Source organism: Benincasa hispida, chromosome 3 (genome assembly GCF_009727055.1).
Source record: "Benincasa hispida cultivar B227 chromosome 3, ASM972705v1, whole genome shotgun sequence".
Taxonomy (NCBI): domain Eukaryota; kingdom Viridiplantae; phylum Streptophyta; class Magnoliopsida; order Cucurbitales; family Cucurbitaceae; genus Benincasa; species Benincasa hispida.
This window is the reverse complement of record NC_052351.1, coordinates 19004012-19076100: the sequence shown is the minus strand read 5'-3', so window position 1 is coordinate 19076100 and position 72089 is coordinate 19004012. Positions and strand designations below refer to the sequence as shown.

The 72089-nt window shown below is 33.8% G+C and overlaps 3 protein-coding genes across 4 annotated transcripts; 2 read left to right on the top strand and 1 right to left on the bottom strand.

Moving 5' to 3' along the window:
- Positions 1-26494: 26494 nt before the first annotated feature.
- LOC120073473 lies at positions 26495-27018 on the top strand. The gene is made up of 2 exons (XM_039026319.1): positions 26495-26662; positions 26716-27018. The coding sequence occupies exons 1-2, from the start codon at positions 26495-26497 to the stop codon at positions 27016-27018; spliced, it is 471 nt and encodes a 156-aa protein (XP_038882247.1).
- A 9782-nt stretch (positions 27019-36800) lies between these two features.
- Positions 36801-38933, top strand: LOC120073769 (pentatricopeptide repeat-containing protein ELI1, chloroplastic). Its single transcript, XM_039026597.1, has one exon. The coding sequence runs from the start codon at positions 36939-36941 to the stop codon at positions 38859-38861; it is 1923 nt and encodes a 640-aa protein (XP_038882525.1). The 5' UTR covers positions 36801-36938; the 3' UTR covers positions 38862-38933.
- Positions 38934-39212: 279 nt separating this feature from the next.
- On the bottom strand, positions 39213-51169 carry LOC120073770 (WD40 repeat-containing protein HOS15). Of its 2 annotated transcripts, none has more exons than XM_039026599.1 (14): positions 50909-51169; positions 49265-49410; positions 48617-49043; positions 48099-48187; positions 47902-47948; positions 47007-47157; positions 45059-45122; positions 41059-41217; positions 40856-40977; positions 40598-40672; positions 40335-40388; positions 39990-40063; positions 39830-39904; positions 39213-39710 (listed from the first exon to the last, which is right to left on the bottom strand). In XM_039026599.1, exons 1-14 carry the CDS (start codon positions 50967-50969, stop codon positions 39491-39493), a joined length of 1764 nt encoding a protein of 587 aa, XP_038882527.1. In that variant the 5' UTR covers positions 50970-51169; the 3' UTR covers positions 39213-39490. The 2 variants fall into 2 exon arrangements, with proteins under 2 accessions (XP_038882527.1, XP_038882526.1); XM_039026598.1 differs by having other exon boundaries at positions 48099-48193; positions 50909-51168.
- Between the last annotated feature and the right edge of the window lie 20920 nt (positions 51170-72089).

Genomic DNA, 72089 nt, shown 5'->3' with positions numbered 1-72089 from the left:
ATGCTGTAATTTCTGTATGAATCGTATAACCGTTTTTTTGAAGTCGACTATAAATGTAATGTTGATTCATGATTGTAATTTGCAATAGTCTTGTTCCGCTGCTTATGAAAATCTCAGTTTCGATTTCCTTCACCAGCTACTCTCTTAGCCTGGGAAAGGACATGACTATAACAGTTATCAACCCTTTTATGATATTTACTGCCAACTAACTCTAGCGGAAATAATCTGATATCAACATGTAATCTCATACATAGTGGCTGCCTCTATGGCCAAAATAAACATTAACTATTAAACACAAAACATTTACATAGATTACATTACAAGTCTTATAAGTCCCGACACCAAAACTTTTAGTCCCTACATGAACAACTATAACATGTGTACAATATTTACAGTATCCACGTAGCAGACAGGTTACAATAACTCTTGTCTTTCAGTGGCAGAGCAGATGCAGAGCTACCTTCTAAGGTTTTGACCGCTACCTGGGCAAAAGAAAAACATTTGAAAACGGGGTGAGCTTGCTAGCCCAATGAGTGACTTAAGAAAGAAAACCGATTCTCATACATAAGTGTCAATAAAGATATCATACTAAAATATAAATCTTTACAGTAATCTTGTACTAAAATATAAACATTTTCCAAGCATAAAACATGTAAAGTTGTTTTCATCATAAAACATTAAATTGTTCCTTAGTTGGGAATAACTCTATTGTGGTTAAATCCCAACGTCAACTGCTTAGTCAAAAGAGAACCCTTTTGCTCAACCTCTGACTTAGTCAAGAAAGAACCCTTTTTCTCATCTCTGAATTTAACTACCTACGTGCACGTGGTTATAACTAAGTACCGTCGTACCCTAGGTACTACTACTCAGATACCTTCTCAATGTCCCTCAGTATCGAGCTTAAAGTATACTAGTCATACTATGACTTCCTCTTCAAAGCATGTAAAGCAAAACGCATAGAACATGTCTTTAAAGACACTAACGCATGCTTTGTGTATTTAAACACATAAGTAGTTTTTCAATAAACTTTCATACATGGCATGCGTTTAAAAACATAACTCATAGTTTGCTTGGAAAGCTACTTTGCAAAACTAGCTAGCATGAGAATAATCTTTCTTAAAACATTGTTTCTTTAAAAACATTGTAAATATTTAGTCACTCGCAACTTTTAGGATTACTCCTCAAAGGTTGATATGCTTCTAACACTGGTGTCAATCCTGTGGATACAAAAGCATATATTTAGTTACTAGCATTGGTCTCCCTTTTGAGACTAACCTTCAATAAGCTTTGCATTTAGCCTTTACCTAGAAGACTTTCACTTAGACACATACCTTGTTGTAGGTCTAGTACTTAGAAATTTCCTTGAGATTTTGGCTTTTGCTATGCATCTAACACATCACACAAGCGCATCCCCACTTGTGCAACCAACTCTTACTCTAAGTGTTCCTTCAGCTACACATGGTCGCCCACAAAGGTTGCAATGCGTCCTAGCCTTCAATGCAAGCTTTCCTCAGCCCATACAGCAGGTCAAACGCATCGGAGTGCTTAGCCCTTAGTCTGTCCAAGCGCTTACTTTGAGTTGCCAACTTACTCAACCAAAGCTTAACCCATGCAAGCTCTACTCAACACATGACAAGCTTGACCAACGCACTGCCAGCCTTACTCCCGCACAACTCTAACGCACACTGAGTAGCCAGTGCTCAACGCCCAGACTAGTCCACTCGCACGCAAGCCTTAATCGTTTAGCTCTGCATCCATCGCATGGCTCTTAATGTCGCTCATCGTGTAGCGTTGATGCCCATCATTTAATGCATCATACTCATCGTCTAACACTCACGCTCATCGTGTGGTGCTATCGTCTAGTGCCATCACTTATCGTGTAGTGTCGTGCGTAGCTACACGATCATCCGCGCGCATAACACTTCAATGCCCAACACCCACGTTCGCGCACACCTGATGTTGCTGCATGCATGCTAGCCTCTAAAACTTGGTTGCCACATGTCTTGTCCAACACATGGCTTTTCTTCACTTGGCCACATTTGGCTCCCTTAAATGCCCAACTAACCTATCAAATGAGTAAAGCCAACACCTTTGACTCAACTCCAATGCCTAGCATAACGCCAACGCATGGGCAAATACTTAGCCAATTTTCTAGCTTCACTCAATAGTCAAGCTTCCAAACATAAACATTTCTTCCAACTTTTCACCCTTTTTCCCTACAATTAAACCTCAGTTCTCACATTAACCTACTCACCATACTGGTCTCAAGAGGGAACATACACCAGTAGAGAAATTAGGGCTCAGGGTTTACACAAATGACCTAGGGTAACTTGATCTTAATCCTTAGCTGACTATGAACTCCTGTTTATTCGAGATTATCCTTTTATCTACATAGGTGAGAGTAGCTCAACAACAATGCTCAATAAGCCTCCTATTTTGGGGATAACACTGGATAGATAGTTAAGGACATAGCTTTGCCATATGAAATTCACTCCTACCCGATTTAGGCATAGCAGATGGGTTGTCTCTTAAGCATTGATGCCTTGTCTTGAATAATGGCGCCCTTCCCTCTCATGGAAGAGAGGGTTATGATTTATAAGTTGGACTATAAATCAATTTTTCAATGGAGAATCAGTGGGAGCTTAAGAAGAAAAATGTATTTACAGGGGTAAAATTGTAATCTTTGACCCAACTATAAATACGAATGACTTGTGAAGGATTGACTTACCGATTATGGTTAAAATGGACATAAATATATCAACATTAATAAGAGTGCAACTATAGACCTATAGTAGAATGTCTTGGTAGTTAACAAATAGTAATTAGTTCAATTTAAAGAGTTTAACCAATTAATTACAGGTCGTTGGAGCTCATGATCTGTAGGTCCGTAAGGTCCTTCTACTAGCTCGTAATTTGAATTATTAAATTGAGTAGTTTTGATAAGATTTGAAATTAGAGTTTAGAATTTGAAATGTTCAAATTCAATTAGGGTTTCTATTTATTATATTTGATACAATTGAAATGTTTAATTTTATCAAAATTAAACGAAATCGGAGAAACGATTAATGTTTAAAATATGAATTAAATATTAATTGTATAATATTAATTTCATTATGATGGAATTTTTTTATTAATTTAATATTAGATATTAAATTAATAAAATTAATTAAAAGGTTTAATTAATTAGTTTTATATAAAAATTAATTAATTGAATTAATATGTATGTATATATATATATATATAACTAATAAATCAAATTAAATTAGTTTAATTTAGAAATTGGTTTTGGAAATCATTTTTGGTAAAACTATTTTGAAAATCAAAACGCAAAGTGGAGATTTCCAAACACTATGGTACAAGGCACCTTATTCACTCAATTCCATTTTCTCCATGAAGTAGGAGTTGGCCTTCATGGAAACTTTGAATTTGCATGATGAAAGCTCTATAAATTGAAGTAGAAAGTTGAATAATTGATTCGTGCTTATAAGAATTTATTGAATAACTCTGCAGAAATCAATAATCCTCCAAACCCTCTTCATATCTTCTATATATCCAGCTCAATGTAGTATTTCCACCACACAAGTCTTGCAAGAGAATAGTAGATAAGATCTTTGTGTTAGTCTACTTGTAGTTTGAAACACTTTAACGTGGAACTAGGCTGGTATTGAAGAGGATCTTTCAAAGGTATTGTGTTCAACAAACCCTCTTCCATAATAGTTACTTTGAAGCATGTTTTAAACTCAAATTAAGTATAATTAGAGTGCTTATTGATTCTGATTTTCTCCGTTGCACGTTAATATACTCTAACAGTCGGAGCAGGGTAGGAAGGGTGGGGGAGAACTCCTCATCCCCGTGCTCGAGGGGTATTTTCCCCCATCCCTGGCCCCGTCCCCGCCAATTGAAGTTTAGGATGAAGACGGGGATTCCCTATCAGGGAAATGGGTCCCCGCGGGGACCTATACCCATTTTTTCTTTATATATTTATACATACATTTGTAATTATTATATATTACATTTGTAATTAATATATATATATATATTTTTAATATGTATAATTATTATTAAAAAATAAAATAAAATAATTAATCGGGGATGGGCAGGGACAAGGATAGGGTGGGTATACCCTCCCCATCCCTGCCCCATCCCCAATCGGGGACCCGATTAGGATCCCCGGTTTGACCCCCAATCCCTGTCTCTTATACACATCTAGATGTGTATAAGAGACAGATACTGGACATGACCCTGAATATTTTCCTCGGTTTGACCCCATCCCCGATCAAACCAGGGATTCCCTGCCCCAATCGGGGCAGGGACCCGATCCCTCGGGAATTTTTGCTAACCCTAGTTTCTCTTAGTTATTATAAGGCTTGGAAAGAATATGTTATAAAGTTGTTGAAAGGAGATGTTGATGATTCTTATGCTTTGGTTTCAAAGTTCTTTTCAAAGCTAAAAGCAATAAATCCTGTTCAATTTATTTTACTTATATAATTGCTATACTGGATAGTTGTTATATCAGTCTATTGATATACCTATTATAAAGGGTATCTATCGATAGATGTATGAAGTCTCAATTTTATTATTAAGTGCATCTATTAAATTCTTTTTTTTTTTTACAAGTTCATTTACTGCATATTGAACTGATTCAAATGGACGTTTTAAATCATGTTTCATGGCTATTGGATTATCAATTGAAGGTTGAAGATATTGTAGACTTAATATATTGATGGGATATTTTAAAGTGTAAGTATGGTGGAACATTGTTAATTGCGTCAACGATAGAGGGTAATAGACAAATTTTTCCTCTTGCTTTTAGTATAGTAGATTTAGAGAATGATGCTTCTTGGAGATGGTTTTTTGAACATTTAAAACTTTCTTTGAGAGAGAGAGAGGGATTAGTTATTATTTCGATAGACATATAAGTAAGTATTCCAAAGTGTGTTTTGAATGTGTTTCATCGATTGAATATTGTGTTTGTGTGGAACATCTTTTGAAGAGTGTTAAGATAGCATTCAAAGATTCTTTAATTGATAAGCTTTTTCATCAATGTGCACATGCTTATACAATAGATGATTTTGAGTTATATATGAGATGGATGGAGTCGATATACCCATTTGGATATCTTAGGAAAATTGGTCTTGAGAGATGGTCGCGTGTATACTCTAGACAAACAAGATATCAAATGATGACAACAAACATTTTCGAGAGATTGAATTCTACGTTAAAGATTGATAGGAATTTACATATTGCATCATTGCTTGAAATCCATTAGAGAGTTGCTTCAACATTGGTTTTATGATAGGTGTAAATCAGAGTCATGTTTGAAGAGCGTTTTGAGTTCTTGGGTTGAAGGAGTGATAAGAAAGCTAGTTGATGAATCAAAGTTTCACAGTAAATGTTGTGTTTTATATTTTTGTTTATAACAGTAAAGTATTGATATACTTAAAATGTAATAATTATGTAATATACAACTTTTATATTTCATTCTTATATTACTTATTTTTACTTCTTATTTTTATTTAATAAATTTTTTTTTCTTAGGTTAATCCTATGGGTGAATCTGAATATCAAGTAGTTGATAGTGGTAATAGTTTTTTAGTAAAGTTGGATGGTAATAGTTGTAGTTATCATGTTTGAGATTTTGAAGAAATTCTATTTAGTCATGCTCTTATCGTGATCCATAGTCTTAATTTGAATCCATTTGCATTTGTTTTGAAGTAGTATTATGTCAATGCATTGTCTTCAACTTATGGTGGTCTAGTTCATCCTATTGCTAAACATACTAATTGAAGTATTGTAGAGACAAACGACAATGTATTGCCTACAGTTTTTAGACATCCAGCAAGAAGGCCTCAGAAAAAAAGGATTCCTTCTATTGGTGAAGTTTCAAAATACTTAAAGTGTCATTGTTGTAAACGTGTTGTATTGGGTTATGTGTCCTAAAACTCGCAGTTTGTAAACTTTAACATATTTCTATTTACAATAAAGATGTTATTGAGATTGTTTCGATAAAGTTGTTATTGATCATATAAATTGCATTTATAGATTCCTAAATCCAATAAACTAACAAACCCATGGCTATAACATGAATACTTAAACTTTATGTAGAGACATAAAAGAAGATCAAGTTTGAGTACATAGCAAAATGGTCAATACTCATGCGAAGTATGGAGAGATTGAACATAGAGTGAAATGAGGTTTCCATTTTTTGTAAATAAAGTACTGAATACAAAATAACAAATGGAATTGAGAGCTAAGAAGCCCAGTAAGCAATGTCTTGCTTCCCGTGGCCTTTTACACTGTTCTTTTTCACTCCAACTTTATTCTAGATGTATATTCTTGCTCTCGCAAGTGTTGGCCCTCTTTCCTTTGTAACGCTTTCCGGCAGTCTCTCAATCTGTCTGGGAATGATCTCTCAGCTTTCTCGTCTCCTTGCTCGTCTCCGTCCTCTAAGTATAAGTATGAGTATATACGTGAACAGAATAACAGCTCTCTAACTTCTTAACTTGTTCCAAAAACTTGTTACCCCTTTTACACTGGTGGCCTTTGGTATTTATAGAGCTCAAGGTGAAGCAGCCTTTCTTTCTAAAGATTGCAATGGTGGACGGGTCATTAATTCTCCTGCTCTAATGCACCGATTAATGGTCACTGAAAGTTGAGTGTACTTGCTACAGTTTCGCTTTAACGGCTTGTCAATTAAATTCAGATTCAATCGTTATCAGTTTCTGACCCATCGTGATTTATTATGTTGTCACCTTGATGCGTAGTATTTATGCGGCCACCTTTATAAGGAACTTCTCACGATCGCATACGATCGCATGACTTGCGATCACATATTCAAGCGTGCTGACTTCTAATTCCTTTGGATCGCAATTTTACTTGCGCCATCGCATCTTTCCTGCACAAAATAAGTAAATTAACTATTTTTATGTGATGGGCGCATGCGATCGTAATTCCTTTCAGTTTAGAGCTTTTGGACATGATATTGCTTATTTTACCATCGCATTCTCTCATTATTTTACTTATTTGAGTTGTAATAACTTGTATTTCTACCAGTTATCACTTATCCTGGGGATACTATGGATTCGACCCGCTTTATATATTGATACAAATGATGTGATCCCAAAATCGTTCATGTGGAGACGTGCGAGTCGGGGCATTCTATGCAAAAGATGTTTCCATAAGACCAGTTCATGAAATAGTCACATTTCTTTATAACAACCGTTTACTATTAAAACTGACTATTATAATTCGATGTCCTAAGGTAACTCGGTCTAAATCCTGAGCTAACTATGAAATCTTGTTTATTCAGGATTATTCTTTAACCTGCACGGGTGAGAGTGGGTCAACATCAATGCTCAATAAGCCTCCCATTTTATGGGTAAGACCAGATAGATAACTGGGGACATAGTTCTGCAAGATGGAATTCGCTCCTACTCATCTTAGGGTTAGCAGATAAGGTGTTCCCTTAAGTACTAACTTGTAGTCTTGAACATAGGGGCCACGTCCTCTCTATGGCTGAGAAGGACTCGGTGTTAGGGTTGATGCCCTAAATCTCATAGGGTCTTGTAATTTGTAATTGTTTTGTACAAATATTTTATTTATTTAATAAAGTATAAGATTTTTTATTTAACATTTAGCAATATTAAACCTTCAAACCAATAAACTAACATCCAAGGTTATCATCTGTAACTTAAACATGTATGTAGAGACATACAGGTAGATCATGTTTAAGTGATAACCTAAATGGCATGTACTAGATGGATAAGATTGGATACCTTATCATGGTAATACTACGAATACGGCCTGCTTTGTAGGTGTTACAATTGTTGTAAAGTGCTACAAATGATTTGATCCTGATCATTCATGTAGAGACATGTGAGTGGGGGTATTCTATGGAAAGGAGTTTGTATAAGACCGGAGCATGAAATGACTAGTCTCGTTATATAACACCGTTCATAATAGAGACTTACATTTCACCAGGATGACCATAGGAGACATAACCTGAATCCTAAATGAGTTGTGAACTCCTGCCTATGAAGGTGGTCCTTTGATTTGTATGGGTGAGAGCAGCTAGATCGCCGACTCAATAAGCCTACCATTTTGGGGATTCTTCTGATTGGGTAGCTGGGAACATAGCTACACAAGATAGAATTCACTCTTTTCCAGCCGTGTGTCATGTTGTGTCATGCGTAGCTGGGGATTCTTCTGATTGGGTAACTGGGGATTCTTCTAATTCGTTTTGGCTTGCCCCCACGTATGTCATGCGGACATCCAACTTCAAGCAAGTGCCTTTCATAGCTTAACTCTTATCAATATGGGTTTCTCCATTACGTTGACAGTGGAGTTATTATTCTCAAAAGCTCGCTTCACATTTTTTTTTTCAAATGATCGCAATGCAATTAACACAATTCTCCGAGACCGCTGTCAACCCCAAACTTAGAAGTTGGCAGCATTCTCACCGCAAAGCTAAAAACAAAATTACGAGAATGCGGTAATAAATGTTTGAACAAAGATTTGCACAAAATAAAACTTAAGACTTTCAAAATTTGAAGAAGCTAATAAAAGTAAAGAATTTCTTGCGTTGATTAGTTAGAAGATGCAGTGAACTATACATACCATCATAGAAACATCGCAAAACAATGCAAATCGGGAAAGAAAGAATTTCAAAAGGATAAGGCATACAAGATAACAAGAAAAGACCTTAGGTGGAACAACGCATGCGATCATGCGTTGAAATTCACGTGTTCGAAGCCATGCATTGGAGGATGAAAAGAATTCTTCTGTTGACTACGAACCGAGGAGACTTATTGTTGCACCTACAAGAGCAAACACACCACAACCAACGAAGGAGCCATATATCCAAAATAACAATGAAAATAAAATAACCTATGCTAAGAAAGCAAAGTAAAGATAGAGTAGAAGACGTCTCTGGAAAAATAAGAGTGTTGTCACCACAAGGAGTCTTCCATGCAAGAGATGGTTCTCAACTGCTTGGGTCAAGGATCATGCCCTGACCATTGGAACTTCCGGCAATTGTTGAGCGCATGTTGACCACCATGAGCTTAGAACTGCCTTCAGCTCTTTTGCGACTGATTGCCCTTCTACCTTGGGGTCAACATTGGCTTTTAGCGCATCGCCTACACTTCAATATTGTTTGCAACCTGGTCGCACAAGCTGCAATACTCCCAAGATAAAAAGTTTGCTCGCAGAGACACAAAACTTAACAAATATTTAGCTGTCAAGTCCCCGGCAACGGTGCCAAAAACTTGATGACGGGAAATTAGAAGTCAAATTATTCAACAACTAAAATCCCTTGGACGCGGTATGTGATGCATGTTCCTAAGATATGCGTTGATAGTCATGCGTCGATGATCATGCGTTGGAATGATAATGCGTTAGCGCATGTATGCAATGACCATGCATCCTGCCACAAGTTTTCTTGCGCTCACACCAAGTATAATGCAAACACAAGTTTCTCGAGTAATCCGAGGTCGAACTCAGGGACTTGTAGCAAAAATGAATAAAAGAATGTTGGAGGGGTTGTTAAGCTAATACTACTCTTACTCCTAGCTAATAGACAACGCAATGAGAATATACGTGAGAGGTAGAGACACGACAACTCTTGACATAAAATAAATGAATGGGAAAAATAGATACTTAAGAGTGAACGCAAGGGCAACCTTAGTCAACGCAAGCCATGCGATCATGCAACCCACATACAATAGTAAACCACCTCTCAGTGTGAATGCTATGGCTTCTAATGCTAGATCGCATGCGATATATGCGCTAAGTCTACAAGGCCTACACATAAGTCTCTATTCCTATTTATGCGATGACAAAATAACATCCACACAAATATGCGACCACATAATATCATTCCTATTCCTAGGGTGCATGCAATGCAGATTAACAAACGGAGCTTATCTCTAAGTTCCACATTCTTGTCTATGCGTTCCAATCCGCTCTCTCGAGTCTTAGATTTGGGTCTTAAACTACTCTTCCGAGTATGCCTAAATGATGAATGATGCGCTCATAGGATAAGGTAACCACATGAACTTGGTTGACACAAGATTATTCCTATCTTTAGTGAAAAATGCATACATTGCTTAATGCGACCAACCACTTACCCTCTTGGGTAGTTGGTTGTTGCTGACTTTACTCATAGACAAGTAATGCGTTAGCCTATAGACAGGCATTGCCGCAGCTTCACACTAAGCAAATAAGGTTACTCACACACTCACACAACACACACCTCTCGATGGGTTGCTACATGCTTCATATCCCTAATTCACATGACTAAGTATGTGATACCCAAGCAATCCCACTAAGTGTTGCAATTAAAGTAAAGATGCTAAGCAAAGAAGATGGAGATGGAGTCGAAGGAAACAGAGAAATGCATTGAAAAAAAATTGTATTAATTCCTTAATCACAAAATGTCATACAATACAATATAAGAAACGAAAGGAAAATAAAGTGATCGGCTAGAAGCAAAGACTTGCTTCCAGCGAATGTGCGTCAAGGCTGCCGGTGATGCCATGGATGGGCGAAGGAGTTGACTCTCTCGAGATCTAGCTCTGGTCGAAGGCTCCGGTCGTCACTCGGAATGGATGAAGAATGTGAAGAACTCTCAAACATCTTCTCACGTAGTTTGTCTGGATCACGGGGAAAATCCCCAGATCACAAGGATCATCCCCGGATAACTTAAATTTCAGCTCATCAGCTTCTATTTATAGAGCTTGGGTCACCGACAACATTAATTAGACTGCTCTGAGTCTGACATTCGGCGCGTTAGTCTTTTCTGAACCTCTGTCACTAACGGTGTGGTTTTTCTCGAGGTAGATGCATTGATGTGTTCATTTCACCAACCTTGTGTTCATCCCATTAGTATGCGTTGTCGCGTAGCCATAATCATTTAATGACCGCATTCGCTTAATATCGCAACTCTACACGATGATCGCAATCGCTAGGCGAGCGCAACTCCCATACGATGGATGCATACGGCTGATTATCGTAACATCCATGCATTGATCGATGCCTTCAGCCTTGCGATGGAGTGTTTCTCCGCATGCGGTCGTCTATGCAGTGGTCTGGTTTCTGCGTTTGCGTCCATTTCCTGTTTTAACTACAAAAATAGAACATTGAACGGATAATAATGCATAATAACGGGTTAGATGAGATTCAACAAGCTGATCGACGCAAGCTCATTTTTGCATGAATTCCTATCATGATTGACGCATATTCTGCTTAACGACCTTCATAATTCTAAGTAAGAGGCCTAAGATGACATGTATTTCTGCATGTCATCATTGGGGTAAGTAGATAAATTTCTCCCTTAAGGACTTATTCCGGGACTTGAACAATGTGGTGCCACACCCTCTCCTGGTCCGAGAGGAGTTTGGTCATAGTTGGAATATGACTTATTATTCATTAGAGGGATCAGTGATACTTAAGGAGTTAGATGTAACTACAAGGGCAAAATGATAATTTTGGTCGTTGTCCTTCAAGCAATTTATTAAGGGTCATCATACTATTAACTGGTTATATCCAATGGACACAAAAATATATCTGTATTACGAAGAGTGCAGTTGTCGGTCTTTAGTGGAGTAATCAACAGTTAATGAATATTGAATAATTTAATTAAAGGAGTTTAATTAATTATTTAATTAATTATTCAAGTACCATTGGAGTTTCAATCTACAAGTCCATGAGGCTCTGTAACTCAACCGACATTTAATGATAATCAATTTTGGATTAATTTGAATTGTTCAAATAATTAAGAGAATTAATTATATGTGATATAATTAATTTAATTTAAGGGTAATTGCAATTGGTAGCATTTTTAGGAATAATAACCAAGTGTATAACATTATTTAAAAAAAAATTGCAAATATTGACAAGTCCATCAACGATAGACTTCTATCGTTGATAAATTCCCAAATCTATCAGCGATAGACGTCTATCGTTGATAAACTCTTATCACTGATAAACTCCTACCAATAATATATGGTCTATCACTGATAGACACCTACCAATAATATAGTCTATCACTGATAGACTATTTAAATTTGTCCATATTTGTAATTTTTTAATACTTTGGGTCTAATATCTATATTTGCAATTGTCTCTTAATTTAATAATATATGATATAATTATTTATAAAGTTTATTTGAGAGGAAATAAATATTTGAATGTGATTCAAATATTAATTATGTGAATTGGATTCATATAATTAATTTTAATATAATTGGGATTTATCCTAAATACCATGCATTGATGAGAGAATTAAAAACTACAGTTATATTGTATTTGATATAATATAAACTATAGGTTATATGTTATATTGGATATAACATATAGTAAGTATATATTATATGTTAAGTTAGTTAATGTATAATTATATTTTTGAAATAGTTTGAAATTAGTTTTAATTTATTTAATTTTATTTTTTATTTTAAATTTTTGAAATTTAAAATGGAGAGAGTTATTTCTAACTCCCTCCCCCTAATATCTCTCATCTCTCTACGTGTGGGAGTGGTTAGGGATTGGGCAATTTCTTCTTCTTCTTCGACATAGAAGAGATTTATAGAGATTGATCTAGAATTTTTTCTCTGAAAAAATCCCAAATTGTTCTCCCTCTCATCTCAATTTCCTCTCCCTCTCTTCCAAATTCTAAAAGCTCACACACTCCTTAGTGATTCTCATCCCAAAAGAGAATACAAGAGGCTCCAATTGGTAGCGGCCATTTGGTTTGAGGGATCGTTTTATATTCGTGATAGATCTAGAGAAAAGGAATTCACGTGAAGAAAGGTTATTCAAAGGTAATAGTTTCTGAAACCCTAATTTCTTATTCTCTAATTTTATTTCACATATTGTAAATATTATTGTGTTATTACATAATTTTGTTTATGTAATTTGCGTTCTGTGAAAAACCAAAAATTGGGACGATCCACGTTTCCGCTCAGGACCTTCACAGGTTCCTTCAATTGGTATCAGAATGGGGTTTTGAACCCAATTTTTCTTATTTTCCAGAATAGAATTACAGTTATTGAGGGTTTGCATTATGTGTTTTTGTTCATGTGATGAATGTGTATAGAATGTGAATGGTTTATAATTTTTGGATGTTTTCGGGATTAGCCATTTAGATTTACTACTTTAATTTACAAAATTGGTTTGTAACGGCCCAAGATGGAGAAGAAACGCAGTTCAGCGTCCGCTTTGCGCGTGGTTCATGGAGTTATGTTCCGATTTGATTCCTCTAGGTTCTTTGGTTCGGTTAGTTTGGGTTCTTCTGAGCCGGTTCGTGGCTGGTTCGAGTTATTTTTGGTCCAGTTCGAGCGGTTCAAGGGTCAATTCACTTATTACAAACCAATTTAATTATTAATTTGTAATAGTTAGTAATTTAAAAAAATAATAATTAAATTAATATAAGTGTTATATTAATTTAATTAATTGTTTAGTTGTCCAATTCTGGTCCAATAATTTTTTTTAATTATACATATGATGTATGATTTATTTTTATTATTATATGTCATAATGTATGTCATGTAGTATAAATCCCACCATAGGTTTATTTCATGCACCATTTATATTATAAATGTTATAATATATAGTTGCATGATTTTATATTTAGAGTATGCTCATGCATCATATAATATAAGTGTTATAGTATATGGTCGCATATGTTAATAACATAGTCATGCATCATGCATCATTTATATTATAAGTGTTATAATATATAGTTGAATGTATGTATGAATGTATGTAAGAATGTATGTTGTTAATTATTTCATTTCTTTATTATATAAGTGTTATATAAGTTCAGTAATGAAATGGAATTGCATGATTCATGATACTACTTTAAGTAATTTTACAATTGTTATAATTTTACTAAATATGTCATAACATGCAATGATTGGTTTTAATTTACTTCATTTATTTTATAAAAGTTATAATTAAATGAAATTAGAAATTAAAATTAATAATTCAGAATTGCATACAAACCTTAGGTTAAAATCATTTTTAAAAATGGTTTTAAAATATGATTCACATAGATCTAAGATCACATTTCTAATAAGATTAGAAATTAAGTTTAATCTTTTAATCAGTGTAATAGGATTAAATTGGTTCAATTAAAATATTAAATTTTTAGCAAATATATCTATAAGGGACTTTTTGTCTAAGGCTAGTTCTGTCTAGGCTGGGGTATTTAAGTTGACAGAAATGTAACACCACTACCTGGGAACTTACCTGGAAAGGTGAATTCGATAGATTTACTACAAGCATGCAATTTTTTATTAAAGTTTATTAAAGTGTTCAATGAGCATAATCAAAATTGTTTAACTATCCCAAGTAAAAGTTACTTTTAGGCAAATTTAAACAAACACTTAGCTAAAATCAGTAGCTGGATTTTTTTAAGTTAAAGAACCCAAGGTAAAACGCTCAGTGGGAGAAAAATAGGGTATATGATACTTGATTTTTCCTTTTCACATTTCTCCCTAAAAGTTCACATCGTGAGATTTATAATCAACCTTGAGGCATCTTTGCTCTTGTCCCTCTACGGATGGTGTTTGTATAGATCAATGTCAAGATGAATGGAGAGAGTGTTTATAATAAGTGGGAGTGAAACGTATGTCAACATATCCCACAGTCTCTCTCATTAGTTTGTAGTAAATTTTCATGCTTGACCTCAAGGCACCTTCGCTTGTGTCCTCCTACGGATGACATTTGCATGACTATTTACACAAACTCCAGAAATGGATAGGGTTGCTTTATTTTTTGTCCCAATCAGTTTTTTCCTACGGTTGGCTCATTGAGGTGGAACTCTAGAATCTAAAATGAGGGGTTATACTTACAAGAAAATGTTAAGCGAGTTTAACAATTTCTGGACGGAACAATAGTGACTGATAGTTACAATAACAAGGAGTTGTTCTGTATATTGGTTGAGAATGTCTCATTTCAGTGAAGGGGCACTTGATCCTCCTATGGTGACTTTTGTCCTGTCTCACTAAAACATCATTGCAAAATAGATATCACTTAGGGTGCATTAGATTATTTTGCTAAATTTGATTGGTTTTTCCAAATGGGTTAATGCATACAATACTAATATAAATAAATTGCATGGTTTTAGCAAATATCATCATGAATTCTGTGACTTTAAACTTGCTCATCGCAAACAAACTTACTGGCGAAAACTATACAAATGGAAAAACACAATCAACACAATACTTATCATCGACCACCTGAGATATGTCCTAATGGAGGAATGTCCTCCTATTCCTACTCAAAATGTTGCTCGAAGTGTTCGAGAGGCATATAAGCACTGGATAAGGGCAAATGAAAAGGCCCGAGTGTATATCTTGGCAAGTCTTTCTGAATTCTTGACCAAGAAGCATGAGCTTATGATCACTGCCCGTGAGATCATGGAGTCCCTGCAGGGGATGTCAGACAACCGTCCACATAACTCAAGTACAACGCTCTTAAAAAAAATCTTCAATGCTTGTACGCAAGAAGATGCATTTGTTAAAGAACACGTTCTCAACATGATGGTCCACTTCAATGTGGCGGAGGCGAATAAGTCTATCATCGATGAAGCCAATCAGGTTAGCTTTATACTAGAGTCTTTACCTAAAAGTTTCCTGCAGTTCTGTAGCAATGTTGTTATGAACGGGATTGACTACAACGTGACCACTATGCTCAATGAGCTACAGACTTCCCAGTTTTTGATTAAAAGCAAGGAACAAAATTGAGAGGCAAATGTTGCCTCGTCCTTTAAGAAATTCTACAGAGGATCATCCTTTGAAACTAAGTATGTGCCTTCTTCTTTTGACAACAAAAAAGTGGAAGAAGAAGAAAGGTGGAAAAGAAAAAGCTAACCCACGAGGGACACTGGAAGAGGAATTGTCTCGAGTACTTGGCGGAAAAGAAGAAGGCCAAGCAAGGTGAATATGATTTACTTGTATTGAAGACTTGTTTAGTGGAGAATGATGATTCAACCTGAATAATTGATTCAAGCGCCACTAACCATGTTTGTTCTTCATTTCAAGAAATTAGTTCCTAGCGGTAACTGAAAGCTAGGGAAATGATAATGCATGTCGGAACTGGGCACGTCGTCTCAGTTGTGGTAGTGAGAGGACTTTGACTTTGTTTATAGAAATCATATATTATATTAAATAATGTATATGTGGTTCCAAACTTGAAAAGGAATCTTATTTTTGTAAAGTGCTTGTTAGAACAAAAATACTCTATTTCATTTAAAGTAAATAAAGTAGTTGTTTAAAAAATGGTGTATATATTTGTTCTACAAATCTCGAAGATAATCTTTATGTGTTAAGACCATTAGCAACTAAAGCCTCCTGAACACTGAAATGTTTAAAACTGTGATAACTAAAAATAAAAGACTTCTCCTAAAAAATGCCCGTCTTTGGCACCTAATGTTAGGACACATCAATCTCAATAGGATTGAGAGATTTGTTAATAATAGACTTCTAAGTGAGTTAAAAGAATTTTTTTTTACCTGTGTGAGAGTTATACATTGAAGGCAAAATGACCAAAAGATCTTTCACTGGAAATGGTCATAGGGCCAAAGAACCTTTGGAACATGTACATTCATACCTATGTGATCCGATGAATGTTAAGGCAAGAGAAGGGTTTGAATATTTCATCACTTTTGCTGATGATTAGTCAAGGTATGGGTATGTTTATTTAATGCAACAGAAGTCTGAAGCTTTTGAAAAGTTCAAAGAATTTAAGGTTGAAGTTGAAAATGCATTAAAGAAAACAATTAAGATATTTCGATCTGATCGAGGTGGAGAGTTTTTGGATCTTACATTCCAAAAATATTTGATAGAACATGGAATTATGTCCCAACTCTCAATACCTAGAACACCTCAATAGAATGGTGTATCAAAAAGGAGAAATCGAATTATGTTGGACATGGTTCGGTCTATGTTGAGTTATGCTTCCTTACCTGACTCGTTTCTCGGTTATGGAGTACATATTGTAACTTATATTTTAAATTGTGTTTCATCCAAGAGTAGTACGAGAATACCTTTGGAATTATGGAATGGTCATAAAGGTAGTTTACGCCATTTCAGGATCTAGGGTTGCCCAGCACATGTGCTTGAGGCAAATACTAAGAAACTGGAACCTCGTTCAAAATTGTGTCTATTGGTAGGTTACCTTTAAGGAACGAGAGGTGGTTACTTTTATGATCCTAAAGAAAATAAAGCGTTTGTGTCGACATCAATTTAAGCATTTGTATAGTCATAATATGAGGCATTTGCATAGCATAGCATAATATGAGGCATTTGTAGGTTGCCTTCCCATCAGTTAGCTTTCTCACTATTGCCATGTTGAAGTCTAACCGAACACTGCTATCCATTGCCTCATATTATGACTATGAAATTTGGAAAATTGATGTCAAGATTGCTTTTTTGAACGACAATCTTGAAGAGCCATATATATGGAGCAGCCTGAGGGATTCATAACCCAAGATCAAGAGCAAAAGGTTTGTAAGCTTAATCGATCTATGTATTGATTGAAGCAAGCTTCTCGATCATAGAATATAAGATTTGATACTGCGGTCAAATCTTATGGCTTTGGTCAAAATGTTAATGAGCCTTGTGTATATAAGAGAATCATCAACAATTCAGTACCCTTTCTAGTGTTGTATGTAGACGCTATCCTACTCATTAGGAATGATGTAGGTCTACTGATTGAAATTAAGAATTGGCTAGCGACCCAATTCCAAATTGTTCTAGTCATTGAGATCTTTAAAAATCGAAAGAACTGAACGCTAGCTCTGTCTCAAGCATCGTACATTGACAAGATGCTTGTCAAATTTTTTATGCAGAACTCCAAGAGAGGCTTACCACCTTTTTGGCATGGAGTTATATTGTCTAAGGAACGATATCCTAAAACACCTCAAGAAGTTGAGAAATGAGACGGAACCCCTATGCATCACTGTTGGTAGCCTAATGTATGTGATGTTATGTACTAGACCTAACATCTGCTATGCGGTGGGGATAGTTAGTAGATATCAAGCTAATCCAGGATTTGATCACCAGACCGTCGTTAAGAACATCCTCAAGTATCTACGGAGAACAAGGGACTACATACTTGTGTACGGTTCTAAGGATTTGATCCTTACAGGATACATGGAGTCTGATTTTTAGACTTATAAGAACTCTAGAAAATTCACATCAAGATTAGTGTTCACTCTTAAAGAAAGAGCAATAGTCTAGAGGAGCACCAAGCAGGGGTGTATTGTTGATTCCATTATGGAGGCTGAGTACGTAGCGGCTTGTAAAACTGCTAAAAAAGCTATATGGCCTAGGAAATTCCAAACAGATTTGGAAGTAGTTCATGACATGTCAAAGCCCATCACCCTTTATTATGATAATAGTGGTGCTATGGCTAATCTTTGAGAGCCTAAGGGTCACAAGCGCGGGAAGCACATAAAGCGGAAGTATCATCTCATTCAAGAGATTGTGCATCGAAGGGACGTGATCGTCACGTAGATAGCTTCGGAGCACAACATTGCTTATCCATTTAAAAAGGCCCTCACAGGTAAGGTGTTTGACGGTCACCCGCAGAGTATGGGTCTACAGAACAGACCACATTTAGTCTAGAGCAAGTGGGAGATTTTGTACTGGGCGCGTGGAATGCCCTAGTTTATTCCTTTGTTTACTTATATATTAGTATGACATGTATATTTTACACCCCACTAGCTTTAATACAAGTGAGAGATTGTTGGTGTGATGCCTTAAATCTCGTAGGGTTCTATAGTTTGTAATTGTATTGTACAAATATTTTATTTATTTAATAAAATATAAGATGTTTTATTTGAAATTTAGTAGCATTAAACCCTCAAACCAAAAAACTAACATCCAAGATTATCATCTGTAGCTTAAACATGTATGTAGAGACATACAAGTGGATCATGTTTAAGTGATAACGTAAATGGTTTATAGTAGATGGATAAGGCTGGATACCTTATCTTTGTGACACTACGTATACGACCTGCTTTATAGTTTTTACAATTAGTGTAAAGTGCTACAAATGATCTGATCCTGACCACTCATGTAGAGACATGTAAGTGGGGGTGTTCTATGTAAAGGTGTTTGTATAAGACCGGACCACAAAATGACTAGTCTCATTATATAACGTCATTCATAATAAAGACTTACATTTCACTAGGATGACCATATGTGACATGACCTGAATCCTAGGTGAGTTGTAAACTCCTGCCTATGAAGACAGTCCTTTGATTTGTATGGGTGAGAGTGACCAGATTGCCGACTCAATAAGTTTATCATTTTGAGAATTTGTTTGATTGGGGAGCTGGAAACATGGCTCTATAAGACAGAATTCACTCCTTCCCCGACGTCGGGATAAGTAGATAAAATGCTCCCTTAAAGACTGATTCCGAGGTTTGAACGATGTGGCATCACACCCTCTCTTAGCCTGAGAAGGGTTTGATCATAGTTGAATTATAACTTATTGTTCATTAGAGGGATCAGTGGTACTAAAGGAGTTAGATGTAACTTTAAAGATCTGAATGTCCATAACAAACTGCTACTCTCCCAAATCTTTCATTTGGAATTGGGTTGCTAACCAATTTTTAATTCCAGTCAGTATACCTACATCATATCTAATGAGTAGGATATAGTCTACATACAGCACAAGAAAAGCTACTAAACTATTGATGATTTTCTTGTAAACACAAGGCTCATCAACATTTTGATCAAAACCATAAGATTTGATCGCAGTATCAAATATAATACTCCAAGATTGAGAAGCTTGCTTCAATCCATAAATGAACTGGTTAAGCTTACAATTGATATCAGAGCCAGTTTTTCTTGCATTTTGATTTTTTGGTTTTTGAAACAAAAATCAATTCATCGGGTGGGTTATTTTTCTGCATTCTGCTTGAAAACATATGAGGTTTGCTTGATAGATAATTTCATTTGTAGGCACCATTGATAACGGACAGAAATGCACGTTATTACAGCACAAAAATATAAAACAATGTGGGTATGCGACGATAAAAATATATAAAATCATGTCCAAAAGCATTAGACTAAGAATATTGCGATCACATGCGCCCATCACATAAAAGCAGCTAATTTACTTATTTTGTGCAAGAAAATGTGTTGGCACAAAGCAAAATGTTATCCAAGGAATTCGACGACCGCGCGCATTAAAAGATTGTGACCATAAAGCCATGCGATCGTATGCGTCGCGAAGATTTGTTCAAGAAGGTAGCCGCATAAAGACAGTGCATCAAGGTTAAAGCATAATAAATCATGATGGGACGGAAAGCTGATGACGATTGAATCCGAATTTAGTTGATAAGCCGTTAACGACACACTGTAGCAAGTACATTCAACTTTTCGGTGACCATTAATCGGCGCATCAAACAGAAGATTTAATGACCGCCCATCATTGCAATCATTTGAGAGAAAAGTTTCTTCACCTTGAGCTCTATAAATACTGAAGGCCACCATCGTTAAAAGAGTTTAAGTTAGACACAGTTCGCCATATACATAGAAGATAGAACATATAATTAGTTAGTCGCTGGTCTATAGTTATTCATATACTTAGAGACGGAGGCGAGCGAAGAGAAGAAGATGCCGAGAGATCACTCCTGGATAGCTCGAAAGACTGCTGGGAGGCATTATAAACGGAGAGAGAGCCGACACTTGTGAAAACAAGGATATTCTTCTGGACAGAGTAGAGTAAAAAGACGGTGTAAAAGCTTCGGGAAGCAGGACATTGCTACCAAGCTTCTTATCCCTACTTTTCATTATTGTTTTGTATTCTGATTTTATTTATAAAATGGAATTCTCATCTCAACATTTGTCCAACCTCTTCACATTTTGCATGAGTAGCTAAATTTCCGAACGGGTTGAGAAGCACTTAGCTAGCATGACCTAAGATCTTCACTTTATGCGATCATCTTGTCTTATGTATGCGTTAGTCACCCTTTAGAGATACTTGAGAGAGTAGTCTAAAGAAAGAACCTAGACTTGAGAGAGTCAGGTTAGAATCTAGGCTTGAGAGAGTCAAATTAAAACCGCATAAGCAAGAGATAGAAACTTACAGATAAGTTCTGTTTGCTATTATGCATCGCATGCACCCTAGAAATAGGATATGATAGTATGCAGTTACCTTGTATATGTGTGTATCATTCATCATTGCATATACAAGAATAGAAACTTAGACATAAGTCCTATCGACATTATCGTATACATCGCATGCGTCCTAGAAATTAGAACTATGGCATTTGCATTGAGATATGACATGTTGTTGTGTGTGTGTAGCATGATCGCATAACTTGAACGCAATCTTAGGGAGTGTTAGTTAAACCTCTTCTCAACCCATTCCCCGCATACTCATTGTAACTTTTGTTGTCATCAACTATTTACTCAATTCCGTCGCATAGAATTTATACTTAAACAAAACACCAACCAAACTTATTTATTTTTGCCACCGCAAAGGAATCAAAATTCACTAACGCATAGTGTATCAATAGTCCCTGTGTTCGACCCTAGACTTACCAAGAAACCTAGTAAGATTTATACTTGGGTTTTACTAAGAAAACTTGCATGTGCAACGCATAAACCATCATCGCAATTATACACCATTATTTCATCGCATTCACTACGCATCAACCATAGATTGTAAAATTTTATGTTGATTTCATCAATGTAAAGGCCTATTGTTTGGACATTTTATTTTTGCAATCGAGTCTATATTTTTGGGTCGTTCGGGGTCAGAAACAAAGTTGTCCGGAGTACAGTTTTTCAAAGAAGAACAAAGGATTTGCTTCTATCTCATGGCACCTGGTATCTTGGCATAAGATGATGGCTTGCGACGAAATGGTATGTGATGATGGCTTGTGGCGGGATGCATTCCTTGTGATGGGGTAATGGTCTTGCAAAGTAGATGAGCTTAAAGGTAAACGCGTCAATGCATACTATGCGTCGACACTTACAAGGTTGAATGCAAACCCATGCAGCAGGTAGCATATCCATGCGGCGATTCGATGCCCATTCCGTGAAGGGACTAAGGCACAATAAATGCAATGCTCACAGTCGCATGTGGAAGGACGATGCCCATGCGTTGAGCTTCATTTTCCAATGCATATAGTACTCAAAACCCATGTGTCGAGCAAGGCACCATGCGTCAAGCACTTCATCTGCCATATGTGGAGTTCAGCAAAAATCCTTTGTCCATCTCGATTTATCCGTCATGGAAGGTACCTGGCGTTGATCGAAAAATTCTCTTCCAACGCAAGGATGGCAGCTTTCCTTTGTAGTTTTAATTTTGTTAAAATTAGGGTGTCAATATTTGGTCTATCATAGCTTTTATATAGTTTTATATGCATATGATGTGTTATTTAACTGTGTGTTTTATTTGTTGCATAATGTATGTCAAGTAGTTTTAAAATCCTATCTTAGGATAAACATGATCATGCATCATATAAATGTTATATGGTTATATGATTAATATAACCATGCTCATTCATTATAATATAATTATTATATTATTTGAATGCATGTTTTGAGTAAGCATATTCATGTATCGTAAATGTTATAATGTATGATGTAGAGAAATGAATATGTATGTTTATTTTTCATGAATGACAATTATAAGTATTATAATTAGATGAAAAATGAACTTTGCATTGAGCATGACATTACTAGATTAATATAAACGTTATATTTAACCAAAGTCATCATAATGCAAAAGAAAAAGGATTTTGACAAATTCATTGTTTTATAAAAGTTTTGTTCAATGAATTAAATTAAAATCGATAATCAAGAGTTGCATATAAACATAAGTTCAAAATTTTTTTAAATGGTTTGAAATTGATTCATCTAGACTTATGTTAAATGCATTTCTAATGAAGTTAGAAATAGGTTAATCTTTTAATTCGTTTTAATAGTATTAAAATGAACTTGGTTAAAGTATTAAATTTATAAAATAATTGCCCACAAGGGGCCTTTGTCTAAGGAACGTTCTGTCTAGGTTGAGATTTTAAGCTTACGGAAATGGAACATCTCTACCTGGGAATAGACCTAGAAGGTGAATTGGGAAAATATTTTATAAGCATGCAATAAGTGATTATTTTCATTAAAAGAGTTTAATGAACAAAAACACATATTATTAAACTATTTAATATAAGTGTTATATTGAGCAAATTTAACAATTACTTAGTTAAAATAATCAAACCTTTTTTTCTAAGTTAATAAACCCAAAAGGTAGAACATTTAGTGGGAGGAAAAAGATATGTATGATATGTCATTTTTTCACCCACGTTCTTCTAAAGAGTTTGCAGGGTGAGATTCATGCTCGGTCTTGTGGTGTCCTATGCATACCCTCCCTTAGAAAGGTATTTGCATGGATTAATATGAAGCTGAATGAAGAAAGTGTTTATAGTAAGTGGGAGAAGGACGTGTGACAACATATCATGTGCTCTCCTTTTGTAATATTTCTTTCATGCTCGACCTCGTGGTGTTCTGAGCGCACCCTCCCTTAGGAAGATATTTGCTTGGGGGAAGGGCATTATAAACTCCATAAATGGATAAGATCGTTATAACCAATTGCACCAATTATGTTCTTCCATGAGGCAGACCGGTTGGAACAGGGTTATAGGGTAGAAAATGAAGGGTTACACTTACGATAAAGTATTAATTGGATTAAAGGAGTTTAATCAATTAATCTCATATCATTGAAGTTTCTAATCTGTTGGTCCATAAGATCCCTTTTTAGCTCATTAAAGGATAGTAATGAGGAATAATTTAAATTGTTCAAACCAAATGAGGAAATTTTATATTAATAAGATTAATATATAATGTTAATTATAGATATGATCTATAATTCAAATTATGTAAGAGAGATATATTTGAATAAGATTCAAATATTAAATTTATATGAATTGGATTCATAATGAGATATATACATATAAATATGTGATATTTATATGTTAATTAACTCCATTTTAAATATGATTTAATTAATTAATTAATTAATGGTTAATTAATTAATTAAGAAATAATGAGATTGAAGGTTAGTATAAATATATGATATTTATGATAATTAATTAAATGTATATTAAATAGGATTTAAAATATGGTCATTTAATTAATGTGTCAATTAATTAAATAAGGGTTATTTAATTAATTAACAATAAGGGTATAAAGGGAATTACTTGGAGAAAGGGTTAACCCTTCTCTATATAAATATATCCTTATATCCCATTTAGGACGAGTTTTGATTACACACAAAAAATAAATAAATAATAAACAATAACTAGCCTCCAAGCCTCCACCTTCTCTCTAACTTCTCTCTAAAAATTCTCTACCATTTTCCTCCTCAAAAGTTCTTGGAGACCATTATTCCAAGTTTTTTGGAATCCTAAAGAATAACAAGGTAACTTTGTTGGTGGTGTCCTTCTTCATTGGAGAAGTTTGAGATCGTTGATAGCTTTAGGTGTGGGTTTCAGTTTCCTTTTTGGTCGTTCATTCTACACATTAAACTTTTTAGCATCATCAACTTGTTGTGAAGCTTTCCTTGTATGTACTCTATTTTCAATAACCTAAAAGAAATACAATTTTATTTATTAGTATTGTACAAAAGAATATAAAAAATATTAAAAACAATATAGTCGAGAAAAAGATTTTACCACTTTTTTCCCTTTGTCATTCTTCTTCTTCTTCTTTTCTTCAATTTCTTGATGTTTGTCTTGTGTTATCACCCAAAATTCAATGTCATTCAATGTGTATTGGTTATATAAAACATAGTGTATCAGTAAGCTTATGTATATAAAACAAATATATCATATCAAATATTACAGTAAGTTAAAGTAATTATAGCTCTTCTTACTTGCCATGTGCAGTTTATTTTCATCTTTTTCCCACCCGTTCTAATTTTTGCTTTTCTTCTTTGCCTTGCTCTTGAATCTTTGCAATATATTAATCATAAAAAAGAAATAAGGTGTATCAGTAAGCTTACTTTTATATACTTACCATCCAAAACATATATATCAGTGATAATAACAAAAATGTTAACAAAAAAATGTAAAGCAAATATATTATTCAGTTATTACCTCTTGAATTTTGGGGACATCTTCAACTCATTTCAGGCTTGTTTCCATTAAGTCCTTTCCATGTAATTCCTTTTCATTCAGTTGTTCTTCAGATTCTCAGCATGAAAATAGGTGAATTAGTCAAATGATATATCCAATATTATATTTTTATAAAAAAAAGGGTATATCAAAATGTATACAAAAAAATTACTTATAGTTTGTCCCTTTGTTTCATTTGGAACTTCACTTTCTTTTTTTTATCTTCATTCAATTTTTCACTTTCATTCTCTACTTGATTCTTTAATGAATGTGTTAAAAAAAATGTATTTAAACAAGTGCAATAGTTACATGATATATATATTACTAAAGTGTATCAAAATGTATAATAAATTACTTACATTCTTATCTTGATCTTCTATATTCATTTATTGAGTTTCGATTTCTTCTTCATTTCTTTGAGCATCTTCTTGATTCTTTTATAAAGTTGATGAAATAAAGTATATCAGTCTATTGAATGATTAATATCCAAAAAGAAAATGAAATTCTTGAAGGTAATAAATGTATTACGTTGAAGTTGATGAAGTCATCAATGGAATTTAGTGTTTGTTCTAGGTCATCATCCTCTTCTTCCTGTTCAATTTCTCCTTCATTAATGTTATAGAAAGAACCAAAGACAAGAAATGAAGTTGCAGGCAGTTGAACGTTATCATCTTCTTTCTGTTATGTTGTTGTAACCACCAGAGCTTCTTCGTTGACTATGAGCGCCTGTATAAAAAGAAAATGAATGTGAGAATAGAGAGAGAAAGAGATCAAGGCATTCATTCTGTAAGAAGTTTAAAGAAGAAGTAATAAAATAGACCCTCCCGATTTGCACAGTGGACGTAGGCCTTGGCAGAACTACTTAAATACTTGTGTTCTTTCTTTCTTTCTCTATGATCGTCTAGCTTTTACTTAAGTATCGTGTACACGATCGTTTAGTTTCCATTGCATCATTTACACGATTGTTTAGCACTGCATCGCATCGTCTATACAATCGTCTAGTTCCTTAACTTTCATCAACGATCGTTTAGTACCTTACAACTATCGTCTACACGATCGTCTAGTGCTTCTTAATATCGTTTACATAATTGAACTATCGTCTAGTTCTTTGGAGCTTCATCTATACGATTGAGCTGCCTTCAGGTAAACGATTGAAGAGTTTTGAAGCCTTAGCATATAGCCTTCCCTGCGTCTTGAAGTGTACTTGACCGTTAATTCTGAGTAGTTTGTGACTGCAAACAAGAGAATCATACTTATCTAGGACAACAAGTGGTATCAGAGTTCAGAGAACAGTTCAAGACAAGTCCAAGATTTGAATTCTTGCATACTTTAAATCAGATAAGTCAATCTTGAAGCTCAAGAATGGCTACAACCAGGTATGAAATCGAGAAGTTTGATGGAAAAACAGACTTTGAACTATGGAAAGTGAAGATCAAGGAAGTTTTGGGGCAGCAGAAGGCACTACTGGCCATCACAAACCCTGCAAAATACCCTGAAACACTCACAGCTGCAGAGAAAAAGACAATAGAGGTAAATGCTTATGGAACTATTGTCTTGATGTTACAGATAGTGTTTTAAGGCAGATTGTTGACCAGCCTACTGCTTATGACCTCTGGAAAAAATTGAATGAGATTTATCTCAATAAAGACCTGTATAATAAAGCTTTCTTGAGGGAAAGATTTTTCACACACAAGATGGATGTTGCAAAGTCCCTCACTGATAATTTGAACGAGTTCAAGAGACTATCATTAAAATTCAGATCAATAGGAGACAATATTGGAGAAGAAAATGAGGCTTTTATATTACTTAACTCTCTACTAGAATCATTTAAAGATGTTAAGACAGCCATGAAGTACAGTGGAGAAAAATCACTACAAAAGCAATAATTTCAGCAATAAGAGTCAGAGAACTAAAGTTACAAATGAGCAAGAAAGATCAGCAAGGAGGAGAAGGCATGTTTCCAAAGGGGAAAACAAAGAACAATGGGAAGGGAAAGCAGAATGGTGGTGACAAGTCTAAAATTAAGTGTCATTTTTGCCACAAACTTGGATACATGAAGAAAGACTGATATGCCTTGAAGAGGAAGTTGAACCAACAGAACAAGGTAGGAAAACAAAGTGAGGCTACTATGGGGAAAATTCCCTTGTGTATTCAAATGCCTTGGCTGCAACTGAAGAGTACGAAGAGTGGAATTCTATGGAGACCCAAGACTGGGTCATAGATTCTAGTTGTTCAGTCCATATGATACCATCTAAAGGGTGGTTTTGTACCTACAAGAAGTAGGATGGAGGGATGATCTACATGGTAAATAACAATACTTGCAAGGCTGTTAGAATTGGGCCTATATCCTTGAAGATGCAAGATGGTTCAATGAAGTTGATTAGGAATGTGAGGCATGTTCCCACATTGAAGAGAAATCTCCTATCATTGGGAATGTTTGATTCTATTGGCTGTGATTATAAAGGTGTTAGAGGCACCTTTGAGATAATTAAAGACTCAAAAATAGTGTTGGTGGCAACCAAAGTCAATGGCTTGTATGTCATTAAAAATGTGCAAATGGCACATTCAGCCTTGATGGAAACTAATGAAGAACCCACAAAAGATGAGCTATGGCATAAAAGGCTATCTCATATTAGTGTGAGAGGGTTGCAAGTTCTCTCAAAACAGAGGATTCTTTCTAAAGGTGTTGGAAACAGCTTGAAGTTTTGTGAACATTGCATACTTGGCAAGGCAATAAGGCAAGGCTTCCCTAAAGGACAACACCTCCAAGAAGATACTTAAATATGTGCACTCTGACTTATGGGGGTCAGCTCACTCTCCTTCACTAAGTGGAGCAAGGTACTTTCTTTCCTTTGTTGATGATTACTCAAGGAAGAGTTGGGTTTACTTTCTAAAAACCAAAGATGAAGTATTTAGTAGATTCAAAGAATGGAAAACCTTGATTGAAAAGCAAACCTCTAAACATATTAAACACTTGAGAACTGAAAATGATTTAGAGTATTGTGGAGAAGAGTTCAACTTATTTTGCAGGGAGAATAGCATTGTGAGGTATGGAACAATGAGGTATACACCTCAACAAAATGGAGTTGCTGAAAGATTGAACAGAACAGTGATTAAAAGGGTGAGATGTCAGCTGTCCAATGCTCTTTTTCCTGAGAAATATTGGGCTGAAGTTATTTCCTACACAATATAGACTCTAAACAGGTGCCCATATGAGTCCATTAAGTTGAAAACTTCAGAAGAAAGGTGGACAGGACAGCCTCCCAAGCTAGAACACTTGAAGGTGTTTGGGTGTGTAGGCTATGTGCATCAAAGCCAAGGTAAGTTGAAACCTAGGCCTGTCAAATGCATGTTTCTAGGGCTTTACACTGGGAGTGAAGGGTTATAGACTATGGCATCCTATTGAGAAGAGATGTGTAAATAGTATAGATGTAGTATTTGATGACATGCAGAAATGTGTACCATCTTAATCCTTTTACTTAGAATTATGAAGGTTGTTAAGCAGAAATTGCGTTGATCATGATAGGAATTCACGAGAATATGAGTTTGTGTCGATCAGCATGGCGAATCTCAGCTAACCGATTACTTTGAGTTAATTATGCGTTCAATGTTCTATTTTTGTAGCCAATGCAGGAAATGAACGCAAACGCGGAAATCGGACCACTGCATAGATGACCGCATGCGGAGAAACACTCCATCGCAAAGGCAAACGCATCGATCAACATATGGATGTTGCGGTAATCACCCATATGCGTCCATCGCATGGGAGTTACGCTCGTCAAGCGATTGAGGTCATCATGTAGAGTTGCAGTGTTAAGCGAATGTGGCCATTGAATGATTGCGGCTACGTAAAAATGCATTCTAATAGGATCAACGCAAGGTAGGTGGAATGAACGCATCAACGCATCTACCTCGAGAAAATCCAAAGCTGATGCTGACATTTCACCTACCGCGCCGTTGATGGCAGAGATTCAGAAAGGACTGACGCGCCAAACGTCAGACTTAGAGCAGTCCAATTAATGCTATCGGCTATCCAAACTCTATAAATAGAAGCCGGTGAGCAAAATTCCAAGTCATCCGGGGGAGGATCCTTGTGAACCGAGGACTTTCCCCGTGATCCAGACAAACTGCGTGAGAAGATGACTGAGAGTTCTTCACCTCCTTCACCCATTCCGAGTGACGACCGAAGCTAGATCTCGAGAGAGTCAGCTCCTCCACCCATCCATGGCACCACCAGCAGCCTTGACGCACATCCGTTGGAAGCAAAGTTTTGCTTCGAGCTGGTCATTTCTTTTTCCTTTCTTTTCCTATATTGTATTGTATGACATTTTGAATTAAGAAATTAATACAATGTGTTTTCAATACATTTCTCTATTCCTTCGACTCCATCTCCATCTTCTTGCTTAGCATCTTTACTTTCATTGCAAGACTTAGTGAGATTACTTGGGTATTGCATACTTAGTCATGTGGATTAGGGATTTGAAGCATGTAGCAACCCACCAAGAGGTGTGCGTTGTGTGAGTGTGTGAGTAACCTTATTTGCTTAGTGTGAAGCTGCGGCAATGTCTATCTATAGGCTAATGCAATGCTTGTCTATGAGTAAAGTCAACAACAATCAACTACCCGGGAGAGTAAGTAGTTGGTTGCATTAAGCAATGTTTGCATTGTTCACTAGAGATAGGAACAACCTTGCGTCAACAAAGTTCATGCGGTTACCTTGTTCTATGAGTGCATCATTCGTCATTTAGGCATACTTGAGAGAGTAGTCTAAAATCTAAATCTAAGACTCAAGAGAGCGGATTAGAACACATAGGCAAGAATGGGGATCTTAGAGATAAGCTCTGTTTGTCAACACTGCATCGCATGCACTCTAGGAATAGGAATGATATTATGTGGTCACATATTTGTGTGGATGTCTTTTTGTCATCGCATAAATAGGAATAGAGGTTTATTGTAGGCCCTATAGACTTAGCACATATATCACATGCGTTCTAGCATTAGAAGCCATAGCATTCGCACCGAGAGGTGGTTTACTATTGTATGTGGGTTGCATGATTGCATGGATTGCGTTGACTAGGGTTGCTCTTAAGTTTTGCAATGAAAACATCTTCACATTTTATCTATTTTCTCACACATTTATTTCATGCCAAGGTTTGTCGCATCTCTACCTTTCATGCATATTCTCATTGTGTTGTCTGTTAGATAGGAGTAGGAGTAGGATTAACTTAGCAATATCCCCTCCATTCTTTTATTTATACTGCCGCATGCACATCATCGCAGACATATAGTTACAAGTCCCTGTGTTCGACCTCGGATTACCCGAGAAACTTGTGTTGGAATTATACTTGGTTCCAATGCAAGAAAACTTATGGCAGGACACATGGTCATTGCATACATTTGTTGGCGCATTTTCATTCCAACGCATGACCATCGACGTATGACTATCAACGCATATCTTAGGAACATGCATTGCATAACGTGTCCACGAAATTTTGGTTGTCGAGTAAAATTGACTTCCAATCTACCGCGCACCAGTATTCAGAGAAAATGAGATGTTTATGATGTTTGAGCAACCATATATATCCATGTCTAAGACTAATAGCATTTCAATAAGCAACAATGAACCCACCAGTTTTGAGAAAGCAACTAACAGCCCTGATGCTAGACAGTGGATTGAGGCAATGAATGATGAAATAAGGTCCCTCAACCAAAATGATACATGAAAACTAGTATCTTTTCCTAAAGGGTACAAATCTATTTCATGTAAGTGGATTTACAAATTTAAAGAAGAAATTCCAAGGGTACAAAAGTCTAGGTTCAAGGCAAGACTAGTTACTAAGGGGTTCACACAAAAGGAAGGGATTGATTACACTAAGGTCTTCTAGCTAGTGATGAAACATACATCCATTAGGCTACCTCTCTCCTTAGATGTTCAAAAGGACTTGAAGTTAGACCAATTAGATGTGAAGACAGCATTCTTACATGGATTGTTGAATGAGACTATTTACATGAAGCAACCTCAAAGGTATGTGAAGAAAGGAGAAGAAGACTTGGTGTGTCTACTAAATAAGTCTATCTATGGCCTCAAGCAGTCGCCAAGGTTTGGTATGAGAGATTTGATGAAGTAATCTCCAAGATGGGATTCAAGAGAAGTTCCTATGATTGATGTGTGTATACAAACTCTAAAAGCTTTAAGGAACCAGTTTATATACTTCTTTATGTAGATGATATGCTGCTAGCTAGAAGTTCCAAAGAAAAGTTGCGGCAAGTCGAGATGCTCCTAAAGAATGAGTTTGATATGAAATACCAAGGGGAATCTAGAAGGATTCTAGGCATTGAAATTGAAAGAGATAGAAGACATGACAGGTTACATGTGAGTCAATCAAAATATTGTGGAAAAATATTGCAGAGGTTCAAAATGGAAGGTGCTAAACAAGTTGCCACTCCACTTACTCCTCATTTCAAGCTCTCATCTGCAAACAGTCCTAAAAGCACAAATGAAGATCACATAAACCATATGAAGGTTGTTCCTTATTCCCAAGCAGTGCGATCTTTGATGTATCTAATGACTTCAACCACACTAGATTTGTACTATGCTACAAGTTTGGTCAGTAGATACATGGAAAATCCTGATAAACGACATTGGGAAGCAGTCAAATGGATACTGAAGTATCTCTGTTCATCAAAGAAGCAAAGATCTTATATAGATAGAATGAGTCTTCCAATGATGAAATGTATGGTTATGTTGATGCTGATTATGCAGGAAATTTGGATAGGAGATGCTCACTATCTGGTTATGTTTTCCTATGGGGAAACAATCTGATAAGTTGGAAGGCTAGTTTGCAGTCTGTTGTGGCCCTTTCCACAACAAAGGCTGAGTTTATAGCACTTTCTGAGGCTATGAAAGAAGGTTTGTGGCTGAAGGGATTACTAAACGATTCCGCATTACACAAACAAAGGTGCAAATATATTGTGACAACCAGAGCACAATCTACTTATCTAAAAACCAACAGTTTCACTGTAGAACCAAGCACATTGACATCAAGTGCCATTTTATCAGATAGAAGATTGAGAAATGGGAAGTTGAGGTAGTAAAGGTACATACCTCAGATAATGTTGTTGATATGTTGACCAAGACATTTCCTCTAAGCAAGCTTGGTCGATGCTTTGACCTCCTCAAGTTCGAGTTACCTGAAAAAGGTTAGCTCAAGTTAGCTCAACAAGCAAAAAGGGAAAGGTACTCTGGATGTTTACAAAGGTGGAGATTGTTATAGAAAGAACCAAAGACACAATAAATGAAGTTGTAGGCAGTTGAACGTTGTCACCTTCTTTCTATTATGTTGTTGTAACCACCAGAGCTTCTTCTTAACTATGAGCGCCTGTATAAAAAGAAAACGAATGTGAAAATAGAGAGAGAGAAAGATCAAAGCATTCATTCTGTAAGAAGTTTAAAGAAGAAGTAATAAAAGAGACCCTCCCGATTTGCACAGTGGATGTAAGTCTTGGCCGAACCACTTAAATACTTGTGTTTTTTTCTTTCTTTCTCTACGATCACTTAGCTTTACTTAAGTATCATGTATACGATCATTTAGTTCCTATCACATCATTTATACGATCGTTTAGCACCACATTGCATCGTCTATACGATCGTCTAGTTCCTCAGCTGTCGTCTATACGATCGTTTAGTACCTTACAACTATCGTCTACACGATCGTCTAGTGCTTCTTAATATCGTTTATATAATTGAACTTTCGTCTAGTTCTTTGGAGCTTCGTCTATACGATTGAGCTGCTTTCAGGTAAACGATTGAAGAGTTTTGAAGCCTTAAGCATACAACCTTCCTTGATTCTTGAAGTATACTTGATCGTTAATTCTGAGTCGTTTGTGACTGCAAACAAGAGAATCATACTTATCTGGGACAACTAATTTGTAATGAGTAAGTTAGGATAATATTAGTAGGTAAGTATATCAACAAATAGATAATATACCTTATATAATGTATATCAGTATCACTTTGTAACTTGTATGTTATATTAGTGATGTGGATATACCTTGAACAATAAGAATTTTACCTCATCATGCAGGTTATGAATATTCATTCTTTCCTCAAGATGTTGCAGACTTATTGTGGGAGCATTATTTTCATGGTAGGATTCTTGTGATTGTTTTCCCATTGACGTTCTTTCATTTATTATGGTAACAATGTTATTCAAGAATTCCAATACTTTATTTATTCCCTTTTCAACAGTTTTCTTCGAGCTTCCCAGCTCCTCATTCACTTCTTGAGTTTCTTCTCTCAATGATTTTTTGTCCCATCATTTATACTTTCATTTTCTTTATCACCTACTACACTCTCATCTTCTTTTTCTTCACTTCGCTCTTTCTCAACTTCGTTTTGTGGGTCATTTAGGAAATATTGATAATTCAAAGAGGTTAGTTCACCATTAGTTAGGGTGAGAGAAATACCTGTAAACTGCATTTTTTAAATAAAAGTTCATTAAATAACTTAGTTAATACTGATATACTTCATATGAAGTAAGCCAGGTTTATAAACTAAGTGGGGTACCTCAAATGAAGTATAACAATGACTAAATCAAAGAAAAAGAACTTACATCACTTGACTTGAAGTAATTCTCCTGCAACCATGTCTAATCAGGTTTCTTGTCTGATTTCCAATTTAAAATTCTTGGACTTCCATGTCCAATTTTTGTGGTCATCCCATTTGGACTTTCAGACAGTTTTGAGATTATTTCTAAAGCCCAACAAACTAAACATGCAGAAATCTTTGCAACAAGAAATTGGTGGTTTTGTCTTGTGCAGCTCTTCTTACAAATTCGACAGTTAAGTTAAATAATAACCTACCCCATGGAAAGTTAGCAAATTTCATCATCTATTATTTTTAGGTATTTCCAATCTACTGAATTGCGAAGTTGTTTACAGTAGATGAAACTCCTGTAAACAATCTAAAATAAGAAGATTTGCTAAGTTTAACCTTGAGTTGATCATCATATAGTCTTATACTAAAGGCTGCAATAACTTGGTTCTTGTCTAAATTTTTAATACTGCTAAAAATGGCAGTTCTCAAATCACTATTCAATTCATCTTGGATATTTGAGGTCGCAAATTGAGGGAATAATATTCTCTTAGTTTAAATTTCACAATATGCTCTCTAGATTGAAAATAGAAGTCTCATCAGTAGATTTATCAGACAATCTTCTAATCAGGTGAACTAATAATTATCTAGGACACTTTTGCACTTGAATATCAAGAAGGTGCCCAAACGGATCCTTCGTAAATATTTTCATTTGTTTTTCAGTCCTCTTTCAACAATTGATTCTAATATTTGCAACTTAGCATAATAATGAACCTTGTTTCTGAAGTTCAATAAAATATTATCATGTTTAAGTAAATTGAAAACAATTGAATTAGTCAAGTTTATCATTAACACAAAAAAAATGCATTGTCAATCAAGTATATCAAGTATATAAAATTTATCAAGTGTATCGAATATAACAGCAGTATCAAGTTCATTAAGTATATCAAATCCATCATGTGAAGTGTATCTGTTAAGTGTATTAAGTGTATCAGTACAATCAAATATAGTATACCAAATCAATTGAGTGTATCAGTGAAGTATATGAAGGGTATGAACAATATTTCAAATGTATGAAGCATACAAAATGTATCAATTGTATCAACAAAGTATATCAAGTGTATCAGCAGTATGCCAAATATATCAAACATTTAAACGTATCAAATATAACAATGAAGTATATTAAGTGTATCAATAGGTTAGCAAGTGTATCGAGGCCATTAAATCCATCGAGTGTATTAGTGAAACATACCAAGTGTATCAGCATTACATTAAGTGTATCAAACATATAAAATGTATCAAGTGTATCAGTAAAGTATATTAAGTGTATCAATAGAATATCAAGTATTCAGTGAAGCATACCAAGTGTATCAACATTACATCAAGTGTATCAAACACATAAAACATATCAAGTGTATTAATGAAGTGTATTAAGTATATCAACATGATATCAAATGTATTAAATCTATCAAGTGTATCAGTGAAGCATACCAAGTGTATCAACATTACATCAAGTGTATCAAACATATAAAATGTATCAAGTGTATCAGTGAAGTACATTAAGTGTATCAATAGGATATCAAGTGTATTAAATCCATCGAGTGTATCAATGAAGCATACCAAGTGTATCAGTATTACATCAAGTGTATTAAACATATAAAATGTATCAAGTGGATTAAGTGTATCAGTACATTATTTACCTCGTTATTCGATAGTGTCTTTTTTTCCTACTTTTTGAACTTTGACCTCTTTCGTAATTTATCTTCCTCTTTGTTGATTGACTTTTGTTATTTTGTTTGTATTCGATAAAAAACAAAAGATTAGTGCCAACAAGTTAAAAGACAAAAAAAAAAAACAATAATTGAGAAAAAAAAGAATAATAGAAAATTTAGGAAATTAAAAAAAATCACTCAATGGAAAAAAGCATGAAATACCTTGCCATTTTGATTAAAATGTATCAACATAGTGATGGACGAAGAAGATGAACAGACGACCAGAAGAAATATTGAGTAAGGGAAAAGAAATGTTGATAGGAAGATGAACGGACAATAAACAATCAACACAATGAGGGAGAAGAAGATGAAATGACAATTAATGGTCAAGGAATATGAATGTTCAGGGAACAATCAACACAATCATGAAGAAGGTGAAATGATAAATTGATGATCGAGGATAATGAACGAACGACCGAAAGATGAAAGGTTGAGTAAGGAAAAAGAAATGTTGGCTGAAAGATGAACGAATGATGAACGGTGACTGGACAATGAACAGTGATTGACGGTTATAACGGAAGTTGAACAGTGAGTGAGGAAATTGAAAAGGGAAGAAAATAAGGTGAAAAAGTGAAACCTTAAAATGTAGGGCGGTGAAAGTTGAAACATGAGGGCGAAAAGGTAATTTTACATTTTCAAATGTGGGTTGGGCTTGACTTTTGACATTTTTGCAAAACACTTGTATGCGGGCCTAATTTGTTAAACTTGTTAAGATAAATCTACAAAAAGACCTTTTATTATTGAAAATTGTCTAAAAGTTCAAATGTTTATATTGGAAGTTTGAAAGCTATGAATAAGAAATTATGAAAAAAAACAAGTACAAATTTCAAAAACAAACTAAAAGCTAAGACTCCATTTGGTAACTATTTAATTTTTTTTGTTTTTTGTTTTTGAAAAATTAAGCCTATGGACACTACTCTTACCTCTAAATTTTTTCTTTTGTTATCTATCCTTTTACCATGGTTTAAAAAACCAAGTCAATTTTTTAAACTAAAAAAAAAAATTAACTTTTAAAAATTAGTTTCTATTTCAAAATTTGGTTAAGAATTCAATCATTGTATTTAAGAAAGATGCAAATAAAAAATGAGAGAAAATAAGTTTAATTTTCAAAAACTAAAAACGAAATAGTTACTAAATGTGACGGATCCTAATTTTTAAAATTAAATGTTTCAAGTTAAATTTCTAGATTTCAAAGTCCAATTTTAATAATCTTAAAAGTTTTAGACTCTTTTTACCATTAAACATTGGAGGGTCCAGTTTAAAGGGTAACTTTTGCAATTTCTCCTAAAACAACATTTAGAAAACATATTTCTACTGAATTTTTTTTTTTTTCTTTTTGGTTAGTTTCAGAGATTTTCCAGAAAATATCCCATTGAATTGAACTTCCATATTTGTCCCATGAATTTCCATGGCGCCAAATGCTTGAATTAAACCGCAAACGATGCCGTCTTCTTCCTTTCTCACAGCGTCACCTCCACCGCCGCCGCCAATTTTCACCACTAACCGTTCGTCTGTCTTACCATCTTCTTCTTCTACCGCCAGAACCTCCGATCCTTTCCAACAAGTAGAAAGGTTTGCCTTACTTATCGATAAATCGAAATCCATTCCCCGCTTGCTTCAAATCCACGCTTCTCTTCTCCGCCACAGGCTTTACCACAACCCCATCTTAAATTTCAAGCTCCAACGCTCATACGCCGCTCTCGGACGCCTTGATTACTCGGTTGCCGTCTTTAACACCTCCGATGAACCCAATGTCTTTTCGTTTAGTGCAATTATCCACAGCCACGTACAATGTCGATTATTTGACCAAGCTCTCGGTTACTATTCGCAAATGCTAACCCGTGGTGTGGAGCCCAATGTTTTCACCTTCTCTTCAGTCTTGAAATCCTGCTCGCTCGAACCCGGAAAAGTCCTCCATTGCCAAGCAATAAAGCTCGGGTTCGATTCTGATTTGTATGTCAGAACGGGATTGGTCGATGTATACGCAAGAGGGGGCGATGTGGTGTGCGCACGCCAGCTGTTTGATAAAATGCCTGAAAGAAGTTTGGTTTCTCTAACGGCCATGCTTACTTGCTACGCGAAGCTGGGGGAGCTTGACGAGGCACGGGCTTTGTTCGATGGAATGAAAGAGAGAGATGTGGTTTGTTGGAATGTGATGATTGGTGGATACGCGCAGAATGGTCTTCCCAATGAATCGTTGAAGCTTTTCAGGCGAATGTTGGTGGCGAAAGCTATTCCCAATGAAGTAACTGTCCTGGCTGTGCTTTCAGCATGTGGGCAACTTGGAGCCCTCGAATCTGGAAGGTGGGTTCATTCGTATATTGAGAATGAGGGCATTCAGATAAATGTTCATGTGGGCACCGCACTTGTTGATATGTATAGCAAATGTGGTAGCTTGGAAGATGCACGTTTGATATTTGATGGGATTCGGGATAAAGATGTAGTCGCCTGGAATTCGATGATTGTTGGGTATGCCTTACATGGATTTAGCCAACATGCATTGCAGTTGTTCGAGGAAATGACTGAGACCGGATACCGGCCAACTGATATCACTTTCATTGGCATTTTGAGTGCCTGCAGCCATGGCGGATTGGTGGAGGAGGGAAGGAGTTTCTTCAGATTGATGAGAGATAAATACGGAATTGAACCGAAGGTTGAGCATTATGGATGCATGGTTAATCTTCTAGGACGTGCAGGACATCTAGAAGAAGCATATGAACTTGTGAAGAATATGACGATCGCAGCTGACCCGGTTTTGTGGGGAACGTTACTTGGGTCTTGTAGACTCCATGGTAACATCAAACTGGGAGAGGAAATTGCTGAGTTTCTTGTTGACCAGAGGCTTGCAAATTCAGGGACGTATGTTCTTCTTTCCAATACATATGCTGCAACAGGCAATTGGGAAGGGGTTGCAAAGATGAGGACGTTGATGAAAGAACATGGCATTGAAAAGGAACCTGGTTGCAGCTCTATTGAAGTTAACAATAAGGTGCATGAGTTCGTTGCTGGTGAGAGGAAACATCCCAAAAGCAAAGAAATATATATGATGTTGAATGAGATAAATGGCTGGCTCAAAGCTCGAAGATACACACCACAGACCGATGTCGTTTTACATGATCTCAGGGAGGAACAGAAGGAGCAATCGCTCGAAGTTCACAGTGAGAAGCTTGCTATTGCCTTCGGGCTCATCAGTACTCAACCAGGCACCACCATCAAGATTGTGAAGAACCTCCGAGTTTGTTTAGATTGTCATGCCGTAATGAAGTTGATATCAGAAATCACTAAACGTAAAATTGTAATGAGGGACCGGAATCGTTTCCATCACTTTGAAGATGGATTATGTTCTTGTGGAGATTATTGGTGAGATCATTTGTGAAGTGTGCATCCATCAGGATTCTGTGACGAATTATTCGCTATAAAAGTTGTTTACAACGTGAAATGTTTTCATCTGAAATTTGAATCCAGATTAAATGGTCACTAGTTTTAGATATGGACAAAGGAACAAATTCAATTCTACCTGGAGCAAAACTCTACGATGTGAGATTCAACAAATATGATTCAAGAGCAGATTTCATTCGTAAATATGGAGGGACTGAGGGAGACCAATGAAGCAAATCCTAACAGATATACTATTGCTTAATTCCTAACAGACTTGCAAAACAACAAATCAGCTAAGAATTGCCAACCACAGTTATAAATGTTGTACACAAGTCAATGAAACAATCCAAACAAACATACTGCTGCAATACAACAATCAGCTAATAAGAATTGCTAACCACAGTTACAAATGCTGTACACAAGTCGTTGAAACATTGTTGAAACAGGGACCATTATCAATGGAGTGACAATTACACACAACGTGACAAATTGTTATGAAAGAGTTGAGTCTAAGGTCTAGGTTGGAGAACATTCCCCTCCATAGGATATAAGTTCTCTTCCCCATTGAAAAGAAAGAAAAATATGAAGCTAATTCTATTGGAACTTATCAAAATCTCACATTCTGAAATCTAAGACACAAACAGTGTTGTTGGCAAAACAGGCAGCGATTTTATCACCTTCCTTGTTCCAGCAAACTTCAAATATACCCCCATTACCGGTATATGTTTTAACGATCTTGCCTTCCTTAAGTGACCATACGTGCATTGATTTATCAAGAGATCCGCTGGCCAAGTACTCGCCATTTGGGCTGAATGCAACAGAATAAACAGGTTCCCTGGTGATTCAACCAACAGAATTTAGTAGACAAGTCCAGAATTTCTGAAGAATAGGTAAACTAATATACACTTCAATGCTATAAGAATCTTGAACATATTTGGCAATAAAGTATGGTACCTATGTCCGTTTAAACTGCAGATAAGTTTCCCGAGTTCAACATCCCACAGCTTCACTGTTGAATCAAATGATGCACTATAACACAAGCAAACCATGAGGTCAGTCGTGTGAACAGATTATCATAGGTAAAAAAAGAGAGACCATCAACATAGCTAATCACCTAGCCAACACCAACTGCTGGTTCGGATTGTTTGTACCCGGTCCAGTTGGACTCCATCTTATAGTGTATATTTCCTGGAGAAAAGATGCTGACTGATGTATAAAGTTTGTAATAGATAAATTTAAGTATTTTAAATTAAGAATAAAAATAATAATAATTAACTCGATAACCCAACCCAACACAAATTTTGAGGGTTGGGTTGGGTTGGGGACCATGCTTGGGTCATTTGGGTTGCCAACTTGACCAACTTGAATTTTTGGGTTGGTCCAAAAATACGACCTACCCCAACCCATGTATACCCCTGAGAAGTACAGATTAAAGCATATGAACTTGGACCACTGGTACCTTGGAATGTTCCCTCAGATCATAAACATACTTGTCCTGCTTCATACTCCATATCTGCATCAAACTTTCTGGTGAACACAATTGGGGAAAAAATGCCAAGACACAAGATCCAAGAAGCACGTAATGTAACAAATGAATGGGGCATGTGTAAAGCACATCATTTTATTGCCTTAGTTCTTATTTCAAAATCAAAACTAAAGACAAGCTAAAATGCAACCCAAAAATCAGTGGAAAATGAGCCAAAAATTGGAGAAAATACATGCCTTCGCTGTGATATCATCAGAACAGGAAGCCAACAATGATCCTGTGGGATCCCATTTGACACAGTTCACTTCACCCTAAAAAGTGAAAAGTTGCAAAACAAAATTAGCCAAAGAACATGTTACTTGAAACAAAATTAGAAAATTACACTGACCTTGAAAATGAATTTAGATCAAAGTCAATCAGATTCACAACTCACAATTCAAGTAGATAAACAACTAGCTATACCAAACATAAGAGGAATGGGAGGAAAAAGATACCTGATGTCCTGCAAATGTTTTAATAGGACGAGTCTCTCCAATCTTGCAGACATATATCATATTGTCAGTGGAACTTGTTGCAAATGATACATTGTTGCGCCAATCAACATCAAGTGTTGGACCTAAACGTAAAAACCAGCATTATGGCAAACTTTTGCAAAATTTCTTTTTCCTTCAATAACATTCAATGTATTTTATGCAACCTGAATGAAATTCAAACTGTTGCTTCCATTCCTCCGCCTTCACATCCCAAACAATAGCAGTTTTGTCACAGCTTCCAGTGAGAAGATAATCACCCTTCTTGTTCCACTTCAGAGAAAATATTGGTCCTTTGTGCTTACTTAATGTGGTCCTTAATTCACCTAAAGCATAAGTAGAAAGTAATACAACCATTATGAAGTACACAGAGAACTCAGAACAACAAAGTTCAATGAAGGGAATAAAATTATTCCAAATAGGTGTGTCTTGCATCAAGGATTGTCTTAATTGTCATTTCCTTTCCTTATAAAAACTTCTTCTGTGTGTATTCCAAATGTTCATGCGTGAGGCAAGGAGGTCCTCTTACAGGTAGTACTGGATAGTGGATAGTCCTTAGTCAATTAGTTCAAATAGTGATCAAGGTCTCGATTGAGAGTTACAAAAGTTGGTACCAACTACCAAGAATATTCCACCTCTTCTTCAACTGAATACTGATGCTGCCTTTTTCTTCATTTTATTGATGATGAGGTCTTTTGCTGTTTCAATAGTTAGATAGATGAATAGCCCGTTCATGAAATAGTTAAACATCTTGACAATTATTTTGGGTGATATATGCAAAGGATCTTTCTATGTAATTACCAAGTATGTATTCGGCAAGTTTGTAATTCATATACTAACGTATTAAAGTGATCTTGAAGATGAATGGCAGACTCACAGAGAAAATGTTCCAACTGTATGCACATCAAAAGAATGAGTACAAAGTGTAGCAGCCTTCCAAACTCTCCCAAGACTTCACACATCCCCTGTATCTAAGCTTACATTACAACTTATATGTCTATATCAGAACATCCATTCGGGGGGCATTTGGGGCAAGAACTATCCTAAGACTATAATAACCATCTCTTGCTACAGAAAATACTATTTCAAAAACTTCCAATTAACTATAGTAAACATTACTTCAAAACCCCAATTTGCTACTGTATTTACTATTTGCTACAGTTTTTACTATTTTACATCCATCATTTTTTTATTCTTTGCTACAACATTTCTTTCTCAAATTAAAATAGTTTACAACTCAAACACATACTATTATGACCCAAACTAAAATAATCTACACCCCAAACACAAACTATTATAACCCAACTATAATAACCTAGAACTATTATAACCCAACTATAATAACCTAGAACTATAATAACCAACTCCTTACCCCAAAAGCCCCCTCAGTGTTCATCTATGTTCCCTTTTCATGCATCCCCTCTATCTAAGCTTAAATTACAACTTATATGTCTATCAGAACATCCATTTAGTGTTCGTGATTGCTTATTACTGAAACTTAAGATCATCAAAGATCACATCTCTTTCATACAAGTTGCAACTAGTCCACCGAAGGAATGAGGAAAGAAATTGCAACATGCTAAACCAGAGTTGGGAAGAAGTCTGCAGCTCTAACATGTCAACTAAATTGGAGTGACTTCGGTGGTGGCATGATATGAGGTCTGTACTAACATGTCATCTTAAGTTGCCTTAACTTAGCCCTCATTTTCCATTGGCTTACTTTTTCGGTCTGAGAGCAAATCCAGACATTTTCTATTACAAACTGTTTCACCTTTCCCCATGGTGCCCAACCTTCTGCATGCTTCAAGAGGTAAGAAGTTCTCCAACCCCTCAAGATTGTTCCTAGTAATAGTGTCACTTCCCAACAGACCACTTCTCCCCTCTAATAATGGTCCAACTTCACCCTAATAATCCTCCATTCTACTCCTAAGTTAGCTTTAAACCAGCAGCCAAGTTTTCAACAATGAAATCATCCATTGCCTCACACCATTACCAATTTTCATAAAGCATCCCCATTAACATTATTGTGAGGCAAATTAATGTCGTCTATGAAAAGGTTAACGATAACAGTGTTACCTCAGCAACAATTCTTTGTCTCTGTTTCTCAGTTTCTCCTTTATCAACTTCTTCAACTTTTCCAACTTCTTCCAATACCAACATGGTCACCAACCTTTCTCCCTTCTCTAAAGTTGAATGGTTCTCTTGCAAATCTGTTTGTAGCTCAATGATGCATGACCAAATCCTAACTCCAACTTGATGTTTGATGCATGAACTAGACTAACTAATCGCCTCTTGTCTTTCTCTTTTGCAATAACGAAAATTTACTAATAAGTTTTATAGCAACTGGCCTCTGGTTCAAGAACTACATGGATCTACTCTAGTAGGGTATAAAGCACGAACTACTTATTTTGAAAGCAGTTAGTTAGTCAATGATCATGCCGAGTATCATCTATGAATTTCTATGGGCCACATACCTGCATTCGAACATACTAAGAAACTCCTATGAGGGGCTATCAATAGAGGCCTTCATGTGGAAATTATGGGCTATGGTATGAGAGGACTAATCTGGCCTTCTATTATTTAACTTCTCCCTTTGACCGCTTTACATAGCTTATTATATTTTTATGCTCTTTATTATGTAAATGTGCAGACTACAGCCTTACTTCTCTAGTCGCTACTCTGAGATTCTTCTGTCATCCACCATGGGTGGCTGGAATTTTTTATATGAAAAAACCATTGAAAACAAAGGAAAGAAAACATGGCCATACAAAAAAGAAGAGAGGGCCAAACCACAAAAAGAATGGCTCCAGTCCAGAGAAAGCCATGGGTTGCTCAAATTCTACTGTACTTTTTTTTTTTTTTTGGTAAATTTCATTCATCAATGAAATAGTGAATCATGTTTCTTTCTCTAAAAAAATGAATTATATGCTGATAGTTACCAAACGCTTCTATTAGAATGTTCCACCTTCTGTAATTCTTTTCTTAATGAAAATTAGCATGTGAAAACTAGAATATGTATGCGTGTGTGTACATATATACATATATCCATAATTGTCCGGGCCAAGTTGTATGTTGTTTACCTAACTCTATTACGTTTGGTTGCTAAGGAAACTTGAGGATATTAAATCCTAGTAGGTCTTCATAGCTTTAAATTCATCTTTTTTTTTTTTCTTTTAGGAATATATTCATCAAAATAACCAAAAGAACAGCCTAGGAGCAAAGAGTTGAGGAAACCACCTCCTACGAAACTAATAAAGGAGAGCACTCCCATTGTCAATATTTACGGTGGCTCTTATTGCCAGTAAACCAAGTTAACCAACTCAGTGATTTTTAACACCCAAACATATATATTAACGGTCACATAATACATTTTTAATTTCATAATAGTAATAATAATAAATAAATAATTTAAATAAAAATAATTATTATTATTATTTATAAAACATAAAATAAAAATAATAAAAAATAAAACCTCGTCAAGCTCATTCTTTAAACCTTAGATTGTACAAATGTTTTGATATTCAACTTTCTTTTCTCAATAAATGTTGAATCAAATATACAAATACTTGGTTTGAGATTTCATTAGAACCTTTACTATAAGATACATGATCAGGTTTGTATTTCTTCAACTATTTGCGTGTTATATGTGTTAGGATAATTGCATTGAGTAGCACTTTTAGGGATAATAATTAAGTGTATGACAACATTTTAAATAATTGCAAGTATAACAAAATCTATCGATCACACACTCTATCGCGAATAGACGCCTGCCTACCAGCGATATGGTCTATCACTGATAAACCCCTACTAGTGATATGGTCTATCACTGATAGATTTCAAAAGAATGATCTAAAATTTATTACATCTGCAAATTTTTAGGATTGTGCATCTTGAGCCTGATTGTTATTTTTGCTAATTCAAATATAAAGTCATAATCTAAATTACAGATAGTTTGATGTCTATTTATTTAAATGTTCATATCCTCTGTTTACTAGACTGTGTAAAAATATGTTCACGTCCTAATTCTGAGAATATGGCATGTTGATGTTTTTGTGCCATTTGGCATATTTGATGTTCATGTTCGTAACTCTTGGCAGTGATGTATCTTATTTATACTTCACCTTCTAGAGATAAAATTCTAGGTAACAAATTTATTACAGAGCTTACCGTTGGAGCTCCAAATTCTAGCTTGTCCATCATATGAACCAGTAGCAAGTAGGGTCCCGTCTCCCTACATGATGGAAAAAAGCTATAGCTTTATGATTAGGATAACAAAGCCTTGTGCACAATCTAGCAGCTGATGCAAACCTAAATAAAAAACTTTTGCACATCCTCACAAATTATAGATTTAGGAAAATAAGGAAATTTGTCAATTTGCACACACAATCATAGAAATTAAAATTATATATATAGCACTAAAATAAAGATAAGGCATAGACATGAGACATCATCCCCTCTTTTCTTTTTTTGGGTGCAGAGGGGGATTCTCACACGTACAAAAAAACCAAACCCACAAAACGAGTAAAATGTTGCCTAAATAGTAATTACAAAAGGTCTTTAAAATCAAAGTCCACAAGGAGACATGGAACTTCACAAGGACCAAACAACACTAAGGTCCCTCTCCACCCTCCAAACACTCCACACAAAACCCACAACAGAGTGCACGCCTTAACAGCCCTAACAGGCAGATGGTGGAGGAACTCCTTGATCAAACTAATGATAGTCCTCTGAGGAGCCAACATGAAACTGGAAAAAGCAATTTCACACCAACCTTGCAAACTCACATCTCTAAAGAAGATGATCTAGGTCTTCCTCGGGCTTCCAACAAAGAATTACAATGGAAGGGACCAACTAACAAAAGTAACTTCCTCAAAAGTCTGTCCATAAAGTTCAAATGATTGAGTACGACTTGACGTGAAAGGAACTTAGCTTTCTTCAGAATCTTGATCCTCCAAAAAGCATCAAAGACAGACTCACTACAGGAAAGGGTTCCAGCAGATGCCAAAAGAAAGACTTCAAAGAGGAAGCATGTAATGGATCAAGACTCCAAACAGGAACATCCCTTCTCTCAAGCCTAAAAGGCTAAAACCAAACTCTCCAATCGAAGACAGAAGAGAGAGTTATTTCCCTATCAGTCAACGGTTGATAGAGACCAAATGAAAAAAATACAGAGCTCCCCGAACAAACTAGAAAGTCTTATGAAACAATGTTTAAGGGAAGAAAAATGATAAAGACGTGCAAAGCAAAGAGGTCTATCCTCCACCTACCGACATTCCCAAAAATATGTTCCCTCACCTTCCCCACCACACAAGCAGCAAAAGCTCTAGAGAAACGTCCTTCCAAAGGTTCCAAAAAGTTCCTTTAACCCCACTTGAAAACCAATCAAAGGGATGAGGGTCATGCTTGCTTACAATAACTTCATGCCATAAGGATTCAGGCTCAAGGGGAACCCAAAAAGAAAATTTGAAAAGAAAGAGAACAGCCAGCCTAACTGTGCAACTGACTTCCAATAGAGCCAACAATCCATAAACAAATTTCTTAAACGATAGATCTGCAATAGGCATCTTGCAAAGCTAATAGGCAAATAAACACATACACATCCCCCTCAGTGCCAGTAGCACAAGGGAAAACCCCAAAAATGGTGTATTTCTTTTCAAGGCAGAAGCGTAGTTTTGTTAAACACACATGCCTTTAAATACTGCAGAAAAATGGGTCGTTAAAAGTTCTTCCTTCACATGGAACTAAACTGCCAGAAAAAGCGAATTCAAACTCACCTCACAAACTCACATCTCCAGATAAAACTAAATCTACAACATGAAAGTAACTGAAGCAAAGATTCCTTTGATTAGCAAGATAACTACAAAAAGATAAATAAAACCAAACTACAAAAAAGAAACAGTAAATGAAGCAAACACAACCAGTCCACCAAACCTCACAGAAGAATATATTTAAAAGATAATAACAAGAAAACGGCATCCCTTTCAACAATTACAACAAAAACAACAAAATGAGGTCCTATTCGATAATTACCATCCTGCAGACGGTTTAGAGATGAGAGCTCATCAATAGCATACATGTGTAAATAATTTTTTTTAAGAATGTTCAAAAAACTCACATTCCAATCTAGAGTTGTAACATCTTTGCTCTTCTCGTTAGTTCTACCCTTAACATGCTTCAACACCAACACGTTTAAAGGACCACTTTGAGCTCCAGACCTACTGCTACCATCCGCTATTGTCCAAATGCGTGCTGTTGAGTCTCCAGAACTGTAATTGAAGTAAGAATCTAAAACTGTATATATAAAAGATATAGAAGCCTCATGATCGAAAGACAACCATGATACACATTTCTTGCTAATCTAAGAGGAGGGAGACAAGTCAGACTCTAAAAATATTTCTAATATACATTCTGAATGAGTTTCCTTTTTTCAATTACACTTGAGACATTCCACATTAATGATAGGTACAAAGTAGTGATTATCCAGGAACACAATTAAACACGAGATAACATCCCACGTAATTATTGGTACTAAATAAAAGACTCCAAAAATACTTTATAAACAAACATCCTGCTTTGATTATACAAAAGTATGAAAGTACACACAATATGTCATCCCAAGCTATTTGTCACTTCATAAAAGAAATTTGATTCACCGTAAAACAGATTCAATATTTAATCAAACAAGAGGACCAACTGCCGTGAGAAAAGGTAAGCGAATACCGATTAGCCGATGTCAAATTCCTTTGCCATGCAAAGAAACTATTCCAAACAGAGAAACTGATGTGTCAATGAATTGGTATCAGAAAGGGGAGGAAAACTGAGTGCTACAACTTATAACCAGCATTTAACCCCATACAAACCATCAAACTTTCCTATGGTGGTTCAAAGGCTAAAAAAAGTAATCTGATCAAAATAACAACAGATATTAAAATGTAAGCCCTTCATATTTGTGAGGCCAAAAAAAAAAAAAAAAATTCAAATATTTTTTGTGTATAAAAAAAGGGACCTACCCTGATGCAAGAAGAGAACCTGTTGGATTCCATGCACAGGCACAAACCTAGATGTGGAAAGCAACAGATCGTCACATAGGCATACAGCTGGAATAGAAAAAATTGGGGATAAGGGAGAATATCAAATATCAAACCATTCTTTCGAGGAGAAGAAAAGATCATAGAATAAACAAAGAAGACTGACAAAATATTCCCACCTCGGAAGTATGTCCTTGCAAAATTGTCACATCAGAACTAGAAATTTCACAGGACTGAGATGTTGAGGTCATAGATATATCCATTGGTTCTGGTCCTACGAAATACAATAGTTAATACACAAGTTCAATCATCAAAAAAGTTGAAAACTTGTATGTCTGTCTGTGTAAAGATTGGTGATGAGGGGGAACAACTACAGAACTCGGCCTCTAGTGAGGCAAGAACAAAAACAGTAGTTTAGATTATCCTATTCTAACATTTTGTGACTTCATGTGAAGCATGAACCTTCAGATCCCTTAATAACGCTAACTAAATGTAAGAAACATATACAAGAACTAAATAACTGGCCAAGAAAATGATATGTATTAGATCAAACAGTTCAAAAGAAAACCAAATAGTATCTGAAAAGCACAATCGAGGAAAGGGCAATGGTATGTACAAATAAACTGTGAAAACAACATACAACAGTAATTTCATGGATACAAACATGGACTAAAGAAAGACATTAGGGAAAGGATACCTCCGAAAACTCCATTCTCTCCTTGGTTTGCATGGACCTTTTCATCTTGATCCATAACCATATCTCTATCTGTGAAATTCTCATGTTGCTTTTCTCGCTCCTTATCCTTTTCTATTTTATCTCTATCCTTATCATGCTCCTTATCCCTTTCCAGTCTTTCTTTCTCCCTTTCCAGTCTTTCTTTCTCCCTTTCAAGTCGTTCCTTCTCTCTTGCACGTCCACGTTCAACTTCACTTTCACGCCGTTCCTTCTCTCTTACACGTCCTCGTTCACTTTCAAGTTCTTTATCTAAATCTTTATCTTTCTCTTTATCTTTCAGTGAACTTTTCCTTTTATCTTTGATTATTTGACGCAATTCATGGACATCTTTTGTAATAAGGTCCAAAGGCTGTAGGAATGAAAAATCTTCATCTAGATCTGTGTCATTCTGACAAGATTAAAACAGAAGTATATCAGGTCACAAGCCTGCATAGTTCTTAAATTTTTTTTTAACAAGAAACAAACCACTTCATTAAGATAATGAAAGATGTTACAAGTGAATGAAAGGATACAAACACTAGAAAACAAAATAGAGGATCAGGCCTACATAGTTCTTAAATAGATATAAACATACAAAATTAGGAGAGAGATGAAGTTTATTGAGCTAACATTACTCAAATTAGCTTCCATCTCCAAATACTGAAGCCCTTTCTGTACAACTGTAACTAGAGCACCAGGTGGAACCAAATTGCCATCAATAGAACACTTGTTAATGCCAGCTTCATACCCTAAAGCAAAGGCCGAATGTATAAAACCTAAAAAAGAAACAGACAGCAGGAAGAAAATATTAGAATTTGTTTTCTTTGGTGTAGGATTGGTAAAAAATTCTAAATGCAGAAAATGAAATTTCAGAGAGAAACTAGCCTTTTTTTTATATAAGAAACAACAATTATTTAATAAACTAATATTTAGATAGAAACTTGCAATTGACTCAAGATTTTTCAAACATATTTGATATTATTTAATTAAACTTATATTTAGATTAAATGTATTTTCAGGATTGAGACCTATGCACCTTGACAGTGTCAGAAAAAAGTTAATTGAAAGAAGGAAGTATTAGCTAGAGAAACTAAGCCTAGGCCCTGGTATTTTAACTTTTACCTAGACCAGAAGCATTTGGAGAGGAAGGGTTTATAATGGGAAAGTCTAAAATGTTGGGGGGTCCTCTATATGGAGTCTCCAACATTTTCCACGTTTAAGGGCTATTTGGGCTTTTTTCCCATCTCCGTTCATTTTCAAAATAAGAGGGATTCAGGCAAGGTGAACCCAAGGTATAGGAAGAAGAAACTGTCTGAAAGGAGTTGGGAGGTTTATCTGAGTTGTGAAGTCACAGTTGGAGTTTAGAGGGTTTTTTTTTTCTTTAAAGGATATGAAACTTTTCATTAAGTAAATAAAAAGAGACTACTACTCAAACTACACCACAACAAAATAAAAACCTCCAAGCAAATAGTAAACGAGACAAAACTAGTAAGGTAAAAGAAAACCAAGACAAACACTGTTGGAGTTTAGAGTGGCAGACTAATGTTACAACATTCCCTAAGGAAAATCCTATAAGGGGAACTTTCAAAATCTAAGTAGATATTTAATGGTTTCATTGAAGAGAGTGTGAGCTTTGAGACCCTCACCCTCACTTTGTAAGGGTAGATTTACATGGAACAATTTGCATTCGAAGTGATTTCTGTGTATGAAAATGAAAACATATGTACTTAATTTTTTGTTTCCTTTCAATTGAACTACGAGGAATGACAAAGCCATAATTTGGAAAGCCAGTTACCCAGATTATTGTCATTGTTCACACCAAGCAAGAAATTGGAAGGAACGCCAGGCTCGTGGCCATAGTTAGTGCTTCACTCGCCTATGCAAAGCCTAACCTACTCTAGAACTCACATATTAACACCACATCAAAATACTGAAAAACCTAACAGAACCACACAGTACGTAAAAGAAAAAGGAGAAAGAAACAGAAAGCTCAAGTAAACCAAACGGATAAGAGTTGCATTGATCTACAAAATTAAATTATAGGAACACAAAATTCCTAGCCCTAGCCAGCTCAAAAACGAACCCGCGCTACTACGTTTCTAAATAAATAAAAAATAAATAAAAATCAGCTCTATATCTCCTTCTGTAATAAAAGAGAATTGAATTCCAAAAATTTCCTCATCTATTGAATCTAAAAAGACGAAAAGGCAGCAAACCAAACTAAAATGAAATTCCAAAAAATAACTTAGAAGGAGCTAGAAAGACGAAAGCTACCTGATTCCTGAAGATACCGAAAGACGAGGTAATTCAATTCGACGGAAGTGATGGACGTCATGGCAACAGAACGCCGGCTGGGAGGCCGGAGAGAGGTTAATCAATCATGCGAGCGAGCTGGAGGAGATGAAACAGAGAGATTTTCAGTACGGGCACTTGGAATGAAGAATGAAACGGAAACCCACTTTATGTTAACGGAGATGGAGAGCCGGTGAAACTGCTGCTTTCAGCCTTTCAGGGTGCCGAATAAGTCGTAAAGAGAGGGAAACCACGGTTTGGTGTCGCGTTAACGAGAACCGTCAACGGCATTACGCTATGCCGTCGTAGTGCCCCGCTTAGATGACCCTCCAATCATATACAGCCATCTGGCTGTACAATTCACTTACATTGTCGATCCGTCATTGACAGCTGGGGGAGCCCGTGATTGCAAAATTAGTTTTTTTAAAAAAAACAAAATACTTACTCTTGGTAATTATTTTGTTTCTTAAAATTTTTTAAAAAGTTGTTTTTTTTAAATTGGATCAATAATTCAATTATTATTTAAGAAATATGTAAATTATTATAAGAAATGTGCTGCTTAATTTTTAAAATAAAAAATAAAAAAAATCAAATAATTGCTAAACAAGACTTTAGGTAAAGTAATTTGTGCATTTTACATTCAATCATAATTTGTCACATGTAAAATTCTATTACTAAATAGGACTTTAGGTATAACAATTTGTACATTTTAGATTCAATCATAATTTGTCATATGTAAAATTCTACTACTTATTTTATGAAAATTTTTAATTTATCTAATAAATGTGATGATAATAGAGTGCATGTGAGCATCTTGGATTGATTTACCCAAATTTGCTCAAAAAATTCAATTTAGACAACTTTCAATTTTATCAATTTTAACTCTAAAATTTGAATAAATTTGTGTTTGGAATTGATTTTGAATGGATTAAAAATACTTTCTAATAATTTTAACCATTTTTAGTGTTTAATAAAATAAATTGGAATTAAGTCGATTAAAATCACTCTTAAAACTAGTGTTGGTTTTAGACTATTTTTAAAACCAGTTTCCACTAACTTTTAGATTCTTGTAGAATTAGGTTTCATTTTTTAATAATTATTAAATTTTATTTTTATCCTCATCTAACCAAAAACTATCTAATAATTCTTCACATGTTGAATGCAACCAATTTATTTAAATCATATCATATTCCTTTTGAAAAAAAAATAAAGTTATTTCCTTAATACTTAATTGTTAATCTAGATCAACAAAATATATCATTTAAAAATTATAAATTATATTAAAAAAATCAATAGTAGTTTTATTTTAGTTATTACATCTGAAACACAATCATTTAGCCTTTATTTATAACGGCTATAAACAACATGTTCGTGTCTAAAATTGAAATTTACTAAATATTGTTTTTTTCATGTTAGTTTATTTACTATGTATGATGCACGTATTATAAAATTTTAAAATATAACTTCAATATAAAAGTTGATGTGTGACTTTATCATGACAATTATATTGTACAATTCCTTAATGAAATTAGGATATGTTTGGCGCTCAATTTTAGGTTGAGTTGAGTTTATAATAATTTTCTGTGTTTAGATATAAAGTTAAATTGGGTTAAGTTATGAATATTTGATGTAGTTTTTTTTAGAATAAGTGTTTTTTTTTTAACATAAGAAAATCATACATTTTTATGGTTTTTCGTTATTTTTTACTCCTTGACTTTTGGTTCCACCATTCAACTGCACTCGTACTTTCCCAAATTCTTAATACTCAGTTGAGATGTGAACTCGATAAATCAAGTTATAATTTTCTATATGTAACTATTGCAATTAGTGTTGACAAAATACTATTATTTATATAATTAACAATCGTACAACATATTTTAACGGCTATGAAACATTTGAGTTGAACATGCACAAAAAATAAGGTTATTATTAAGCAATGTCGGATCCATAAATTTTATATAAGAGGGCACCATGTAATAAAAAGACTATAAAGAAAAATATAAAAAGTATTCATAGCTTTGTAAATTAGCTAGTTTAATACATATTACAGTTGTCCTAGGTTTCATGTTTTGAAATCAATTTGTGATGATTTTATTATCTAACTTATCCAATAAATTTTCCTTTATGTATGCTATAAAATAATTATTCATTCATTAATCTCTCATTTAACTACACAATCAAATCCAATTGATTTCTATATAAATTTTAATTCATAAAATTTAATTTATATATTAATCGATTCATAAATTGTAATTATTAAATTATGATCTTTGGGCAGTTCTTCTAAATTGATTTATATACAAAATCTATCGGAGAGGTAATTTTCTTTTGTAAGATGATAACTCTATAATCTCTATTATTACTTTTCTTTTAAAATATCTTTTCATATTTATTTAGGGTTAATTATACAAATGTAATAACAATAACAGTATAATGCTTTATTACATAGATTTTCTAAATATATATATATATAAAAACTAAAACATCGAGAAGGATTTGGAACTTACTTATGCGATATTTATATCTGACGAGTGAGGAAAAAATTTATTTTGTATCTTCCGACTTTGAAATTAAGTAATATATATACAAGTAATGTGAACCTAAAGAGAAAAAAAAATCTTACGAACCAATAAAACTGCTTACTACACAACGTTTGACAAGTATATTGAATCAGATTATATATATCATAAACATATACCATAAATTTATATTAAAAATACAAAAAACGATAATTTAAGGGGAACACGTGCACCTGATTTCTACGTGGATCTGTCAGTACCATCGAGAGTCTATTTGCACATTCACAAATATGTATATATTTATATATATATATATATAACCATGGACAACAACGAGCTGATTTCATGCATACAAAAAAGAAACATTCTTTAAAATAGTCAAGCTTGTCGGTCATATCAAGTATATGCAAATGATACATCTTCATATACTTTGGTGGGATTGTTAATAAGCAATCGATCTTATAGATGTATGTGACAAGTAGGTCTATAAGGATGATCCAATCATCTTCAAATAATCCCTAATGTCAAATTACTATAAAAGATGATCATTAAACACTATAAACTAATAATTTCAAATTTATATTTAAAAATACTTCCACCAGTCAATTTTTCTTTATTATTGTTTTTCTGTTAGTATATGTTTTGGTTGAATTGGTCATTGGAGATAAACAACGAAGTTGATTGCTTCAGTATTCTTTAATTATTTTTCATTAGAGGCTAAGAATTCTTTAATTATTTTTCATTAAAAAGTCAATGATTCAATATATATTGATAAATTTACTCTTAATATTATAATATGGTCATTAAATAAATTGGATCTATCATTTATTTTGCACGTGTCAAAAACTAGGTCACTGCAAGGAAATTTCTATAAAACATTTTTAATCAATTTTACCTTTTCAACTTTTAGGAGTTGTTTGGAGTGTTAAGTTGAAATAGGATGTTTGGAGTGTTAAGTTGAAATAGGATGTTTGGAGTTATATGTCTGTGGAGTTCTGTAGAGTTAATATGTCTGTGTTTGGAGTGTAGAGTTATTTGGTCTGAGTTCATATGTCGGTGTTTGGGGTGCATAGTTGAGTTTATATATTTGGATATCTAATGCAGTTTTTTGAACTATAAATAATATGTTTTTATGATTACTATTTTTGTTTTCAAACTTTTTTATTCAATAATTCTACTTATCTTTATTTGAAAAAATGTGGATTGCAATTTTTTTCTTTCAATTTTTAAAATTTTTCTTTCTTTCTATTTTCTTTTTTTCTTTCTTGGGCAATAAACAACAATTAACCCATTAAATAAAATGAGAAATATTTCTTTCTTTCTTTCTTCTTTTTTGGGCAATGAATAACAATTAACCATTATATTTTTCGTAGAAATATGGTTAAATAAAATGAGAAGTCAAAGATAAATCAAAACTTTTGATTCCAACTGATTTTTCTCCATGAATTTCATTATCATCTTCTTCTTTTTCTTTTTCTTCCTGTTGCTCTCTAATTTTACCATGTCATGATTTTTTTTAATAAAATCTCCCACATCATGTTAACTGCCAATGAAATGTCACCACATTTCTTCAACAACTCCCCTCTCAATTCTTCTAAATGTGAAGGATCATCAAAGAACAAATCTCTATTTTAAAATTTTCATGTAACAACCCGACCTTTCGAGTACTCTGACAAGGATCGTTACAACTAAATACATATTTAAAACTCATATATTTTGACCAAAAAAATTCATTAAAACAATAAGGATAGTTTTTTTCCAAAATAAACTAAAAAATAAATAAATAAAATTTTTATTCGAGGTCCCCTAAAAATAATATTCATAAAGAAAACATTCAAGACATTAAAATTTTCTTTCTCACATTAAATTCTAGTTTCAAAACATTCAAATGACAAAAACATAGATTGAGCGAAAGCGATTTATCTTGTCCCTAAATGGCTCTATCACGGGTCCCATTTGTCACTCGTCAACCTGTTCCTGTCATTCCCTGAAAAACATAAGGGAAGAAATGATGAGTATAACAATATCCAGTAAATGACCTGTTACTGGGCCCTCTAGGTTACCTGTTAGCTAGTTTATCTAGACATCGGTATATATCTATTATATCAGTCGGATCCCGAAGGGGTCACATATCAGTCATAAACGTGATCCCGAAAGAACACGCATCAATCATAGTGTGTAACCCGAAGGTCCACATATCAGTCATAGACATGAACCCGAAGGAACATGAATCAATCATAGTGTATAACCCAAAGATCCACAAATCAGTCATAGACATGAACCTGAAGGAACATGAAGCAGTCATAGTATGTAACCCAAAGGTCCATAAATCAGTCATAGACATGAATCCGAAGGAACATGAATCAGTCATAGTGTGTAACTCAAAGGTCCACAAATCAGTCATAATGTGCACATATATAGTTGTATGTGTACACCTGCCCAGATAAGAGAAACTAACAGGAATCCTATAACTTAGCATGCATCAGTTTTCATATAACTCATGTGTTATATTTTACAGTAGTTTATCTTATGGGTAAAATTTCATATATATCCTTAGTCAACAGTACAATCATCGTAGACAAAGCAGTCTAATCCAGTCAATCAATGTCATTAAATCATGTAGTTCAATCAGTCATAAGTCAAATAAAAAATTAGGATTTCTAAAATAAGTCATGTAGTTCAATCAGTCATAAGTTGTAATCAATATGAGCTCAAACAACCTTAACTTTTATTTGCCCAAAAGGTCATGAACCAAGTCTTAAGTGATAAACCAAAAATTAGGATTTCTAAAATAAGACCAAAATTCCCAATCACTCAATTTACATCATTCATTAAGGCCAAATCTTTATAATTCCAAGGTCCAATTACTTACCTAAATTATCTCGAAATTGATCTCAAATTTGGTGAACAACATCTCAAAATCCTTTGATTATTGAATCAAACCCTATACCAAAAATCAAAATTAATTCCCTCGTTTAGGACATAATTCTAATCACAACTTAACCTGAATGTCTCCAAACAACTTACCTAACACGTGGTTTGATCTCAAAACCACTTCGAAGCTCCAAAATCAACACAATCCAACAAATATATCACCAAAATCAACATTTAACTTTAATGGACAACAATGTTAGACCTTTTAATCTAACCTCCAAAAATCACAATTAAAACAAAAGTTAAGTCGACACTTAGTGGGTATCCAGAAATTCTCTACAAAGACCCAAACTTTACAAAAAAAAAAAAAAAGAACACCCAATTGTAATCTTATTGGAAAACACCTTGAGTGTCTGTAAAACCCAATTTCAACATCAAAACAATATGGGTGAGCCAAAACTTAAACCAAAATTTGATGGGCATTCAAGATCTTCCAAGAAAACCCATAAAATATCAAATAAGTCATCCAAGATATCAATTTCGGTGACAATGGCGCCAGCGGCAGTTGCAACCGTAGACAGGCGACAGGTGTTGCTGTCAGACGACATAAATTGTTTAGGCTAGCAGCTGGTAGTGAGGATCTTGCATGAGAAGGGTTTGCAAGAGTGAGGGAGAATGAGAATTTTCAGTTTTACAAATTCTATTAAGTAGCGATTACAAGAAAACCAAAGCTTCAAACAACGATCCAACCATTCAAAATGAAACTCTATGTCCCGAATAGATTGACCAAATTTAAGCACGATCCAACAGTTCAAAATCCAGCAATTGATAATTTTGTGGGAGACATTGCTGAAAAACCGAATTGTTTTCTTTCCGATTCTCTGCCTTTTTTCACTCTCCTTTAATTTCAAAAAATCTCAATTCTTTCTTTTTTTTCAAATTTTAAAAAGATAAATAAAATATTTTATTACAATATTTCCAAAATCTCAAACGATTCTATTAAATTAATAAATCAATTAACTTCTCAAATTACCTTAATTTAGGCTTCAAAAACCAGAATTAAATGTCATAAAACCCATCAATTTGATACAAATTAAATCCTTTCAATATTTAAATCAATTTAAAACCATATAAAATTAATTATCTTCTTAATTGTATTAAGTTGGCTCCAAAATCCAAAACCAAAGGGAGGCAAAATTCAATATTTTCAAGATACTTAGTTCGAATATCTAATCAATTAAATTCAATTAATCAATAAAAGTTTTTCAATTATTCAATTTAATCCCAATTTTCAAACAAGAAAGGAAAACTAAAACTCAATAATTTTAGATAACTAACTTAAATTTTCCTGAAATTCGGGATGTTACATTTCATTTTATGATTTTTTGTTATATGTTACATACTTTTCAACTACATACATACTTTTCAACTAAGTATTCTTAACACTCATTTAGTACGTGAATTCAATTAATTAAAAATATTTTTTACAATTTTTTTACGTATAAATATTGCACTTAGTGTAGACAAAATAATAATTTTTATATAATCAACAACCCTACAACATACTTTAACGGTCACTAATCTTATAGTAGTCGGAAGTGGTTGTTGAAGTTGATTATTGAAGATGATTTTTCCTGCAGTTTGTAGTCGGAGGTAGTTTTCGGAATCTGACTTGGTCGTATGAAGGTGGTATTAGAGTTGGTTGTCGAAGTTTTCATCGGAGGTGGTTTTCAAATCCCGAAGTTGGTTGGGCGAAAATGGTTGTCGAAGTTGATTATCAAAGATGATTTTCACTGGAGATTGTAGTCGGAGGTCGCTGTCGGAGCCAGAAGTTAGTCGTAGGGAGATGGTATCAGAGTTGTTGTCGGAGTTTGTCGTCAAAGGTGGTTGTTGAAGCCTCGAGTAGGGCGTCGGAATTGCTCGCTCAAAGGTGGTCATCGAATGTGATTTTCATCAAAGTTTATAGTTGGAAGTGGTTGTCGGAGCCTACGAAGGTGGTTGTTGGAGTTTGTTGCCGGGGTCAATTGGTTGTCAGAGTTGGTAGCACAAAGGTGGTTGTTAGAGTTGGTAGCACGAAGGTGGTCGTCAGAGTTAGGTCACCGGAGGTGGTTGCCGAAGGCCAGAATTGGTTGTTGGAGCCCATAGTTGGTTGTCGGACCTGTCATCGGAGGTAGTTGTCGGAGCCCCGAGTTGGTCACCGAAGTTTTCATCAAAGGTGGTTGTTGGAGCACATAATTAGTTCTGAGAGTATGACAATGGCTGATGGGTGGAGCCATTGAAAACATTGGAAAAAAGGAGAGTTGGGGGTGAGTTAGGATGAGTGAGTAAAATATATCAACTTGACTCCACCAACATTTAAAGTTGGTGGACCAAACAATGAGTTGGTATATTATACCAACTCAACTCAATTCATGTTGGTGAGTTGTGAATTCCAAATATTTATATCTTACTCCTTGCTTAAATTGCAAACAACCAACAATTTTATAAATTTTTGTATGAAAATTTAAGTTCATAACTAAAAATTTATTGTTGTGTTAAATACATAGTCAGTCGCCAAATTACTTATTATTGTCAATACTAGTAGGGATCGTTTGTTTCGTGTGGGTATCCAAGATTCCCATGGAGTAGATATCTAGATTACAATATTTATTTTGCGGTAATGTAAGATGCTCTCACGAAGATGTTAAGTGTTTTGGATCCCCTCTAGAAACGTAAGTTTTCTGGATTCCCGTGTTGATAACATCTTTTTTTTATATATACTTTTTTTAACTTTTTTTTTCCTCATATTTATAAATGACATTCTTCTTTATTTTTAGTCTATAATTAGAATAAATACTATCAACTATGTATCTCACTTGCAGTTGTTTTTATTTTTTAGAACAACATTTAGATTCAAATTCAAATTCAAATTATCAAAAATATTAAATTAATTTATATTATTTTGTTGAGAAAAATAACACATAAAATAGTAATACTCTATTAATTTAAAAAAAAAATTCAAATTAATAAAAACAAATATGTTATAAGTTCACGATATATTAAATTAACTATAAATTAATGAATAGTCGTAAGGGCATTATTAGAACATTATATAAATTTAAGACACTTCCGAGTAGAAATCTTACAAAACAAACATAATTATATATCCAAGTATTCCCAGATATCTTTAAAAAAATCCTATAAAACAAATATGGTTATCTAAAGGATGTCAAACATTTGTAATTTCGAATATCTATAATTCTAGGCATCTAAATATTCCAGTTATTTACATTCTCCAAAAACAAACAACCCTTTATAGCGAAACAAATGACCTTTAAAATTTCTCAATAAATTTATAAATACAAAACGTTATAGTCAAACTATTCCTGTCCAGTTTGTAACAATAAAAAATGAAAGAAGTTATTGAGTATGATTCAATTGGTACACGAGTGTTCTAAAAACTATGAGGGTCTATGGTTGGACATAACATTTTGAAAGAGACACATGTTGATGAACAAATACAAAGAGATTAAGGTCACGTTTATCAAACTATTTACCAAACTATAATGAAAATTTGTATAATCGGAATGATATTTCATAGATGGATGAATCTTGATAGGCTTGAATCGCAAACACGATTGGTTTGCTTTTGATCGCGTTTATCTAGAATTATGAATCTGTTACATTTTACTATTACCATTACCGTTACTATTTGACCCTAACGATAAAAACAAAAGTAACAATAAATGTGACAAATTCATAATTTTCATACTGTTACAGTAACAATATCTGTAACGGTAACAGTGACGGTAACGGTAAAGATAGTGGATCCCACATAATTTTCAACCGCAATCAGATTGAACACCTTTTATTCCTTAATTAGATTACACGATTTGATTACAAATTTCAAGATGGCCTCATATTTCATATGATTACAAAAAGTAGGTAAACAACAACAAAAATAATCAACTGAAGTCCACTTTTTATATTACCGTTGCTAGATTACTTTTCAATCGAGATAAACGTGGCCTAATTGAAGAGAACAATAGTCTATGGTGGAAAGCAATAGAACAACAGTAGTAACAAAAAGCACTACGACACCATGATAATGGCAGCATGAGAATTACAATTGAGGAAAATGGATAATTGACTAAACTAAACCTTGTGGAAACTGCAGCGCATAAATGGTGAAGACTTGGGTGAAAAGTAAGATTGATTAGGAATTTGTAAGCATATCAACTTTTATTAGACCTGCCCTTGACTTTTATTTATTTTTATGAAAATGTTCCATATTTTTAGGGGGGAAAACGATCCGGAATGTAGTTAGTACATTTGTTGGTTCAATTTAGTTTTATGCACTTGACAATGTTGTAATTGAACTTTTTTAGTCTATTTATCTATCTATATATAACATTTACTTCTAACTATTTAATTGTAATAATTTTTACTTCAAATCTTCAATTTCATCTCCTTGGATGCTATGAATCTTGGAGAGACTATAAAGAAGAAAATACGACATCCAGTTAGGACAAAGCAAAAACTATGATTTTCCTTCGTCGTCATCTCTAGAAGAGATTGAAAATGGATTATCTTATAATAAAAGATCTCTTTATCTTGTGAAAAAGTTTGAAAGAGAGATAAAATTATCAAAAAACAGTTATTCTTTCTAAAGCTCGTTATATTCTTCCTAAAGCTCGTTATGAGTGGATGCACTTAAGGCTATAAGATTTCAAATCAGTAAGTGATTACAACTCCACATTATTTAAAATTAATTTGAAACTGTTGTTATACGGTGAGATAATTACTGTGTGTTAGAGAAGACATTTTCTACATTTCATGTCTCGAATATGCTCCTGCAACAACAATATCGAGAGAAAGATTTTAAGCAATATTCTGAACTAATTTCATGTCCTCTCGTGGCCGAACAAAATAACGGGTTATTAATGAAAAATCATAAATCTCGACCAACTAGGACAACACCATTCCCTGAAATAAATGATATGAATTTTAATAATAATCGTGGTCGAGGTCGAGGTCGTGACCGTGACAAAGGAATAAATAATTATTATTTTTGTGATGGTTGTTTTAATCATTCAGATTTCAAAATAACCACACAAAATGATGATTACAAAGGAAAAGCTCCACAAGATAAGAGTTCAAAAAGTGTTGAAAATAAATGCTTCCGATGTGGAATGATTGGGCATTGATCACGTACTTGTCATACGTCAAAACACTTAGTTGATCTCTATGAAGAATCCTTGAAGGAAAAAGAGAATAATGTGGAAGTAAAACTTTCACACCAGGATAATGACATATTTGATCTATCTCATATGACAAATTTGGATGTGGTGGACTTCTTTGAATCTCCTCAAGAGAAGATCGACAAAATTGATGGAACATTAAGTGTTCCTTTTGACTTTGAAAATATCTAGACTTAATGTTGTTTTTTTATTCATCTCCAAGTTTTTTTCCTCTTGGTAGATGTTAACCTTTGTATATTCCAAATGTTGTTTTTCTTATTATAATTATTTTTTTAATGAAGAAACTTGAATCATTTTCATATGTTAGGTGAGTAAAAAAGAGCTATGTCTGGTAAACAGTACAACTACACATACAATACTTACAAGTAGAAAATATTTTTTCCAAACTGACAATGCTGGAAGTAAAAGTTAATACAATATCAAGTTCTGCAAATCTAATTGAAGGGTTTGGAAAAGCAAATTTACAATGCATTATTCTCTAGTCAATAAAAAAAAAATCTACTTAGTTTTAAAGATATACGTTGCAATTATCATATTGAGACCTATAGAAAGAACAATGTGGAGTATCTTTATATCATATCTACTATCTCATATGAAAAGCATATACTATAAGAGTTGACTGCTTTATCTTCTACATTATATTATACTCATATACGAGTAATTGAAATATATGCAACAATGAACCTGAAGTTCATAAATCCAGACATGTTTACAATTTGGCATGACAGATTAGGTCATCCAAGGTCTATAATGATGAGAAGAATTAATGAAAATTCAAATGGACATCCATTGAAGAGCCAGAAGACTCTTCAATCTAATGAATTATCATGTGATGCTTGCTCTCAAGGAAAATTAATCATTAGACCATCACCAGTCAAAGTGGGGTCTGAATCGCCTGCATTTTTAGAGTGAATTCATGGTAATATATGTGAGCCTATTAAGCCACCAAGTGGATCATTTAGATATTTTATGGTATTGATAAACACATTCAATGGATGGTCACACATGTGCTTAGTATCAAGTCAAAATCTTGCATTTGCAAGATTACTTGCTCAAATAATTAAGTTAAGAACACAAGTTCATGATTATACAATTAAGGTCATTCGTCATGATAATGCTAGTAATTTACATACCAAGCTTTTGATAATTATTGTATGTCAATTGGGATAAGTGTTAACATCCTATAGCTCATGTTCATATACAAAATGGTTTAGTAGAATCATTCATAAAACGTTTGCAGTTAATTGCTAGACCATTGCTTATGAGAGCTAAATTTTCTACATATGTATGGGAACATGCTAGTTTACATGCAACATCACTTATACGCATTAGACCAGTATCTTATCAAAAGTACTCGCCATTACAATTAGCTTATAGTCACGAGCCAAATATTTCCCATATGAGAATTTTGGGATGTGCAGTATATGTTCCAATTGCTCCACTACAACGTACTAAGATGAGTCCTTGAAGGAGGTTTGGAATATATATTGGATATGATTCCCTATCAATGATCAAATATCTTGAATCCCTGATGGGTGATGTATTTATTGCACGATTTGTTGATTGTCATTTTAATGAGACAATTTTTCCAATATTAGATGGAGGAATTAAGAAGTTGGAAAAAGAAATTACATGGAATGCATCGTTATTGTCTCATTTAGATCATCGTACAAATCAATGTGAATTTAAAGTTCAGAAGATAATTCATTTGCAAAATATAGCGAATTAGTTACAAGATGCATTTATAGATGCAAAGAAAGTAATTTCACATATACCAACTAAAAATGTTCCATCGAAAATTAATATCCCAACACAGAAAGTTGTCACTAATGAGTCTGGAACACGCCAAAAGCATGGTAGATCAATGGGTTCCAAAGATAAAAATCCTCGAAAAATAAAAATAATTAATAGTCAAGAAGATTTGGTTGAAGAAGTAAATACCCATAAAAAATTCATGACATGACTAATGAGGAAGGTGGAATATATAAAGATAATAGTGAGATTTCAATAAACTATGTCATGACAGGGAAAAAAATAGAACCGAACTCAGGGAACTTCTATAGTAAATGGACTGTATAGAATTGTGTACGCAAGCTAGAACCCAGAAAAGATATGAGCTTCCTTTGCGATAGCATGGAAGATTTTGGTTTAGAGTGAAGGTGTCGAGCAGTTTTTGATGGAGACTTTATTGACAACATTGCGTATAATGTTGCTCTTGATATTATAATTGAAAATAAGGATTCTAAATCAAAATCTATTGATGAATATCGACATAGAAAAGATTGGCTTTGTGGAAAGAAGCAATCGAGGCAGAATTAAACTCACTTTCAAAATGTCATGTTTTTTAACCAGTAATCCAAACACGAGAAGGTGTCAAACCTGTGGGATACAAATGAGTATTTATGAGGAAGAGAAATGAAGGTAATGAGGTAAGATATAAAGTAAGACTAGTTGCACAAGATTTTTCACAAAGACCTGGTGTTGATTATAAAAAGACGTATTCTCTAGTGGTAGATACAATTACACTAAGATATTTAATTGGTCTGACTTTGTATGAAAATCTGGATATGCATCTTATGAATGTAGTCACAAAAAATGTATATGGATATTTTGATAATGATATTTATATGAGAATCCCATAAGGATTTAAGGTACATAAAACATATAAATCAAATTCCCAATAATTATATTCAATAAAGTTACAGAGATAACTATATGGATCGAAACAATCAGGACGAATATGGTACAATAGTCTAAGTGGATATTTGTTGAAAGAATGATATCAAAACAATATGATATGTTAATGTGTTTATATAAAGAAATCACAGTCAGGATTTGCTAGTATGACTGTATATATTGATGACCTAAATATAATTGAGACTTTTGAAGAGCTTTCAAAGGCAATAGAATATCTTAAGAAAGAATTTAAGATGAAAGATCTAAAAAAAACAAAATTTTAGCTTGGCTTGCAAATTAAGCATTTAGCAGATGAGATATTTGTTCATCAGCCAACTTATACAAAAAAAAAGTTTTGAAAAGATTTTAAATGAACAAAGCTCATCCATTGAACATTCAAATAAAAGTTCGTTCACTAGATGTGAAGAAAGATATATTTCGACCTCCAGATGATAATGAAGAACTTCTTAGTCTTAAAGTACCATATCTTAGTGCAATTGTGCATTTGTGTATCTTGCTAATAATAAAAGACCAAATATTGCATTTGCAGTAAATTTATTAGCAAGATATAGTTTTTCTCCAACAAAAAGACATTGGAACAAAATTAATACTCCGTTATCTCCAAGGAACGATCAACATGAGTTTGTTTTTATACAAATAAATCAAATTTTGATCTAGTTGGTTATGCAAATTCTGGATATTTATCTGATCCACACAAAACTACATCTCAAACAGGTTATCTGTTCACATGTGGAGGAACTGCTATATCATGGCGATCTGTGAAACAGATCATAACAGTCACTTCCTCAAATCATGCTGAAATTCTTACAATTCATGAGGCTAGTTGAGAATGTGTATGGTTAAGATCAATGACTCGGTATATTCGTGAAACATGTGGTTTATCTTCTTGTAAAAATCTTCCAACAATATTATATGAAAACAACACAATATGCATATCCCAAATCAAATGAAGATATATTAAAGGAGATAGAACAAAACATATTTCACCGAAACTTTTATACACTCATGATTTTGAAGAAAATGACGACATCACTGTATAACAAATTGGTTCGAAAAATAACCTGGCAGACTTATTTACAAAGGCATTACCTTTCCCAACCTTTGAAAAACTGGTGCACAACATTGAAATGTGACTGAGTCAAAGATCTCAAGGATGTTTCCATGAAGGGAGTTATACTTTTTAAGAGTATCAGATTATATGAAATATGTATTATTTTTCCTTCACTAGGATTTTTTTTTCCAGTGGGTTTTTTTCCTAGTAAGAGTTTAACGAGACATATTTTATATATAATGGGCGTCTAAGGGGGAGTATTATAAATATGTTAAATTAGGTGTAATGTAGATGCTCATTATTAGCGTCTATTGACCATATGTCACTTATCCATTACACCATGTGTTGTCCATATGTCTCAAGATTACACACTATTAGTCTCTATGTAATCCACCTCCTACTTGCCAAATGACCTATAAATAGTGGCATTTTGTGGGTTTTGAAAGATGCACACATATTGGTGATCAATCTAAAAAGATTGGAGAAAGTGGAGAAATTCATTATTTGTTATTTTTTATTTTATATATTTATATATTATATTATATTATATTTATTTTAATATATATTTTCTCCATATTTATGTTTTCGTTGTGCTCATCAAATTTACAACAATTTATAAATTATCTTAATTATTTTTTAAAAAAGTCACTTTAAAAAAGTGGTTTGATATTCATAAATATATATTCTGATAATTTATCTTTCAAAAGTACTATGGCATTAATTAGTTAATTAATTAAAGCAGTGAGTTATATTTGAAAATAATTAATAAATTTATTTACGTGTGTATGAATAGAAAAACATAAGTTAAACCCAATTTATTCTTTTTAATGAAATTGGTTATAGTTAAACCGTTTATTCTTTTTTTTTTTTTTTATAATTAATTATCATTCGAAACTAATTAATATTGTTTTTAGTCCAATTTATTTTCAAAAAGTTGAAAACGTTTTTCACAGGAATTTTTGGAATTCCTTGAAACTTTTTGTGTTGAACTTATTATAAAATTAATATATCATACTCTCAAGGCTCATGATAGTTAATGATAATTTCACAAAAATTAATTAAATTACTTATATCAAATTTATGTTCAGGAAATATATAAACTTGGGAAACGGGTAGAAAAAAAAAAGGATATTTGTAAATATAACAACAGTTTTCTAAAATTGCATATATAGCAAAAAAATTTAAACTACATTTCCGATTTTTTATTTTTACAATTTTACCCTCATGTATCAATAGGTGTATTTGATATACTTTATATTTTAGTATATTAGTCAACTGATATACATTATATTTGATATACCAATCAATTGATATACTTTATTTAAATAATATCATTTATACAAGTGATATATCTTAATTTTAATTGTGTTATGGTCAACATTGTTTTGTTCGATTATGATAAATATTTTTTTTTTATCTTTTCTTGGATATAAAGTTAACTTTTATCTTCTTCTTTTTTTCTTTTTTTCTTTTTTTCTTTTTTTTCTTTTTTTTCTGTGTTGATATAGAGTTAATTTTTATTTTTTTTCGTGTTGATATAGAGTTATTTCATTCTATTAGTTCAAGTTTGATATTGATGGTATATGTTAAATGCATTATTTTGTCAAGTTATATATTAAATATAAAATCTATCAGTTAATCTATTTTATTTTCAATTTTTTATATGATTTTAATGGTATATAAGTTATATTTAATTTGATATATCAATTATATAAAACTATTTCATATTTCATATATTAATTATTGATATACCTAATTTAGAAGGAAAAAAAATATATCAATGATATTGTTGATATACCAAATATGAAGTATATCATTTAGAATAATACTTGAAGTTAATATTGACATTTCAATTGTATATCAATACTAATTCAAAATGAATTGTATGTAGATCATCAGTGTATTAATGTAATGAGCCGAAAATGCAATATTGAGTATTTTGTGTATCATTAATTTATCAACACTCATTCAAATTTTGTTTTAATTGTAACATAGATGTATCAAAAGTATATCAATAGTCATTGAAAATTCATTTCATATACATTTTTAGTGTATTATCAGTATTGTTAGGGTTGATATCCTAAATCTCATGGTCTTGTAGTTTGTAAAAACATATTATTTATTTAATAAAATAAGTGTTATTTTATTTAACATTTAGTTGCATTAACCTAAAAACTAATAAACTAAGATCTAGGGTTATTGGATGTAATTTAAACATGTACGTGAAGACATACAAGTGAATCATGTTTAAGTAATAACTCGAACGGTCGGTAGCAAATGGATAAGGTAGGGTACCTTATCCTGGTGATATTACGGATACGACTCGCTTTGTAGTCGTTACAATTGTTGTGAAGTGCTACAAATAATTTGATCCCGATCATTCATATGGAGACATGTGAGTGGGGGTATCCTATGCAAAGAGTTTGTATAAAACCGGACCACGAAATGAACAGTCTCTCTTCATAACACCGTTACTAGAATATACTTACATTTCAATAGAATGATCATAGGTGACTTGACCTTAATTCTGAGTGAATTCTAAACTCTTGCCTATGAGGGCGGTTCTTTGATCTGCATGGATGAGAGTAGTCAGATTCACCAACTCAATATTTTGAGATTCGTCTGATTGGGGAACTGGGAACATAGCTACACAAGAAGGAATTTACTCATTCTTTTCCTCCCGTTGTTAGGGTAAGTAGATAAATTGCTTCTTTCAGGATTGATTATGGGTCCTGAACAATGTGGCGTCACATCCTCTCCTAACCCGAGAGGAGTTAAGTTATAGTTGGACTATGACTATTTGTTCATTAGAGGGATCAATGGTACTTAAGAAGTTAGATGTAACTACTAGGGTAAAACGATAATTTTGACCCATCTGTACTTACGAGCAATTTTTGAAGGGTCAATGCACTGTTGATTGGTTATATCCAATAGACACAAATATATATCTATAATGCGAAGAGTGCAACTGTTAGTTTCTAGTGGTGACAGTTAATGAAGGTTGATTAATTTAATTAAAGAGTTTAATTAGTTAATCAAGTATCATTGGAGCTTCAATCTATAGGTTCATAAAATCCCCTTGTTAGCTCAATAAGGATCAATGAGAATTAAATTAATTTTGGATTAATTTGATTTGTTCAAATTAATTAATATAATGTATATGATACATTATAATATAAAGCTATAATGAGATAACTAAATATTTGAATTTGGTTCAAACATTAATTATATGAATATGATTCATATAAAAACTATAGGTTAAAATTAATATGAATATGATTCATATTATTACTATAGGTTATATGAGAGAATAATAAACTATGGGTTATATTATATATGATATAATATAAACTATAGGTTATATGTTATATGTGATATAACATATAGTTTAATATGGAATATATTAAATTAGTTTATATATATACATATATTAAAATTCAACCTCTTCAACTCACTCTCTCATATACGTGTAAAAATAAGAGAGAAGAAACACAACTTGAAAACAGGTTTTCGCTTTCCTTCATGATCTTCATCTATCTCTTTCTCTCTGTGGAAAAATTCTCTTAGCCAAATCTCTTCTCCCGTTTACCAAAGTTAATTAACAGAAGCCCACACCTCTCTGTTGATTCTCATCCTTGAGAATAACAAGGAAGATTTCGTAGCGATGTCCCCATTGGTGTTGGTGCTGTGAAGTTCTGTTGTGTTTGTGAGATGGATAACGGTTCGTGATCTTGGCTGTAAAGAGGAAAAACGAAGAAACATTCTTCAAGGGTATGTTATCATTTCCTTATTTTCCTCTTTAATTTCACAGTAGAGGCATGCTCATGATTCAATTTGTTAATCCATGTTTCTGTCACTCTATATTTTAAGTTCAGTAAAATAAAATCAAGTCACAATACATTCAATTGCTTCCACTTCGAGGAATTCAAATCCCTTCAATTGATATCAGAGCCAGGTTGTATCTTTGATTTTATTTTCTGAATTTAATTTAGAGTTTTGGTGGATGTTCTTGATGCATTATGAATATATATTGATTTGGCACTTTTTGAAAATTGGCTTAGTTTTCTGCTTTATTCCATTTGATTTGTAAGGGTCTAGTATTTTTTGGGCATTTTTTCTTACAATCGAGTTTGTAAAAGTTTGTGTAGCTCGTGGTGAGATTTTGGTTTTAATTGAAATTTGGAGCAAGAACGAAGCAAATCAGATGAAGGATCAAAGTAGAGGAAGCATTTTGCCCTAGAGTATAATGCACAACATAGCGACATTGTGCATTACGTTGTAAGGCAGAATGGCCAGTATAGCTACGCTTAGCAGCAACGTTGTGACGTTGTTGCTGAGTGTATTGATGCTGCATGCAGTGTAAGATTACGCTTTGACAACTCAAAAGCCAGCGTAGGGTTACACTGTGGCAAAGCAAAAGCCAGCATAACGACGCTGGCACAGAGCGTTGTTATGCTTTGAACACGTTCACACACGTGTTAGGTTCTTCCAGTTCGTGGGATCAAGCTTGGCTGGCGGCTCTTCAATGCATTTTTTGTTTTTATTAATTATTAATTTTTAATAATTAATTTATTAATTGTATTTTAATTAATTAAATTAATTAAATATAATTAATTTAATTAATGATTTATGATACCAATTTTTTATCCAATGCTGCTTTTATTATTTTGTACATCTGAATATGATTTAATTTATTTATATTATTGTATGTCATATAGTATAAAAATTCCACCATAGGATAAACATATTTTCATGCATCATATTTAATATAATTGGTATATTATATGAATGCATGCTTAATAACATGTCCATGCGTCATATTATATTATAATTGTTATAATATATAGTTATGGACGATGGATGTATGTTATGTATGTTTTTATTTCTTTATAATATAATTGTTATGTTATGTAATGAAAAAGGAAATGTATGAAACATGACACTATTTTAGAAAAATATAATTTTTATACTTTTATATATGTCACTAGACGCATGTATAGGTTTTAATTATTTCATTAATCTTTCTAAGTGTTACAAGTTAATGAAATTAGAATTAAAATCTATAATCAAGAGTTGCATACACAAACACAGGTAATCAAATTAATTTTAAATGGTTTAAAATTTGATTGCACCTAGACTTACGTTAATAATATTTCTAATGAGATTAGAAATAGATTTGATTTTTTAATTATTTTTTAAATAGGATTAAATTGGATTAAATAAAAGATTAAATTTATAACATAATTGTCTATAAGGGACTTTTGTCCAAGGAAGGTTCTGTCTAGACTGGGGTATTTAAGCTAATGGAAACAGAACACCCCTACCTAGGAACTAACTTAGAAGGTGAATTAAAAAATTATATTATAAGTAGCATGCAATGAATGATTAAGGTTTATTAAAGTGTTTAATTAACAATAATTATTATTGTTAAACTATCCAATATAAGTGTTATATTGGGCAAATTTAACAATCACTTATTAAAATTGATTAGCCAGATTTTTATAAGTTAATGAACCCTAGGTTTAAAACACTCAGTTGGAGGAAAATGATGTATATGATATGTTAGTTTCTTTTCACGTTTCTTCCTAAATAGTTTACATCGTGAGATTTATGCTTGGTCTCGAGGCGCATTAGCTTGTGTCCTCCTACGGATGGTGTTTGCATAGGTTAATACCAAGGTGAATGGAGAAAGTGTTTATAGTAAGTAGGAGGGGGATATGTGTCAACACATCTCATGATCCCTTTTATTGGTTTATTGTAAAGTTTCATGCTCGGCCTCGAGACATCTTTGCTTCTGTTCCCCTATGGATGACATTTGTATGAAATTTTACACAAATTCCATAAATGGATAAAACTCTTTTAGTTTTTGCCCCAATCAATTTTTTACCTATGGTTGGCGCATTGGGGTGAAACTCTAGAGCCTAAAATGAAGGTTACACATTTAAGAAATTGTTAAGTAAGTCAATGATTTTTGGACCGAATAATGGTGACTAATCGTTATAGGGGTAAAAGTTAGTTTGGTGTAGTGGTTTGTTGAGAATGTCTCAATTCAGTAGGAGCAATTGATCGCCCTACAATGACTTTTGTCCTAACTCACTGAAACATCATTGCAAAATAGATGTCACATAGGGTATGTTAGATTTCTACTAAATTGATTAGTTTCTTATGAGTAATTCCTTAAGAACTAATATAAATAACTTGTATGGTTTCAACAATCTTCAAAATGACTAGCGCTACATTGAACTTGTTAAGTGCTGAAAAATTTACTGGCAACGACTATACTATTTGGAAAAACACTATAAACACTGTGCTTATAATCGACCTACAGTTTGTCCTTGTTGAAGAATGTCCTCAAATTCCTGTTGCTGGAGCATCTCAAAATGTTTGGAATGCAAATGAAAGATGGATCAAGCCGAACGAAAAGACTTGACCTTAAATTTTGGCCAGCTTATCTGAAGTCTTGGCCAAAAAGCATGAAACCATAGTCATTGCACGACAAATCATGGATTCATTGAGGAAGATGTTTGGACAACCGTCCACCCAACTCCAACATGACACTCTTAAATACTTCTTTAATGCCCATATGAAAGAAAAGGGCCTTTGCTCGAGAATATGTTCTGAACATGATGGTCAATTTTAACGTAGCTGAGATGAATGGGTCTATCATCGACGAAGCCAGTTAGGTTAGCTTCATTCTAGAGACTCTACCTGGTCCAGTTTCATAGTAACGCTGTTATGAACAAGCTAGACTACAACCTGACTACGCTCCTTAATGAACTACA

Excerpts from the sequence above, each read along its gene's own strand:
- LOC120073473 (XM_039026319.1), top strand. The coding sequence starts at position 26,495 with ATGGCTACAACCAGGTATGAAATCGAGAAGTTTGATGGAAAAACAGAC. Across the intron at positions 26,663-26,715 it reads CAGAGAAAAAGACAATAGAG|ATTGTTGACCAGCCTACTGC; the intron begins GTAAATGCTTAT and ends GTTTTAAGGCAG.
- LOC120073769 (XM_039026597.1), top strand. The coding sequence starts at position 36,939 with ATGCCGTCTTCTTCCTTTCTCACAGCGTCACCTCCACCGCCGCCGCCA.
- LOC120073770 (XM_039026598.1), bottom strand. The coding sequence starts at position 50,969 with ATGACGTCCATCACTTCCGTCGAATTGAATTACCTCGTCTTTCGGTAT. Across the intron at positions 49,044-49,264 it reads TGGAAGCTAATTTGAGTAAT|AATGACACAGATCTAGATGA; the intron begins GTTAGCTCAATA and ends TAATCTTGTCAG. Across the intron at positions 40,978-41,058 it reads ACAGTTTGAATTTCATTCAG|GTCCAACACTTGATGTTGAT; the intron begins GTTGCATAAAAT and ends TTTTACGTTTAG.